Genomic DNA, 67,814 nt, shown 5'->3' on the forward strand with positions numbered 1-67,814 from the left:
CTAGCAGTTTATCGTGCACTGAAGCACTTCCTCCCAGACCTGAGAGGTCACCATGTGTTGGTGCGCACCGACAACACATCAGTGGTCTCTTACATCAACCACCAGGGAGGTCTGCGTTCGCGCCCTTTGTACAAGCTGGCGCACCAGATCCTGGTGTGGTCCCAGAGCAAACTCCTCTCATTAAGAGCAGTATATATTCCTGGGAAGTTAAATATGGGAGCAGACATACTGTCGAGGCAGGGGCCGAGGCCCGGGGAATGGAGACTTCACCCACGGGTGGTAGATCAGATATGGAGAGTGTTTGGCAGGGTTCAAGTAGACCTTTTTGTGACTCAGGAGACGTCACAATGTCCCCTCTGGTTCTCTCTAGTTCATCCAGCTCCTCTGGGACTGGACGCTATGGTACAGACCTGGCCGAGGCTTCGTCTGTACGCCTTTCCCCCTATCGCTCTGCTCCCGGGTGTTCTGGTGAGAGTACGCCGGGACGGGGTCCGTCTGTTATTAGTAGCCCCGTTCTGGCCGGGCCGAGTATGGTTCTCAGATCTAGTCTCGCTCCTCGACGGCTCTCCGTGGGAGATACCGATCAGGACAGACCTACTCTCACAGGCGCAGGGCACGATAATTCACCTTCGCCCGGAGTTGTGGAAGCTGTGGGTGTGGCCCCTGAGGGGGCACAACTGGTAGCAGCTGGTCTCTCAACTGAGGTTGTTGAGACCCTACTCCAATCCAGAGCTCCCTCTACGAGGAAACTGTACGCTCTGAAGTGGAAGCTCTTCACTTCATGGTGCAGAGATCACCAGCTAGACCCAGCAAACTGCCCAGTTGGTACAGTTCTGGAGTTTCTACAGGCTAGGCTCTCTGCAGGGTTGACCCACTCTACTCTGAAGGTTTACATGGTGGCCATTGCGGCCTACCACGCCCTTCTCTGGATAGTCGAGGCTATCAACGTTACCTATGAGTCCTCTGGTCGTCCCCCGCTGTCGGGAGCCAAGGCTCACTCTACTCGGGGTATGGCGGCCTCTAAGGCCTTCTTAGCAGGTGTATCCATGCTGGACATCTGCAACGCTGCGGGGTGGTCCACGCCCTCTACATTTGTTAGGTTCTATGGCCTAGATATGCCAGTCACTCCAGGCGCTTCTGTCCTTCTGTCCTGAGCTGTGCTCTTCGGATACACACCAGGCAGGGGTTTGGTAGTCTGGCGGCGTTAGGACTCGTTCCCCAAAGCGCTTTCGACGCAGCTCGAGTTCCTGAAGAGGAACGTCTCTAGGTTACGTATGTAACCCTAGTTCCTCGAGGGAACGAGACGCTGCGTCTCGGAGCCATACCCCCGGCACCCCTGCCGGCGCTTGCTGGTACTCGAAGCTGACGCCAGCTGCGTGGCACGTGCTTTTATAGCTTCCTGGTCGCTTACGTCACCACGTCGGTGACGTCACGCCCTTCCATTGGACTGATTACACACGATATTCAGAGTCGCGTACGCTGAACGCGTTCCCCAAAGCGCTTTCGACGCAGCGTCTCGTTCCCTCGAGGAACTAGGGTTACATACGTAACCTAGAGACGTTTTTCATCTTACATTTAAATGTACTATATTTTAAAAGGTACTAAACTGCAACAATACAAATGTGTAACTAAAACTATATTTAAATAGATGGCATACAAGTTTCAAAATAAATTACATTAAAGTATTTTTTAGTTTGACATAAATGCTTATCAGTACATTCAGAGGTACTGATGAACCATATTTAAATTAAAAAAAAGATAAAATATTGCATGATAAATATGATAAAAAAAGTAATTATGAAATTAAAAATAAAAATGTACTTATGTCCTATTTAAGTGGGCGAAAAAGTGTCTTAAGGTTTAGCTAACAGCGTTTAATATACATTATACTATAATACTTTTTCATTTAATTGCAGTTTGCAAACAGGTAAGTGTCTGGAAATATTATATTCAGTTAAACTTAAGCATTAACTTTTTTTAAAGAATGGTAAATCGCACTTCTTTAAAACAAGATTTTGCCTTTTTTTTTTCAAGCCAACAGTTTAAGTTTGTCTTGAGACAATACCAAAAGAATGATACAATGAAACTGATAATATCTTCTCACTAATAGACAAACATTTAGGCACATTAAAGATAGTGAGATGAAAGAAAAGTGATTATCTTTAATTTACAAAGCTCTAAACATTAATATCAGTAAACACAGTTTTATTACAATACACGTAAAGCAAAAAGATAATGTAATATTATTTAATAATAAAGCAGACAAAGATTCCAGTTCATAGAGAAAAACGAAAAAAAAAGGAATTTCGATGCGCCCACACACTACAGCTTTCACGGTCACAATGAAAGGCTTTCTCAGCCGCTCCTCAGTTCAGACGTAGGAGTGAAAGCAAGTGAGAAAAGTAACACAACATTATATGAAGCATCCCATTGTTCTGCGGGGGAAAACAATGCAGTAATTTGTCATATTAACCTCTTTTTTAATGTTTATTGCAGTCTAATTATATCTCTGATGAAATATGGTTTTTGGTTGTTGTTTTTTTTTGACTGCTGACATCTGATGCCATTCTGCTTCTCTGTTGTTTGGTAAAGGATTCGAGTGGTTAGAGATCACCCTGGGCTAGAAGATGAAGCTAAGAAAGGGTAATTACCTCACACAGGCCTGGACAATGCTGAGGTCTCCAAATGAACTCTCGTTGTGAACCAAAGGAACAGCACAAAAGCCTCAGGTTCCCTGGATATGTAATTCCTGATGAAATATGATTACATAGTTGCCACTCGATTACATGAAACCTTTGTACTGCATTCAACCATCACACAAAATTAGACTTTTAACTGTAAATATGTTGCTTTTAGTTCCCGACCTCACACTAAGTTCCCGAAACAACTAACAACATAACCAAAATGACTACAACAGGGAAGAAACATTAAAACATTGAATGTTTCTCAATTAATGAGGTCCTAAAATATATTTTATAATACATTTTAAATATATAATATTTTGACATGATTCAACCCATATAAAGTAGTTTTGGTGGTATAAATTAATGTTTTTAGTTAATACCGTAACCGTAATATTATTGTTTTTGACTTTATTTTTGAATAGAAGTTGGTTTATGTTACTTTTAGGTCACCATTTTTTTTTGTGTGTATGTAGACAAGAATACCATAAAAAATAATTGTACAATTTTAGAAATTTGGATTTTTAGGATATTCTCAAATAATTCTACATTGCTTTGAAGTGTTATATTTTTATTAATTCAATTTTAATGTCAAAATGTAAAAAATAAAATATAAATAAATAAATATAAATATAACTAATTACTACTACTACTAGTGATAATAATAATAATAATATAAAATTCTACACACAGCTCCATGATGGGAACACAAGTGAGATGTTCCCTGCACAAACACATCTGGTTGTTTTTTGGAAACACACTATAAGATAAGATGTGCAATAATGAGGAAACGTTGGAAAATTGTATGTTTACTTGGGAACCTCTGATGTGATTTTTACAATGTCTTGTTGCTCTTGGATTGTGCAGACATCTATCTCTCCAGATTTAAAGGTTTGCTTTTTGTATTGTTATATAACTCTTTGTAAAGCATTATAGTGGAACATTTCATGCTGATTCTGAGCTTCATGGGTGTTTCCCATATCATTTCGCAAAGCTCTTTTTTTTCACAGTTTTGAGAGAGTTTGTAAATGAGAACTGAAAAGAAAAAGAAAAAAGAATGTGTGGAATGTTTTAACAGTGATCTTATTCCATCATATCACCCCATCTATTTGAAGATTAAATATGCAGAGGAGTAAGATTTCCCTAATGGAAACTAAAGTGTGAACAGTTATAGTCCCTTTTAAAGCCAGAAATACCGAAAATGCTTAAAAAAGTTAAGTTATCATTTCATAATTTACAATATTGCATTTCACTCCAAATTCTGTATACAAGTGGTCAGCTGTCTGAATTTCTCTTGTGTTTTGATATAATATGAACTTTAACGGTAGGTGAAGAATATAGACTCACAATGAATAACATATGTTCTTTATCTCTGGTAACTTTAATACCTTTGTTTGCCATAGAGATGGACGTCACTAACAATAATTCACTGATTCATAAACTGGATACTTTAAAGACTGAAGGGGAGTAAATGATGACAGAATTAGCATTTTTGAGTGAACCTTTAATATTGTAAAATAGAGGTTGACCAGTGAATACAGGGTTCCAGCCATGATAGAAATACACAGTATACTGTAGTAACCGCTACAATGCAAAACATTTTCATCATCTCTGCATATTTATTTATTTATTTTTCTAACGTTCTTTAAAGACACTAAATGGATTTACTTAAGAATTGTAATTTTTTTTCATATGTAGTAAGTGGCTTTTGATATATTCACAATTCAGCATGTACCTTTTTGCTGAAATGCAGAAGTGCATCTGGGTAAATGACAAAATTCATGATAAGAACGTTTCTTTTTCCATCAAGAAAAATTAACTTAGTGAAGTGCAGTTTTTAAAATACTTTGTCTTCCTTTTAGTACTTTTCATACATTTTAAGCTTTTATATTATTAACAATTCATTGAAATACTTATATGGTTATTATATTTTTATGATGGCTTTAATCAAATTTGCAGGACCAAAATGCTATGGTTTCTCAATTAATATGAAGTCATAAAATAGCTAAATAATAAGACAAGAAATAGTTAAAAATACATTTAGAGATTTAATGATTTAATTTCTCAAAGAATACTACTTTGTTTTAAAGTGTCATAATTCATTAAATTGTAATTTACCTCACAATGCTAGCTGACTGACTCTAGGCAGGATTGTAGTTCATTTAATTTCATATCTCATATCTCTCTCTCTGATTTACACACATCTCACATCGCCTCATGGGAACAATAGAGCAGCTTATTACTGCATAAGACCATCGTTCTCCCGAGATTCTCAGGGAGCAAAACAAGCAGAGACGTTAATAAATGACTTGAGAGCTGTATATCTTGGCATATTTATTAAATATTACAGTCCAAGCAGATTTGGAGTAAGCAGAACCATATGGGCCTTCAGTTAATACTTTTGCTGATATAGAAAGGGCATATCTGGTTCAGATGATTTGGATTCTGTTTGACACACTTCCATTTTTCTAGTCTTAAATCATAGTTTTTCATGGTTCAGTTTCAGGTGTTCCCCGCAGTGCTGATGAAAACCAGAGCTACGTTTCATGACAACATTCATACTGCCTGCAGTCGCCAAGCCCAAGAGCACCTTGTGTTTAATATTCTGTCACGTGATAATCATAATTTCCTTGATGAGATCAGACAGAGCAGTGTATTTTCAGTTTACAGCTGCAGGGAAGCCGGACGGACCCCTTGTCACACCCCAAACACCATTTTCACAAACATTTTCCTTAATCTCATTTCCTCAGACTGAGGACAGTGCAACAACAACATCAAATGAAAAGCGTGCAATGGTTGAAAGTAGATTTTTCCTACAGTACATCGAGTGACGTGTCCTTCAGCACATAGCCAGAGAGGATGTGTTTTTCTTCTTTGGAGATTTGTTTACCAGATTTTGGGTTTTCCTTTTTATTATTTTGTGGTTAGGCATCTATTTATGTGTTTATCAACTGCTCAGATCAGTCCAATTTATGTGTAAGTGCTTGAAATTAAAGAGACGAGAATGTTGCCTAAACCAAGAACAACCAAATTAGTGGTAATACACTTCCAGAAAATCTGACACTGTGTGTGATTGGGAATATAGTTGTTTTGATGTTTTTCTCCAAACCCCCCCCATCCCCCCCCCCTACCCCCCACCCCCAAAAAAAAAAAAAAAACATGGGAGCTATCAGTATTTCTGGACGTGATTACATTTGGTTTTTCCTCCGTTTCAGAGGTGTTGACTTTACTCCAGGCCAGTGTTTACATGAGTATTACAGGAATTGGGACAGACTTGGATGGGGTGGGGGCTTCACACACTCTGTCAGATATCTGGGACCTTAGTTATTAAATTATTCTTTGTGTTATCTTAAGTAACACTGGGCACTTTTAATAAATGTGACTGCATGCCTTTCTGATGGTGGAAACAGGGTGAAAACATATAAGTTTTTCCAAACCTTTGACGTGAAATTCTAGATTCCAGGGTGCATTGCTAGAAAAACCGAAAAACAGATTCTCCCCAAACTGAGAAATCTCTCTTAAAAACTGAGAAAATGCTGAAAATATATTTGTTAAAGTAATCAGACTTTTTAAATAAATCAGATTTAGTCACTGAATCCTGCTCCATCAATTCAAATTTAGTTTAAATTAATGAATTTAAATTGAATTTCAAATCATTCTTAATTCAGTTTAGGACAGCACACTGTTTGTTTGGTCAACTTTTAGAAGAGAACGGGGAAAGCAACAAAACCCTAATTTTGATTTCACGGGGGTCTTTATCTGATGGAAAAATGTTATTACTTTTAATTCTGTTTGTCAGGATTTATTAAGGTTTCATCAAGTAACAAGCCGAGTCTTGTTGGCAACAGCGTATGTGAATATGGTAGGAACAGCTGTTTTTTCCAGTCTCCCATTCATTGAACAAAGACAGGAGAAATGAAAATATCTCTCCGTCTGAAAATCTCCCTGCTGTCTAAGCACATTTAAAATGATGACATTACTGGCTACACCTGTGGGATGTTTATTCTCAGGTTTTCCTCAAGCATCAACACGTGTCTTAGCCTATACATCGTCATTTGATCTCTAGTGAATGACCCCATATTTGTCTTGAGCAAGAGGACAATAAAGCCGGCCTTTATGCAGGATGAATTATGAAAACAGGAAGCCTTAAAGTATTTGCTGCAAAGACTCAGACAAGTTCCCTCATGCAAACTCTTTCAAGATGAAGAACAATGTGGGCAGAGGACAATGGAGGTGCCATTCTCTAGAAAAATGAAGACAGGGAACAAAGTGGGCTTACAGTGGGCCAGCATCTCCACATCTTCAAGCAGTAGTAAAGATTTAGGGAGAAACTCTGCATTACGTCACTTGCTCACCAGTGGATCCTTTGCAGTGAATGGGTGCCGTCAGAATGAGAGTCCAAACAGCTAATAAAAACATCACAATAAGCCACAAGTAATCCATTTTAACTTTAAACAGCCACTTCTGGCCAAAACACAAGAACTGTTTTTGCTTGTAACAGTGCTTGATCATTGCCTATTTCTCTCCTGATTCAGACAAGATGAATTTTTCACTGAAGAAAAAACTATTATGGTTAGAGGACTCATATTTTAGCCAGAAACAACCATTTGAAGGTGAAAGGGGTCTTAATGGTGGATCTGTTTCTTGCAAACATTCAACTTTTCACTTCACAAAAAGTTAATTGATGGACTTGAGTCGTGCAAATTATTTGTGGTGTTTTTATCAACTGTTTGGACTTTCATTCTGACGGCACCCATTCACTGCAGAGGATCCACTGGTGAGCACTCGTAATGCTAAATTTCTCCAAATCCATTCAGATGAAGAAACAAACTGATCTAAATCTTGAACGGTTGATTAAATTTTCAGCATATTTTCATTATGAGTGAACTATTCTTTTCAGAATAGTCAATGGTACATTATGGGTCATTATTACATATGTAAATAAGGTTGGAAGCTATACATCAGCGAGAGAAGAATAAAGAGGCACTCTTTAAAGTCTAAAACAACAGTCAGAGAGCTGCAACGGAGGAAATGGGTTAATAGGTCATTTCCATATGTTTACAGGCAGCCACCTGTCCTCGATAGCCTTCCTGATAGCACGGATGTATCTCCAACTTAACACGCCCTGCACATGACCACCATATTATTCTGAAAGAACTGATAGTCAGAAGTCTCCTGTTACACTCCATTGTTTGGTTATCGCCCCTCCTGCATATTTCAGTTAATCATTTGTTAGGTGAACATAGACATATTTTATCACTATGCTGACCTTACTGTCAAGATCTTTGTGTTACACCAAAATATATAAATCATGTGGTGTTTGGTCAGTACAAATAGCAATGAATATTGAATTTTCAGTTATTGAAATATCAAGTTATTGAATATTAAGTTTTTTATTTTTTGAACATCTTGTCTTTGTTTGGTTAGGTCAGTATCATCATCATCAAAAAATAAATAAATTAAACATCAAAAAATTGGTTCACAGGCCAAAAACCTTCTTGATTTGTATTTTTAATGTTGATGATTTTTCAGGTCAAGTCATCTTTTTTGAGTGACAAATCCCCATTGCTGAATGTACAGTCGTGGCCAAAAGTTTTGAGAATTACATAAATATTGGAAATTGAAAAAGTTGCTGCTTAAGTTTTTATAATAGCAATTTACATATACTCCAGAATGTTATGAAGAGTGATCAGATGAATTGCATAGTCCTTCTTTGCCATGAAAATTAACTTAATCCCAAAAAACCTTTCCACTGCATTTCATTGCTGTCATTAAAGGACCTGCTGAGATCATTTCAGAAATCGTCTTGTTAACTCAGGTGAGAATGTTGACGAGCACAAGGCTGGAGATCATTATGTCAGGCTGATTGGGTTAGAATGGCAGACTTGACATCTTAAAAGGAGGGTGATGCTTGAAATCATTGTTCTTCCTTTTTTAACCATGGTGACCATGCAAAGAAACGCGTGCAGCCATTATTGCATTGCATAAAAATGGCTTCACAGGCAAGGATATTGTGGCTACTAAGATTGCACCTAAATCAACAATTTATAGGATCATCAAGAACTTCAAGAAAAGAGGTTCAATTCTTGTAAAGAAGGCTTCAGGGCGTCCAAGAAAGTCCAGCAAGCGCCAGGATCGTCTCCTAAAGAGGATTCAGCTGCGGGATCGGAGTGCCACCAGTGCAGAGCTTGCTCAAGAATGGCAGCAGGCAGGTGTGAGCGCATCTGCACGCACAGTGAGGCCAAGACTTTTGGAAGATGGCCTGGTGTCAAGAAGGGCAGCAAAGAAGCCACTTCTCTCCAAAAAAAACATCAGGGACAGATTGATCTTCTGCAGAAAGTATAGTGAATGGACTGCTGAGGACTGGGGCAAAGTCATATTCTCTGATGAAGCCCCTTTCCGATTGTTTGGGGCATCTGGAAAAAGGCTTGTCCGGAGAAGAAAAGGTGAGTGCTACCATCAGTCCTGTGTCATGCCAACAGTAAAGCATCCTGACACCATTCATGTGTGGGGTTGCTTCTCATCCAAGGGAGTGGGCTCACTCACAATTCTGCCCAAAAACACAGCCATGAATAAAGAATGGTACCAAAACACCCTCCAACAGCAACTTCTTCCAACAATCCAACAACAGTTTGGTGAAGAACATGCATTTTCCAGCATGATGGAGCAACGTGCCATAAGGCAAAAGTGATAACTAAGTGGCTCGGGGACCAGAATGTTGAAATTTTGGGTCCATGGCCTGAAAACTCCCCAGATCTTAATCCCATTGAGAACTTGTGGTCAATCCTCAAGAGGCGGGTGGACAAACAAAAACCCACTAATTCTGACAAACTCCAAGAAGTGATTATGAAAGAATGGGTTGCTATCAGTCAGGATTTGGCCCAGAAGTTGATTGAGAGCATGCCCAGTCGAATTGCAGAAGTCCTGAAAAAGAAGGGCCAACACTGCAAATACTGACTCTTTGCATAAATGTCATGTAATTGTCGATAAAAGCCTTTGAAACATATGAAGTGCTTGTAATTATATTTCAGTACATCACAGAAACAACTGAAACAAAGATCTAAAAGCAGTTTAGCAGCAAACATTTTGAAAACTAATATTTATGTAATTCTCAAAACTTTTGGCCATGACTGCATACAGTAATAATCATTTTAGATGGATTGCAAATTCAGCATATTAAACTTTTTATATAATGGTTCAAATGGTCATAAAAAAAATTTCAGTAAAACATTACTTAACATGAACAAATAATGAAAAATACAGCATTTATTAATCTCAGTAAGAAATGTTTAAAATGAAAAGTTGTGTTTGCTAACATTAGTTAATGCAAATTTAATTTTATCAACACACAAAAAAGATTAATAAGTAACAACAGACTGCTAATGGTTAGTTTATGTCAGCTATGTTTTATTTATTCATTTATTTAAAGGGATAGTGCATCCTGCATCCTGCTACCTCAAATCAAATTGTTTAAATTTAATAATTGAATTTAAATGCATTCTCAATTCGATTCAGAACAGCACACTGCAATAGCATTAACTAACGTCACTGAAAACCTTCCCATACACATTCTTTTCCGTCACTGGATGTGGGACTATTAGATTTCAAGCATAATTTGGGCAGATCTGGCCTCAGGCCCCTGTGGCATCTGCAGCGGGGCATTCTTCAAGATGGAAGAAAGGAAGGAAGGCCGAAGAATCATTGAGCAGGTGCGTGACGCAGAACACACACTCTCCCAAAGGGAAGATAAGACTGCTCTGGGACAGTGCGCAGGAGGGAGTCCTGTCCTTTGACGAAAAGCTGTTTTGTAAATGGATCTGCTCTTTTCAAGCGTGAAGAATCTCAGAGCCACCTTTGTTTCACTACTTCTGGCTAATGCTCAGTGTCCACTGAGTGTGCACTCAAAATCAAATTAAACTTTTCTGAATAAAACTGCTGCAAAATGTAGAAAAGCATTAATGGGCAATAAAAGAATTAAGTGTGTAGTTAATACAGATAGTGTAGACACTTAATTATTGATTGTATAACAACTCAAGAATAGAAAGATTATTAAGTTTATAAAGATTTTTCTTGTAAATACATCCACAGTACACATAATATGGGTTCAATATCCAATAGTAGGTCCAGACTCACCTAATTTGAACTCAACAAGTAATATGAGTAACTCTCTGCTGACACCTTGTGGTTAATTCCACATGGGGGTAAATCCAAGCACGTTGTCAGAGTTTTAAGGCACTCTTCGTTATATGGATTGAAATTAAATTTTTAAATGTTTTTTTGAATGCCTCGAAACACAATAAGGTTCCAGTGGTTATGTTACTTAATGTATTAACTAACATGAACAAACAAGTTGCTATAAATTTATTACAGTAAATATTAATCTTTGTTAATGTTAGTTAATGAGAATACAGTCGTGCACTGTTGTTTATGTTAATTCAAAGTGCATTAACAATTGTTAACCAGCACAACTTTTGATTTTAATAATGCATTAGTTAATGTTGAAATTAACATTCACTAAGATTAATAAATGCTGTAGAAGTATGTGAATTAAAGTAGTTAATGTTAAGAAATGAATCTTATTGTAAAGTGTTACTGGAGACACTTTAACAAATCTACATCTGTGCACATAAAACTTGACTACAATCAACATATTATTGCACAGAAATTCAACCTCTTTGTTTTGCATAAAGACATCAAATTTTAAAAAGAGATGAAAAAAGAGATGTTCAGTGACTGACATGAGCCTTTAGGAACGTACCATGGATTTTTGAGAATAGCGGATTTCAGTTTATGAGTAAAATGCGGATATTTTCTGCGAATCCGAACCACTCTGGTTATAAAAGTTATAAAATGCAAGTTTTATATAAAGTTCCTTGAGGGAAACCGTCGATTGAAAATGCTAGGGCATTCAGACTAAACAGCTCTGCATAAATACTCTTTATGTGTGTGTGTGTGTGTGTGTGTGTGCGTGTAGATGCCGGGTAGATCAAACAATCCTCTGATTCTTAACACACAAACCACACTTTGCACTGAATGAACTGTACTTTCGCGGGAAATATCAACTCGGCTGTTTGCATACGCACCGTAGTATAAGGGGTGGATATTAATAGGTTTCAAACCTTTCGACTCGTTTACAATATTGTCTGTGAGATGAGTCTTCAGTTTCATCAGAGTGTATTATTTTAAGGGTTAGGATCAATACAATGATTTATTATTGCAATAAAGCGAATCATTAAACAAGCAAAGTTAGACGTGCCCCCCTCCAAATGTGAGCTGTAATGGTTTGGTCCACAGTGGCGCGAAACTCCTCGCGCGTTACAGTGAACACGTTCACTTTGCAGCAGATGCGAGGTTTGTGTGTCTGCCAGCTGTGTGACTGGACCTCAGCTTTCACGAGAAGTGGTTTGTAAATTTACATTTTGCGAAGAAAAGGCCTCAACTCGGGTGCAGTTCCGAATTTTAATTTTCGTTCCGTTGTGCAGTTGCAAAACGCTTGCGGCTTTGTTGTGTGTTAGATAACTGGATTATTAGTTATAGACATAATTGCTCTGCATAACTAACGTTACACTGCAGACGTTTTTCAGACCTAGTTTAATTCTACAGTCGGTTTACCCAGAAAGCAGCAGAAATGAGTGGGTAAGTGTGTATACAATGTACATTAAGTAAGTTATGAGTTGTTAGCAGAGCCGTGTTCAATTATTGTCTCCATATTCACGTTGCAGCATTGTCAAAGAAGAAACACGCAGTGTGTCTCCTCACTGCCCCAAACCCAACGAATCTGAAGAGCCAGAAGGTACAGCGGTGGAGGAGAGCACTAATGGTAGGTCCAAACTATTCTCTGTGCATGATGGGACACGTGTCTGTGCAAGCCCATGCAGTCTTCAGTTTAACTTCAGTAATCTCCTGCATTTTACAGAAAAAAGTCTGCATGGAGAGATTGTCATTACAAAGGAGATGGAGGAGGAGGAGAAACATTTAGTGGAGGAGGGAGAGAAGAAAGAAAGAGAAATGATGGAAGAGGTAACTTAAAACCATAAGACTATGTATGCAATACCTATAAAGTGATATTGTGTTCTTAGTCAGTATTAACATAACGGAGAAGTAATTAGAAATGTTTAGTTTTGTTACAGTGTGAGATGATTGAGTCTCCATGTTGTCCTATTTTGCAAAAATCTCTGTTATAAATTAAATATAATTTACATTGGAATCTGAGGTTCGGTTTATCAGTAAATGTCTGTATTAATACTGCATGTTGTTTTAACAGGCCAGACAGTCTTGGGAGAAAGATTCTCAAGAGATGCACTTCAAAAGACTTCAGCACCTTTTGGAGAAAAGCAACATTTACTCCAAGTTTCTGCTCACAAAGATGGAACAGCAGCAGCAAGATGTGAGTGTTTTGATTGAAGACAGGAAAGCGCTGGTGAAGTGGCACGGAAGCAGATGTTTGCATGCAGAGGCCTGTGAAGAAACGAATCCAGTGCTCTGCGCCACCTGCCCCTAATGTGAAGTTTGATCGTGTACAGTTTCTTTTAATTTAAGGCTGTAAAGATCAGGGTAGATTTAAAACCAGCCTCTTTTCTTTACACTCTTTCTGGAAGCATCTGTGAAATCCACTTCACTATCCACCTTGTTTTTTACTTTAGAGTAAATACGGCCATTTGTGACTTGGATGTGCAAAGCTTTTGGTGTCATTCACGCCGTTATTTTACCGGTACAAAAACAGTCCATTTTATATTGCTGACTGGTATTTATACTTTTGTTTTAATTTGTAGCCTCAAGCATAAATGCACTAGTTTGTAATGCAAATAGTTTAGCTCTTACTACACTACTAATCTAAACTATTTTTTTTTAATCTATCATCTATAGTGGCTAATGAATCAAGGCTTATTTCTGCAGTGAAAATTTACGGTGACTGAAAATGTAATGATTCTGTCGAGTTCTTATTTTTTTTAGTTGTTCGTGATAGAGAGTTGCAGCATGTTCTCAATATCAGCTGTAATATTGACATTGCAATTTTGCTTGTGAAGTAATTCAATTTTGATTTATTAAAAAAAAAAATTACAGGAAAGAATTAAAAAAGAGAGACTTGACAAGAAAGCTACTAATCAGAAGCAAAAGGTAAGTTGGTGTTCATGCTTTATCACATTCTTCTCCATGTTGACAAAGATGGATAAATGAGTTGTATTTCTCAAATGTCATTGTTTAATCCCCCCCCCCCCCCCCCCCCACAGGGAAATGATAAAAAGACTGTAAAAGGTAGGATTCAAATATTACATTTCAATACAGGGAATTAACTGTGATCCTGTAATATTGAAATAAAAAGTACAGGGCTCCAGACATTTTACTAATTTTGTGAGCAGTCGCACTGGCGCGACCACCACGTTTCCCAACTCATAAGCTCTGCCATTTGTTGCATTTGAGAAACATCAAACGGCAAATGAAACTAAAGTGAAACTAAACCGTGCTACGTTTCAGCTGTGCAGCGCGGACTGTTTATCAGCTCGGACCGTGACCCAAACAAATTTGTAAGGGCTCAGAACAGCTTTACTCACTGTAACACTGTTACTGCACAGATGCAACAGTACTGCGAGATCCAGTGAGACGCGTTTAAATTCTGCACAGAAATCTGTTATAAACAGTGCTGACATACATCAGGAAACCAGAAGCAGTAAGGCTAACTGTAATCATGGTGTCCTGGTAGAAATAATCGAATGCATTATATCATTCATTTCAGGGTTTGTACAACCATTTGAGAGAGAAATTCAAGCACTTTTCAATGACTTTCAAGCGTTTCACACAACTATTTCCAGCACTTTAAAGCTTTAAGATGATCCATTTTTAATGGGATGAACACAATATACTTTGTGGTAAGCAAACACTTATGTAAAATACATCAAATCACAATTATAACCAGTAGACTGCAGCAGAGGAGCAACTTATTGGCTTATTAGTCATTCATGTCTACTTTTATAAAATTTTATAAAATCACTTTTCAAATCAGATTTTGTCAATTTTATACTATTTTTTTTTTGTGTGTGTGTAAGAAGTAATAAGTCTCAAACTTTTCTTCAATTTGCTACTAACATAATCACTGAACTTGGTCAGTTCCATATGCTAGAAAATAATGGTACATTTAATAAGTGGAATATATACATTTTCTTTATATAAAGTAGATTTTGCACCTGTTACTGTTTTTAAAAGTAAATTTTGTATGCATCTTAATAGTGCTTTACTGTCAAATCTGTATAAACAAAAGAAAAATAAACAAGAAATGAACATGAAATATTATTAGTAACTGCACTTATTGATGCAAAACGCTAGTAATTTTATGACTAAAGTATCTTTATTTTGAATACCTTCACATGCCACCCCCAGCGCAACCAAATCTGCTCCTTGCTCACCATCTGCAGAACTTAGTGGCGCTGGTGCCATGCTCTCAAATGTTAGTCTGGAGCCCTGACGAAAGATGTCTGATGTGCAGTCAATTAATTCTGATCTGTTTGTTACATTTGAAGTTGAAAGAAAGAAGCGTAAAAGGGAAGATTACAAAATCGCAGATGTTATGACTAAAGAGGTGAGTTTTCATTGTAGTTTGTTTTTCAATGACACCAATATTTTCTGTTATGTTACTGATGTGGAATTTTTTTCTTTCTTTGTTTCTCTCCTAGGAAATTCTCTCAAAAGCCAAAAAAACAAAATTTGAAGAGGTAAAGTATATGCTTTGTTCATTGTGCCTTCAGACATTGTAAAATTCGTATAATCTGTATTGAAACTGTTGTAAAATGCTGATAAAACACACCTGTGAGCTCACATTCCTATTAATGCCTTTATTAAGTTGCTACATTTCTTGGCATCCATATACCACCTACAGTTGCACTGGTTAAAAACATTTTAATAAAATGTTGTAATATTTAGGAATAATACGGTTTTCTTTTGTTTTGATTTCTTTTCTGAAGGAAGCTCATTCGTCAGTGAACCTGGAGGCTGAGGATATAGAGAAGATAAGCGACACCAACTCTGATATTAAAGGCCGGCTGTCTGAAACTTTGCGAGAAAATAGCAAGCAGATGCTGGATCACGAAAGAACCGTGAATGGCCAGCCTGTGCCTGCACAGCAGCCCAAACTCTTCACTGGGGGTGTGATGAGGTGGTACCAGGTGGAAGGCATAGAGTGGCTAAGGGTACGTGAGCAGACCTGAATGTGTAGATGACCAGCAGAGGGCAGTATATTTAATCTCAAGTGTCTGGATTTTGAGCTGGATTCAATTTTCATCTAAATATTGTGTGTATCTTCTGAACTGCCTATAAAGGGATAGCCAAACACACTTTTCTTATACTTGTGAGTTGCCAAACAAGGGTGTTGTGTGAATGTGTTTTGCTTGTATAATAGCTAATAAACGGGTCTGTCTGCTTTGCAGATGCTGTGGGAGAATGGTATCAATGGTATCCTGGCTGATGAGATGGGTCTTGGGAAAACCATACAGTGCATCGCCCATATTGCGATGATGGTTGAGAAGAAGGTCCTCGGGCCCTTTCTAGTTGTGGCTCCTTTGTCCACTCTTCCAAACTGGATCTCAGAATTCAAGCGCTTCACCCCAGAGGTGTGAAACCATAACGTTTGTTCATCTTTATTGAAATGAATGCTTTGATAAATACCAGCAGTTTGAGACATTTCTGCAGATTGAGTGATTCTTTCGTTCTTGTTTTCAATGTTTCAGGTGACTGTCCTGCTGTATCACGGTCCACAAAAAGAGAGGATGGACCTGGTGAAGAAGATCCGTCAGCCACAGGGTCCTCTCAGAATGTGTCCTGTTGTTGTGACATCCTTTGAAATAGCCATGAGAGACAGGAAGCTTCTTCAGGTAAACCGATCTGGCATTGCATACAAAATGTGTCTGGTCCCTGGTCTTGTGCAGAGTTCATCTGGAAAATGGTCAATTTATAACATTGAATTGAATCCTGATAAGCACAAAGAACTTTTGAAGTGCATGAATGGATTGTTGTCATGTTTTTCTCCTCAGCGTTTCCACTGGAACTATATGATTGTGGATGAGGGCCACAGGATTAAAAACTTAAACTGTCGGCTGGTGCAAGAACTGAAGATGCTGATGACTGACAACAAACTGCTGCTGACAGGAACCCCCCTTCAGAATAACCTGTCCGAGCTGTGGTCTCTCCTCAACTTCCTCCTTCCAGATGTGTTTGATGACCTGAAGAGGTAAGAAGGCACATGCAAAGGGAGTTCATGATACTGATCTCCTCCGTATATAGGATTGAGGAATCTCTTGACTTAAAATCAAAAGTTGTTGTTTTTTTTCCTCTTTTCTCCCCTCAGTTTTGAGTCATGGTTTGACATTAGCACCATCACTTCAGATGCAGAAAACATTGTAGCTAATGAGCGCGAGCAGAATATCCTCCACATGCTTCATCAGGTACCTTCACCACAATGTTTTGTAGACATTTTCCAGAATGTAAACTTTAAATGGTCTTATGTCAGGTATAGGCTGAGTATCATAAGAATTTACAGTTGTTCTGTTCTTTGTTGTTGGTTTGAATGTCATTTTAATGTTTTCAGATCCTCACACCCTTCCTTCTGAGAAGACTGAAGTCAGACGTCACACTGGAGGTTCCACCTAAGAAAGAGATTGTAGTGTATGCCCCCCTCACCAACAAACAGGAGGCCTTTTACATGGCCATTGTTAACAAGACTATAGCGAAGCTGCTAGGTCAGGAGAAGGTGAGTGTTATGTAGCGGACTGTTTGCACCAACACAAATGATGGAGAAACAGCAGTTATTCTGGGACACAAAGCTGTGCAACTTTTCTTTTCTGACACCAGCTTGTCATGGAGAAGAAAGTTCTACACTATTCATTATTTACAATCATTCGAGTTATGTATCTGCTCTGGTGTTTATCAAACAGCACCAAATACAAGATGTATTAGCACCAAAGATCTGATTCATTGTTCATTCAACTCAAAATGTTTATCTCACTGAATATTTGTCTTAGTGTGAACAAGATATTAAATTAAACTTAGCAGGAGGAGTGTGGTTGGAGTATTTATTCATTATTAATAACAAGATTATGACCCTTTAAGGATGATTCAGCACCTGTGCCGCTAACATCCAGTGGCCGACCAAAGCGCAGGACCAGGAAGGTGGTGGACTATTATGAGTCAAACACTGACTCTGTGAAAGATCTTGAGAAATATCTAGAGAAGGTCCAGAAGGAGATGGACAGTCAGGCAAGGTTTGTCTCTCTTGTTGTGTTTACCAGTTTTACCTCTTCTTTAAACTCTTTGAGCTTTCTGACATATGTTTACGGTCTTCTTAGCTCCTGCCCAGTGGTGGATGTGTCTATGCCTGTTGATGCTCAAGTCAACTTAAAACTGCAAAACATACTGATGCTGCTGAAGAGGTGCTGCAACCATGCTTACTTGATAGAGTATCCTCTGGACCCCGCCACTGGGGAATTTAAGGTACTTCTTACACATAATTTAGCATGAGTTGTAATGATCTCATCTGGTATGAAGGTATTGGCAACAGAATGAGTGCAATAATCATCTCAATGTTAACAGATTGATGAGCAGTTAGTGGAAACATCAGGGAAGTTTCTTATCCTGGACCGAATGCTTCCTGAACTGAAGAAAAGAGGGCACAAGGTAAAGTTCACAACCTCTCATGCATACGATTTAATGATTAACTGCTCTGTCTGAGTGTCAAACTCCACTGTGGTTATAATACAATTTTGCACGCATTTAACTTTGTAGAAAAAAATCTATCTGTGATTGCATTAAGGGCTGAAAGATTTTTAATGGTTTAGTCTCTTATGCTCACCAAAGCTGTTTTTTTTTTTTTGTTTTTTTTTTGTTTTTTTAAATCAAAGACACACAAAGTATTGTGAATTACTAAATTTAGTGCCCTTATTTTGGATTTTTTTTTTAAATATACCTTTCACGTATTGTGTAACACTGCTCTACGTGAATGAAAACTTTTAAATCTAAAAGTGCAATGTGTATAAAGTTGTTGTCTTTCCAAAAAAAGAGTCGACTCCAAGTCATGAAAACAAGTCGTTTTTAAAACTAATCTCAGTTGATGTCAAACTGAAACATTAGCATATTTATGCCTGGCCACATGTTGTGCGCGCAGACCCAGAAAAACTTGTACCTCTCCTCCCTCAAACACTGTGGCGGATTCCTTGCATTGAAGACGCTGTGCTCTGCACTGTGAGGGGAAATCCGTTAGGGTATGTTGGGAAAACTCCCAAATCATTTTCTCCTCCAACTTCAAAATCATCCGGAATTGCTGCAAAGGCACCGATCCAGTGTTTACAAAGTAAACGTCCAAAGATGAATAAATAAAAAAAGTTAAACAATGATGTAGGATGATTTTAAAGTTGGAGGAGGAAAGTGTTGGGAGTTTTTCGACATAACCAGTCTTGAACCGGTGTACACGGAGTATGCATGCGCCTTGCAGAGATGGACAAGATGAGCATAAAGTGTATATTTCTTTTTAAGAAAATGACTGATCATTTCATTATATAAGTTGCAACTGATAAATTCTTTGCGACTGAAGAAAGGGAGACATTAACATCTTGGATGACATGGCAAGGTGAGTAAATTATCAGAATGTTTATTCTGAAAGTGGAGTAATTCTTTTAAAAACTGTTACCGTCATGTCCTCTGAAGCCTACTGTAGCATGCACAATATGTATTTAGTTGTGTGTATTGTGCTCCACGCAGCTTGTAGGTCTCTGTCTAACAGCAATATCTGTTCACTTGTAAATTGTCTAATAATATATGGATGAATAGTGAATATTTGACGTTGTTATTATTTGTAGTTCTGATAAAGAATAGAGCTATACATGGCTGTTTGGGTGTTTACCACCGAGCTGTGGGCTCAGTAATGGTGATGGGCATTCTGTTATTGACTTGCGCTGCACGCAGTAGACCGATCACGACTGACTGGCCGACTGACAATCACCGCAGATTAGCGTCACACAATGGAGGGGTTTGGAAAAATTAATTGTTAAATGAATAGCTTTTGGAGTCATTGAGCAAAAAAGAAAAAAAAAATAATAGCATATTTTAAGACAATGAAAGGGTTTTTTGACCTTGCATGCATGTAAATCTGTTGTTGGGGACCCTCTAAAACCAAAATATGAACCTTTCATTACCCGTAATAGGGGCACTTTAATACTGTAAAATGTAGTTTGTTCCCGTTTTGGCAAAGCTTAATTATCAGCATCATTACTCCAGTCTTCAGTGGCGATTTGCTGCTCAAGAAACATTTATCACAGTTAAAAACAGCTTTTTAGTAAACTGCAACAATTATATTATGTCAGGATTCCTTCACTTTAATGCATCTTTCTGTATAAAAAGATATATGAATGTATGTTTTGATGGTAGCCATATCAAACACTCTTTAATTACATCCATTTTTTTTAAACAGGTGCTGATTTTCAGCCAGATGACCTCCATATTAGATATTCTGATGGATTATTGTTATCTCCGCGGTTATGACTACAGCCGTCTGGATGGGTCAATGAGCTACACGGACCGAGATGAGAATGTGAGCAGCAGTTTGTTGGTTAAAATAAATTGCTATCACTACGTTTTGTTGATGTTCACATTTGACAATTTAATTTATTTATTTTTTCTCTCTCATGCAGATGAAGAAGTTTTCTACTGATCCGGAGGTGTTCCTCTTCCTCCTGAGCACTCGGGCTGGTGGTCTTGGGATCAACCTCACAGCTGCCGACACAGTCATCATATTTGACAGTGACTGGGTATGATTTTAAATGTGAAACCTGTTCATATGTGACCCTGGACCACAAAACCAGTCATTAGGGTCAATTTTTATTTTTCTAAATGTATATCATCTGAAAGCTGAATAAATAAGCTTTCCAATAAGCTTTGTTAGGATAGGGACAATATTTGGCTAAGATGCAACTATTTGAAAATATAGAATCTGAGGGTGCAAAAAAAAAAATCTAAATATTTAGAAAACACCTTTTTAAAATTGTTAAAAAAGTTCTTAGCAATGCATATTACCAATCAAAAATCAAGTTTTGATAGATATATATATATATATATATATATATATATATATATATATATATATATATATATATATATATATATATATATATATACAAACGGTAGGATATTTATTTGGTATATTGCTACAAATATACCCGTGACTTAAGACAGGTTTTGTGCTACAGGGTCACATATATGTGACTTGTATGGAGCCCCACACATGACATGCAGATGAAAAATATTCATTGTGGCCATGAAATTAAGAATTTGGTCCATCATTTTAGTTAAACCAATTCTTAATTTGTCCGCTTTAAAAGCAAAATAAATAGTTTGGATAAAGCGTCTGTTCTTTTGTTAATTTTTTTTTTTTTTTACGGTTTTTAATGAAAAGCCTCTATCAGCATACATTTTTATGAATTTCATCTTCAGAATCCCCAGGCAGATTTACAGGCACAGGATCGGTGTCACCGTATTGGACAAACGAAGCCTGTGATGGTTTATCGCCTCATTACAGCCAACACCATTGATGAGAAGATCCTGGAAAGAGCCTCTGCCAAGAGAAAGCTAGAGAAGATGGTCATTCACAAAAGTACATAGCTGTTGCAGAAAATGCCACATTACCAACCTTTTGGATTTAATGAATTTCTTCTTATTTTTTGCTGTGACTCTCTATTGACCCAAATATCTGTCTTGTTAGATAAGTTTAAAGGTTCTAAAGCAGAACTCAAACAGACCAAGAGCTGTGTGGATTTAAATGAGCTCGTGGAACTGCTGAAGTCCAGAGATTATGACCGGTACAGACATTCATGCTGTATATCAAGCGTTTTAATCCATCACAAAGTATTGACAAATTCTGTGTTGTAAGTTGCATCACAAGGACTGCTCTGATGTGATTCGTGCTGTTGCAGGGCAGTGAAAGGCACTAAAGGAAAGGTCATCAGTGACAAAGATCTGGAGATCCTGCTGGACCGTAGTGATTTAATGAGTAAGTGTTCTTCACATCTCAGATCTGAATGTCTTTGTAATTTGTGTAGATTCCACTGCATGGAAATTTTCATAGTGATGCTTTGGCATTTCAATGCCCCTTTCATATGAATCAAATCTCCTCTTTTCAGATCAAGCCAAGAAGCGTGTTAAACTGGAGAAGGATGGGGTGTTTAAAGTAATGGAGACCAAAGATGAAAATGGTGAAATCAGTCTCTCCTGAGAACACTGACACTTGAAGTTGTCCCACTGCCTAAACTGATCAAGCAACATAAACTGGTCTAAAAGCTGCCAGCTGGTTCTACTGAAAGATCGAGATCTTCTCTATTTTAGACTTTTAAGTTGACCACTGCTGCTTTTAATAAGTCCATTCTTGGTTTGGAGTTTTTACAAACTTACCTTTTTTTTTTTTTTCATGCCATGTGAACTTTTGTTTTGGGATTAGCACAAAAAAAAAAGAATCCCACATTTTGCCAACTTTGTAAATACTGTTGTACATTTCATATGTAGCCATCTGAAACTGAATAGTAATCGTACATGTAAACTGCTTCAAACCACTTTGACCTTCTAGAATACTGTAGAGCAAACATTCTTGTCATGTTTTCCGAATATAATAAATGTTTCGTATGTAGCATGTGATGTTTATTTAAACCGGCTATAATTTGCATTTTAAATAACTTTTTTTTTTTTACGCACAATAGCTGTAGTGGTAAAAAGACCACTATATCAGTTCACTTTAGCTGGTCCTCTTCTAGTTTTCTGTCTTCAGAATTGATGCAGGGAAGAAACCATGAGATTATATTTTCATTAGTTACAATGAATGCCTTTCTTGTGGCTTTACATGTATGTGCTTGGTAAGAATTTTTCTCTCTCATGCGATGCAATACTGCATTTACTTCATAAAAATACTATTAAAACAATAATATAGAAATACTACAGTTTGTCCAAATAAATCCAATTCACAATTTATTTTAAAGCTGAATTTCCAGCAGCCATTGCTCTTGTGCTTAAATATGGAAACGGATACATTTTTGAAGAGAAAGTTCATAAAACCATTTACTTAATATAAATATTTTGTAAAATATATATATTTTAATCTATTTAATGCATTATTGCTTCATGGCGTAAAAACAAAGAAAACAAACATGAGTTTGTGAAACTAGCATCCACTGACACTGAGAAAGTGTCAGATTTCCGCTCAGTTCATGCAGCTCGAGTGCTGCTGTAACTAGGGACAAAACTAATACATATGTTCAAATACTAATATTCATTCTTCATCTCAACTTTACTTCTTGACAATATAATTAGCATTATAAATTAGGATTTAAAATAGGAAAATCTAAATATTTCACTAGTAGTGATGTATTTTAGGAATCATTCCATCATTGGTGGTTTAGAGCACCTGTGCGTTACGTTGATGGTTTGTAGTGATGGTCATGGGAGGATCAGCTGCATCCATGTGGCTCATTTTCTGTGTGATTCTGTCACTGAGGCCGAGGTAATCCTCACAGAAGTCCTCCATCTCCATCAAAGTCTCAATCTTCTCAAACAATCGGATTGCTGCAGACAGGCTTGCTGCTGCTGCTGAAGTATCTCCACTCTCTGCTTGTTGTGAATCAGTTTGAATTCATACTTCACAGTCTCCACCTGTTGAACTGCATTTTCTCTTTCTGTTCTTAATTTTTTCAACTCCGCGTTCAGTTTTTCAACTGTCTCCTGAACTTCCTTAAGATTCTTCTTATTGTCAGATTCTTTGGAGCGAGTCGCTTGAATGAACTCCTTGTTCGTCTTCTGAGCTTTACGTAAATGTTCTCTGAGGTTTGCAGATTCACTTCTCATGGCTGATATCTCCTCCTCAAGTCTCTGATGAATGCTGATGTTCTTCTTGTGTTTGGTGTCCATCATCTGCAGCGTCTCTTAACACAAAGCACGATCTCGATCTGCTGCATCTCTTTGCTCCTCCAGAAGTTTCTGCTTGGTTAGCAGCTCCTGAGACATCTGCTGAAGCTTCTTGAATGTTTTTTGACAGCTCTTTTTCTCACTGAGCTCCACGTTGAGTTGGTCCTTCATGGTGTTAGCACGTGTTTTGAGGCGCTCGTATTTCTCCATCAGTGCTTTAAGCCATTTCATAGCAGTTTTGTGGTTAATTTTGGCATCCTTTTCCTTCTTCAAATCTTTAGAGTTTTGCTCAAACCTGGTGGTGATTTCAGTGTTTTTCTGTTCTTCGCACTTCAGCTTTTCTGTAACAATTTGGGTTTCCTTCTCCTTTTGCTTTGACGTCTCTTTAATATCCTTCAGTTCTTGTTGCTTAACCAACAACAAATGGACAAGATGTTGATTCTCCAAGTCCTTCTGTTGCAGTTGTTCCTTCACAACTTCAAAGAAGTCGAGATGTTTGCTCTTCAGAGATGAACTTTTGAGGGCTCTGCTTCTTTCTCAACCCTCTGATATTTCCTTCAAAATGACTTAAGATCTGTTGAATGTTCCTCAAACCCATCCTGTTGAATTAGACCTAATAACGTAATAAAAGGGCAGATGTAAGGCTTTAGGAAATAATGTTTTGACCCAAGGATACTCATCGGTTTTTTTTTTTTTTTACTAATGTGCTCCAGCTAGGATTCTTTGTAAGGATTAAATTGCAAAATACAAGTGGAAATGTCAATCAAGATTTGAATGAGCAGGCAGTGAACTCTTGCACTTTCAAGAACCTGTTTTCAAGCTTATCCGCTGCAGCATGCTGTGATTTAGCAGGGAGTTCTTGTCCTTTCTTCCACCGACTAAAAAGCGCCTCTTTGTCGTTTGATTGCATTTCACGTCTTCTGGCTGACAGGTGCCCAGCTTGTCAGGAATTGGTTTGTCACTGTCCTGCTGTGAGTCGTGAATGCCATTAAGTTTACACTTGTGCATAGATCCTCTAGTCTGTTTAATGTCCAGGTCCATGTGAGGTGAGTGTCTTTGTACTGTAAGAAATTCAGATAAAGTTATTTGGACAACAATGCAGGCAATGGTGTACGAAGTTCATTTCTGATAAGCACTTTATGAAACTGTTGAAATGAGCCCTTACCTTGCATTACTCCCAGCATCCAAACCGACTGCAACAGAAGCCAACTGTGCAACTCAATACCCATTGTTCAAAACGTTTTACTGTCTGTCGCCATAGTAACAGGACCAATGGTGGCAATGCTAAGCACTTGGAAAAAGACGTTATAAAATGGTTTTGAACTAAACCAGTTCTGCTTGAATGACTGTAACGTTAGCATCTCCAGAACAAAAGCAGCTACTATCACACTGGTGGGGATCAACTCAAACTTAATTTAATATTGTAAAATGTAATTTGTTCCTGTCCAGCAGTTTTGACATCTGGTAAGACTGGGAACCGTAATAATTGTAAACAAACAAAAAGTATCTGATTTTAAAACAAAAAGCAAAACATATTAGACATTGGTAAGAATTTTGGTTAACACTTTACAATAAGGGTGAATTAAATTTTATTATGAACTAACAATAGACAATATTATTATTATAATTTGCCATTGCTAGGCCATATTTCGTAATACTTTCTGTAGGTCACTTTTTAAAAACTCTTCAGCTTGGCCAACAGTAAATTTCTCTAAAATGCACTAAAACTACCAAAATATGACTTAAATCAACCATTATATGCATCATGGTCCATGGTGTCATTACAGTACACTTTTTTTCTATGTTCCCTTCAGTGTAGATGGTAATTAATCTGTTTTGATAGCGTTTCATTTTTGATTTGTAACACATTTCAGTATTGTTTTACTCGAGAAATGTAGCATATTACTGTAGAAATATTGCATAGCAAATTAGCCTGCAGGTACATTGGATTTTGGTGGTGTTTGTTTCTGAGTGAGAAAAACTCTTGTAATATGAAAGCTATAGCCACTGAATGCCAGTTTAGCTCACATAAACTGCTGTTGTTCTCACTTTGTGAAGGTTTGAAAAATTAATGGGTCCTAACAGCTTTAAAAACTGTAATCTTGGTGAAGAGTTAAACATGCTATGGTTTATTTCAAGTTATCCATAATACATTAATTTATTTTAACTTGAATACAAACATTAACATAAAGCTTGCTAGTTTTTTTTTCTTTTTCTGTCTTTATATACAAAAAAAAGAAAACTGATAACCTCCCAAATAATCCTGAAGGAGCTAGAAATTTTTTTTTCAATATTTTAATCATTTAAAAAATAAATTACATGCATAACCTTAAAAGACTTGCAAATCAAGTCTTCTCATGAACACTCCCATGTGTCAGAAGACTGCACAATGAAAGGTGCAAAAATACAGCATCACATTCATACTCATCTCAAAATATTGTAAATTAAATCCTCGTGATCTACAGCTGATATTTGTACACTCATTTACATGCAGGAAACTATGATACAGTCTAAAACAACACTGTACAGAAAGCGGCCCGATAGAGGGGTGTCATGGATGGATTTACAACTTCAGCATTCCTTAAAGGCTAAAAATGCCTCAAGAAATCCAGCAAAAAAGCTATCACGTTTTCACAAAAGTAAAGCTGTGTGCTAGAAGGCAAAATGGCAAATGCTACGGATCATCCACTGAGAGCAGTAATTCAACCGTTAAGCACATAAGGGATTAAAGAACTCAAAACCTTCAGATTGTAAAACATTTGTAGTGCTTCCCTGAAGAATCCCTCAAAGCTGCATGTATACCTGATGATTAAACCTGAAGCATCTGTACTGCTGTCCGTTGCTGTTACAGTGTCAGTCAGCATGTTGGGGTATACATTCACTCTTACAAAATAAAGTTGCTTCAAAAGGTTCTTCAGAGCGATGCCATAGAACAGGGCTATTCAATTAGTTTCATTCGAGGGCCGCATTATCAAATCGAAAAGTTGAGGTGGGCCGGTGGGTTGGTTTGGGGGTTTATCTTATTTATTGAAACATAACAGTTTCAATAAATAAGCTAAAGTAACCCTAAAGAAGTGTGGTATTTACTTGGAAATGTGGTACCCAACAGTATGCAAATATATAAAACCATAATAAATAAAAACTTGATAATTTACAGCTGTGTACAACTATTTTCCTTGGAACAAATAAATTATTTATACAAACTTATAGCTGTTGGTGAGAAATAATAATTATTTTATTTATAATTGTTATGCTTAAATGAAAATATTCTGACAGTGAGACTTGTTAACCACAGGCTCCCACTGTATAAAAAATGCCTAAACACAAGTTAAAAACTATACGCACCTTTACAAAGAAACTGACATAATTTCATAACAAGCATTAAATATATATTCCTCTACCCACCTAATAAAACTAATGCAATATAAATCACTATATTTACTATTAAACTATATAATATTATAGTATATATTTACTATATTTATTTATTACTACATAGTATTCAATATAAATATTGCACATTTCTGCCCAACCATGGTAAATTACTACAGTAAATGTGGTAAATGTTTGTAAGGGTGATTAGGGGATTTAAAGTCTTCTAATTTCGGTCATGCCACAATGTTTCTCCTGCTTTCCTCATCAGTCTTGTTGGGAATGTTGAGGCTGTTTCATCCGATTTAATACTAATTAAATCATCGAGTGATTTGTGGTTTGTAACAGAAATGTTTCTGTCGAACTGAAACGCTTCCACTGGTTGTCGCAACGCTGTTTAATATTAGTGTGTCCGGGACCGGGAGTAAACGCAACTCCGCGCTGGGCCGTGTTTAAACAACTAGTGAAACAACTGAAAACATCGCTATTTGTTGTAACTGTACTGAACGAGAAACCGCTTCAGATGATTCAGTTACGGAGCGGTCCGAATGAATCCGAATAGTTTTAGACCGTTATGCAAGCGCGTTTAGAAAGAATCGAACCAAAAGAATGATTCATTCACGAAGGATTGGTAGCCTATCGCTGGTTCAGTCGACATAAATTCGGGACACATATAATAACTGCTGAAATATTCACACGTAAAACGTTTCTCAGGTCAATCGGAGCGAAAAGAGGAGGAGGGAGGTTGGTGCCGTCGGGCCGCATGTGGCCCGCGGGCCGCCAATTGAATAGCCCTGCCATAGAAGAACCATTTTTGGTTCCACAAAGAACCATTTAGTCAAAGGTTCTTTAAAGAACCATCTCTTTCTTACCTTTTTATAATCTGAAGAACCTTCTTTCGCCACAAAGAACCTTTTGTGGAACAGAAAGGTTCTTTATGGATCCATTTAGACAAAAAGCTTCCTCTATGGCATCGTGAATCACCTTTATTTTAAAGAGTCTTGGTCAGTGAAAATAATGCTGTAAACTTTGGTTAGAATCTACATGACCGTACATCACAAAAACTACACAACATAAAAGCAGTGATTGTTGAAACACGGGGCAGATAAGGCACAGCAAACTGTCAGTTGTTCTTCAACTTTGTGGCTTGTGTCACCTGATCTGTGAGCGTGGCTCTTATAGAGTTCACAACAGTCTGTCTGACATTTTCTTCCATGTACTGCTCAGTAAGTGGCTTCAGCACCTAGAATCAACGAGGAAAGGGAAAACAACAATGAAAACATGAATAGCGCTTGTCTGGAGAGTTTTTAGTCTGTTGCTAGGGTGTTCTGGGTGGTTGTTTACAGGTCAGAGGGGTCAAATCCCTAGATATACACCTCTTTTAACATCCATCCTGGTTGGTTGTTTGAAGTAACCTCTCAAACACACTGCTCCTCAAATGTTTTACCTCCAGTCATTTGCAATTATTGTACAACGATTTGTAATAATTTTATAAACATTGCACTCACAAAGAGCATAGTGTAGCTGAAAAAATAGCAGTTGATCATTTAAAAACAAAGTATATTTAATACATAAAAAGTGTCCATGAGATTTTATAAACTTCTATATCTTTTTTTATATCTGGGACAATTAAATCCCTTGATAGTTTCAGATTTTCCATGAGGATGAGAACGCTGGTCTTAACGTCAGACATGTTTCTCAAATTCTTTAAAAGGATAGTTCACAGATTACTTTTACAAAGTCTTTATGATCTTTTTAAAGCATAAAAATCTTGGCAAAATGCACTTCCAATGGCAGGAAAAGAAATCTCCCAGGTTTCTACTATATATATATATATATATATATATATATATATATATATATATATATATATATATATATACACACACAGGTGCTGGTCATATAATTAGAATATCATCAAAAAGTTGATTTCACTAATTCCATTTAAAAAGTGAAACTTTTATTTGATATTCATTCCTTACACACAGACTGATATATTTCAAAGGTTTATTTCTTTTAATTTTGATGATTAAAACTGACAACTAAGGAAAATCCCAAATTCAGTATCTCAAAGAAAATTAGAATATAACTTAAGACCAATTCAAAGAAAGTATTTTTAGAAATCTTGGCTAACTAAAAAGTATAAAAATGAAAAGTATGAGCATGTACAGCACTCAATACTTAGTTGGGGCTTCTTTTGCCTGAATTACTGCAGCAATGCGGCGTGGCATGGAGTCGATCAGTCTGTGGCACTGTTCAGGTGTTATGAGAACCCAGGTTGCTCTGATAGTGGTCTTCAGCTCTTCTGCATTGTTGGGTCTGGCATATCGCATCTTCCTCTTCACAATACCCCATAGATTTTCTATGGGGTTAAGGTGAGGCGAGTTTGCTGGCCAATTAAGAACAGGGATACCATGGTCCTTAACCAGGTACTGGTAGCCTTGGCACTGTGTGCAGGGGCCAAGTCCTGTTGGAAAATGAAATCTGCATCTCCATAAAGTTGGTCAGCAGCAGGAAGCATGAAGTGATCTAAAACTTCCTGGTATATGGCTGTGTTGACCTTGGACCTCAGAAAACACAGTGGACCAACACCAGCAGATGACATGGCACCCCAAACCATCACGGACTGTGGAAACTTTACACTGGACCTCAGGCAACGTGGATTGTGTGCCAATCCTCTCTTCCTCCAGACTCTGGGACCCTGATATCCAAAGGAAATGCTAAATTTACTTTCATCAGAGAACATAACTTTGGACCACTCAGCAGCAGTCCAGTCCTTTTTGAAGCGAGACGCTTCTGACGCTGTCTGTTGTTCAAGAGTGGCTTGACAGAAAGAATGCGACAGCTGAAACCCATGTCTTTCATACGTCTGTGCATAGTGGTTCTTGAAGCACTGACTCCAGCTGCAGTCCACTCTTTGTGAATCTCCCCCACATTTTTGAATGGGTTTTGTTTCACAATCCTCTCCAGGGTGCGGTTATCCCTATTGCTTGTACACTTTTTTCTACCACATCTTTTCCTCCCTTCGCCTCTCTATTAATGTGCTTGGACACAGAGCTCTGTGAGCAGCCAGCCTCTTTTGCAATGACCTTTTGTGTCTTGCCCTCCTTGTGCAAGATGTCAATGGTCCTCTTTTGGACAACTGTCAAGTCAGCAAAACTAGACTGAGACACCATTTAAAGGCCTTTGCAGGTGTTTTGAGTTAATTAGCTGATTAGAGTGTGGCACCAGGTGTCTTCAATATTGAACCTTTTCACAATATTTTAATTTTCTTAGATACTGAATTTGGGATTATCCTTAGCTGTCAGTTATAAACATCAAAATTAAAAGAAATAAACATTTGAAATATATCAGTCTGTGTGTAAGGAATGAATATAATATACATGTTTCACTTTTTGAATGGAATTATTGAAATAAATCAACTTCTTGATGATATTCTAATTATATGACCAGCACCTGTATATATGAGCTTGATAAGCCCCCATCAACTCAATGCTGTCAATGAGGAGTCAAATTACTTTCTCATCTTTAGAAATTGGGGTTGTGACAAGATTAGAAGTGAAGGATTTATATAATGAGATGTACACAAAAGATGACAGCAAGCAACTGAAACAATGTGATGCGTGGGATATTGTAGCATGGACCCAACCAACATGTGGAAGAACATCCAGGAAGCATAACTCACCTGTTCCCACAGGGCCTCTGTGATAAGGTCTATTGCCACAGCCACTTCTCGATACTCTCCTGAGTATCTGACATACGCCCAGGCACACAACGACAGCAGCGACACCCCCATCACCAGATTTGCCAGAGCCGCGATTACCGATAGCCCAAGGAAACCCGTTACTGTGGACACCATATAGGTAACAAACATGATGGCAAACAGGATGGCTGGAGTTCTCGCTGCATAGAAAATGTTCTTGCTTTCATTGTGTTTCACAAAATTTGTGTACACTTCATCCAGCTCCATTTCCAACTGCTGCAGGTAGCGCTGACTGAACTCTACACCGCCCATTTTCTTCACCGCGCTAAACTGTTTAATGGAGGTTTTCTTAAACTCTTCGTGATAGCACTGAAGGTCCAATGGGGCGATGTATGGTTTGTCACCTCCACATACCTGTGACATACAACAAAAATATGAGCTCAAAATCTTTTCCTAATCACCAGATGCATGCATTGCAGAAATGATTAAACCATTACAGGCATCTCTGTATTTTGAGTTATCTAGGCCAAACCTACTATTTTAGAGCAATGGCCTTGTTATTTTCAGTTATATAGGCTAGCTCATCTCACGTCACGCTCCTGCTATATTTAAAGAGAACTGAAGTCCCTTTCCATGCATGATCCATTTAGGAAAATAAAGAACCTTCATATGCAGAATGTATTTTTCTCACACTACTTCCAATTGGTCTATATTCATGATGAAAAAACTAGAGCTCAAAGTAACTCTACCTGCTCCATGGCTCTGTTATAAGTGTCTTTCGCTCCAGCGACAGCTGTCAGGTTGTTTGCTTCAGCAGTTGCCTGAGTAAAAAAGGGAACAGTGGGCATTTAACACTTTCATATTCATATTTCAGAAGGATGGTGTGACACTGAAGACTGGAGTAATGATGCTGAAAATTTTTTATGTTTCACCATATTACTGCATTTCTGATTTATTTAAACTTTTGAACAACACTGTAGGTGACATTAAAGATTGAGAGCAACACACCTGCAACATGGATTTAGGATGTGGAAGCTCCTCCCCTTGAAAGATTTGAATATACGCCTACAAACAAGGAAAATAAACATTTGTCTTATACTGGATGTTCATAAAGCAGAAAATGTTCTGGAAATACAATCTGATTGGATGAACCCTGTTCAATGACACTATAAAAAGCCCAGCAGTGATCTTAAATCAGCTTAACTCTACATTAATGTTGCCTGACAACTGTAAAAAGACAACTGTCATGAATGTTCAGTGCTATGACGCTCATATTTTCTGTATGTGTTTTTATGCACCTCAAGGTATTTTCATAACAATAAAGGATGTTCATGACAAATGATAAGCCAGTGTAGTACTCAATCCATTATAAAACATACAAAGAGTGCATGTCTGCCAATTGTAGAATCAAAATCAACTTTAGATCACAATCAGAAGTTATTACAAGTACTCGATGATGGTGTAAAGTCTTACAAAGCTATTATTATCAGAGCATGAAAGCGTATCTTGAGGGTACCGTCACTTCACTCGCTGCACAAACCTTGGGGAACACTTGAATAGAGCCTCTTCAGTTTCAATCCTGACACAATTAACACCTGATCAGATTTGTGTTTGCAGCTGTTATTGCAGCTCAACTAATCAAATCTGACCTTGAAGTACTCCAGCAGGTCTCTGCACGTGACTTTAGCTCCACCGATCTCTTTCTCTACCAGGTTCTCTGGTGCCAGGAGTAAAGGCACTAGACTCTGCAGCTCCTTCTTGAATTCACCATCAATGTCTGCACAAAACAATTTTATGATGAGCCAAGAGTTGAGATCTGCATGTGCATGTCTGTCTGAGAGAAAATCTATACTGACCTCTCAGTCTGCCATCAAAGTGAGGGTTGGTGGCCACTTTCAGACCTGGATGTGGCAGCAGAAAGCAGCCTATGCTGGAGAAACAGCTGTGAATGTGTTTCCTAACGTTCTGCAGCTCTTCATGTTGATTCTGCTTCACCTACAGAGAACGCATAAACATTACTCGCACTCCGTTCAACAGGTTGAAGCCGTGTTTATCTGTGCTTCTTCTCACCTGTAGTCTCCGTTTCAAGAAACAATTCCCTCCTTTAAGCCCATACCCATGCTCGTAGGGGTAACACCAGTCTCTGATCAGAAACAATAGTTTCTGGAAAACAGTAAACAAGAAATGTGAAGCTTAAGATTAAAAATCTCTGGAAAATCCTTGGAGACAAACTTATGGCTAAGAACCCAACTACAGTTGCCAAACTATGGAAGAGATTGGAAGAGTGGACCAAGATCACACCAAAGCATTGCGGGAGACTAGTGATGTACTGTGGCCACAGATATGCATTCAATGCCATAAAGGGCCTCTACACTTCACAGCGTTTTACACAAAATAAAGTGGCTTGGTTATTTTGTAAACGCTGTTCTACTAGCAAGCCACAACTAAAATTACTTCAATTTGAACAGTAAAGATTACATTATTTCTGAATAAATCAAGTGTTCATAAATTGTTCTCTAATTTTGTTAAAAGTTATTATTTGGCCCCCCCAAAATAGTTTTTTTTAATACATATTGAGGGGATATTTCTTTTTTAGCAATAGAACCCATCAAAACAAATGCTCTGATTCTTCAATAACGGCTGTAAATTGGAAATGATCAGCTTTTCTACCTGAAATGGTTTCTCACAGATTTCCTCCATTGCAAGGCGACCATATTCTGTGAAAAGCTATAAAAGATGCATGATGTTACTGTCCCACAAACACTTTTAACATTAACTAACGATGTACATCCAACAAAGCAGGTTGCTACCTGGAGATGCTGCAAATCATCTTCTTGGATATTCTGAGAGAGATTGTAAACCTAAAACAAGCAAGATTTTTTGGTCACTTATTATGCTAATGATTATTTAACCCGCACTAAATGTGCCTCAACACACCTGCACAGAGCTGGTCATGGTGCTCAGAGCAAAAACTGTGGCAGAGTCTTTGATGGTGGACTGACTGTCAAAGGCTCCCTGAGTGTCCACCAGCAGAACAGCCACCTTCAGACACACACAGATTAGTTTTATCACAGTCAACATTTCTTGACAGTGACATAATACACATCTTCAAGTAAACGCCCATCCACCTTGGTTCCATCTTGCTTTTCCACAACAAACACCTCACTCCAGGCCTGGATTCCTGTAGTCTCTCTCTCACAGCCTCCCCTCCAGGAGAAACCAGTCAGTGGCTCATCGTTTCCTCCCGTCCATGACTCAGATGACTACAAAGACACACAGACAAAGGACAGTGCCATGTGAATGTCCTGAAATGTACCTAATAAAGCATGCATGCTCACATCTATGTGACCCAGCTGGTTTTATGGTTTCATGCAGGATGCAGCCCACAAGTTAAGGCATGTCAGTGATAGGAGTCATCAGGAACTTGTTCTCAGTTACGATAATTCAGATAATTCAGACTTATTTTTAACAGATGTGTGAGAGGTCTCATGCTTCACATATTTGAATGCATATGGGTAACTGACATGTCATTTTACGGTCCTCAGAAAAAAGGGACAATACTTTTTTCATTTTAGAGGTGTTATTTTTTATATTGTTATAGTGTTTATAGCTGTTGTAAAAACAGGGAAAATACAAAAATGAAGTTAAAGAATCTTAATTAAAAGAATTTAAACCTTTGACGGCATAAATATATGGTAACAAATTCGCAACCATATATTAATATTAATGTTCTTGATTTACTGTAAAAAATATTGCCTGTACTAGTCATTGTATGTGTTTTTCCTGTACACTGGGGGAAAACGATTTATAACCATTTGCTTAGTAAAAGACAGACTTTGAACCTAAACTATAAAATGTGTAATTTTTCTCAACATGTAAAATACAGAAAAATTAAAGTGGAAATAGAAATATCTAATTAGTATCTACATTAATGACTGAATAATGAATTTACTCAATTAAGAGCAACAATTTTCTCTTCCAATTCTTGAAGCAATGTTTTGAGGACCCCTGAAAAACATTTAGAAACCCATTAGGAAGTAAATAAGAAACATAAGCTTTTAAAATATGACTCATTTAAAAGAAAACTGAGAAAATCTTTTTTAAATAAAATGTGTCTAGTTACATCATACTAAAAAACAAGTCAACTCAATACAATTTCTCATTTAAAAATATACAAATTTTAATCTAAAATCTTATATTATGTCCATCTTACAGCTACTAGTGCACTGACATCAGTAGAATGGGGTTTGTTCTAACCTGATTATGCATGTAACGCAGCATGAAGTCCAGCAGGAAGGACTTTCCCTTGCGGAAGGCACCAGCCACAGACACCACAACCACGTTGAGATCCTTGACATGTTCCTGCATCAGGATTTTTTCCAACGCGGCAGCATCCAACTCAAACTTATGATCGTCCTCGTTGGTGATTACAATTTGGATGGGTCGAGCCCCCTCAGGAACAGAGTCGTCCTCCGGCTCAAGCTCTTCCTCTACAGCACACGGTGTGACTCCATTAGTGTCCAGTGAGCTCATCTCCTCGACGGGGCGGCACACTGGAACATCTTCCACACCGCTCATATCTGAAGAAGAGGAACAAACAGGGTCATTGAAACGGTTATTATCATTAACTACATCTATCAGAAACATTCTGTCAACTGCAATAAAGCTACAACAAAATAAAATATGAATATTAGATGGAAAAACTTACAATTTCACATTTTTATTTCTATTTATTTAGTTTAAGTTGAAAGACTAAAATGATTGACTGAAAAAAAAAATAATAATCCAAAATATGGAAATAAATTAAACTTAAATAGTAAGCACATAAGTAGCACATAAATTACAAAACAAAAAACATAACATTTATATAATATATTTAAAATATAAAAATAAAAGCTATTTCAAAATAATAATAAAACTATAACATTATACAGTATAAACTATATATCTCACTGGTAATTTTTAAATAATTAAAAAAACAATATATATTGTTGCAGCTTCAGCATCTGTCACAATGTCCTCTTTTGTTGTGAAATACTGGCCAAAACAGTCAGAAAAGGCACAGATGAGAAACATCCACACACTGAGATCCAGTCCTTGATGACCAGAGATGGGTTTTCTGACATTTGCAGCTTTTCTTTTTAGCACTTCACTAGCAGCTCATTACTGCGGTCACTTTCTATTCCAGGAGTGTGGGTCTCTGTTTAAACCCCAGGCACTTCATCCATGAGCTGCGATAAGCCTAGATCCCTTCGGCCACAGGGCTAAATTTGGTAATTTTTGTCCTCGGGTTAAGACACATGTAACAGAAAACAAACACCCTCTCTCCCCTTCGCTGTGGTCTCCTCAGGCTCACGGCCAGCCGAGCAGAGCCACTGGAACAGAGTCAAGCAGTGTCAGTGTGAGCAAACACACACCAAGGACACACTGGAGACGGGACAGTCCATCCAAAACAGCTGCAAGTACAGCTCAGCTCAGATTTGTGACGCTCTCATGTCGGCCAGACTGAATAATTGGCTAATACCACGAATGAACAGGCAAATATGCTGTTAAATTCTTGAAATCTCAAGGGGACTAAGTATTTCATGTCGGCTCACGAAAAAAAAACAGTAGGAATCCCTGCATTATAAGAGCATACATTAATAAACATGAAGACCTGACATTGCAATGCCAAAGTCGTCCAGGTTTGTAATATTTTTGTCCAGACTTCCAAAATCAATAATTAGTGAAGGTCACAGAATATGATCAAAACATAGTATTTCACAGCTACACATCCAGTGTTTGGTAACCTGCAAATGTATTAGTCTCATGTATATACTGTAAGTGGTTCATTTAGAAAGGAACATTTAAGAAGGAAAAAAAGAACTAGTGTGAACGAATTAATTATGAATAATTTACTGCCATTGTGTGAACGATATGTAACAATGCAATCCATAAAAATTTAACTGTAATCTGATTATGACCCTTTTATAATATAATTACTTAAAAGATGGAATCTTACTTAATCCAGATTACCTGCATTCAGTTATTTCCTAGCACGGTTTATCAACTTATATAATAACTTAATTTGATATATTAAAACATTAATATAGCATGACTATTTAATGTAGTGCAACAGAGTTTGTGTGATGTTACTAAACTCATAAAGGGGGAAATATGGAAAGAGTGACTAGAAATACTTTAATATTAAATTATAATATACCTTATAGTAAACTATCATTTTAAATTAACCTGTTCCTTACGTCAGGACATAACATGATAGAGGATATCAAGACAATTAAGTTGCATTTCTTGGGTGATGCATTGGCTAATATGAACAATATATTTATTCATACTTCTTTTATAATTTGATTTAAATTAATAAAGACACAGATGTCCATTGCTGTTATTCACAATACTAACAAATACTAAATGTAACTAATTTTGATAGCTGAAACCTTAAAGTGCTACTAACTAACATACAGTACATGTTTCTGTCATATTTTTCTTATCTCTGAATAATTCCAAAGTACAATTGTTGATATCTTCAAAAATAATATCAGGTAAGCTATACATTGTTATAAGCCATTTGTAAGCCTGATATTATTGATGTGGACCACAAACTCAGATGGACAACTTCAGACAGACAAAACATACAAATCAGACACAACCACCTCTGCTTATGTCTTATCAGTTCATAAACTGACTGACATATTTGCACAGACAAAAGAGAACTTAATATAAGTGTCCTTCCCACGTACAGTTACTGTACACAACAGCCAAGCCCTAAGTAAAAGTACATTTACATGACCGATTACCCTGGTAAATTCTGAGACTATTCACACAGGCATACAGGACAGCACCCATCACCCTAAAGCTAAAGAGAGCACGCGAGAAGCACAACTCGTTTGAATGTAGATAGTTTCATTAGGTCCCAATGGCGCGCGCGAGATATCTTCGAAGAGCTGATCGCGCGCTCGCTCACGTGCACGAGCTCGTCAATCACAAACCAGCTGGTGAATTCAGTGAAACACTGAAATTATCTAACAGTAACTAACTCACAAATACACGTCCACTAAAGAATCTCCATAATAGAGGAGTTTAATGTATAACGCATACTAAACGACCACGACAAAGCGAGAAATTAAGGAAGACTGGCTCCAAAGTTTGCAAGGTTGCAAATGAAGCCATCTAATAATAGCAAGCATAAAAGTTACATAAGAACTCGCCGAGAACACCACCGTTTCCTGATAAACATGCACCGAGAGAGGGGCATATCACGGATAAAACCGTTATGGTTTCACTGGCAGGTACCTCAACTCTCACGCGGCGTTTAACGCCAGCGACGCGCGTCAACAAGCGCCGGAGGTCTGGAAAACTCTTTCGGAGCTGCTTTCTGGCGCGCGCTGAATCACACCTGCTCAAATTCGACCGTGGACAGATAAAACACGAGTTCTGGTCCCGTTTACTGTACTTTTAGCCGGTCATTAAACCGCAAATTAACGCAAACTAACAAACACGCATCAGGAAAACAAAATGAGTTTGTGAAGAACGGATTTCCGATGCTACACGAGATGAAATGAGGTTGTCACCTTCAGCAAAGTTGTGGCATTTCTGCTTCGTCGCTGAGAAACGCCGATTCCTCAGTCCGCCGTCTTCCGCCATCTTGGATCTGCTCAAACTTCTCAGTGTGACGTCGCGCGGCCCCAGTTTCCCCCGGACTGCACTGTGCGTCAACTTACTGGACTCGTTCAGAGATGTTTGGGAAACAAAGATGGGTTTGTCAGTGTGGATGTCAACATAAGAAAGAGAACAGCTCTTACAAGAAAATATGTTAAAAGGAATAGTCGTGATTCTGCATTTTTATGTCACTCGTCAATAAAAGTCTTCAAATGTGTGTGGCACTGACCGTGCGACTTTATTCAGAGGGTCAGATACTTTCACCGAGAAAAAAAAAAAAAAACATGGTCTTTGGAATTCTTTGGAGAACACCGTCTTCATGTTTTTACACAAATTTGTGGAGAAAAAAATTAATAAAATAAAAATAAACAATAAGAAAGAAAGAAAACATTATAGTGATCTCAGACTTATGCTATTTTCCCTGAAATTTAATGAAATTAAATGACAGGAAACAAGAGGTTTGAAGATTTAAAGGAGGAACTCTCGGAGGCACAGCCTATCTAGGACTGGTCTATTTTTAGACGGACACATTTAAAATCCATTTGCATATGTTGCCCATTTTATAACAGGTCAGAATGTCACAAAATAATGCATTCATGAAAATAAAGAAATATTGACGAATGGATAGAAACTCAACAGGAAATGAACGAACAAAGCTTTTAGCAAATTACACGACTAAATTAAACAAAAAATAGCAACTTTATACAATACTTAGTGATTAATCGAATGTTAGTGTAGTTATTGTGAATTTCATTATAACTAGTATTCTAGATCAATATGATCAGATCTTCAGCTTGCTGCACTTATTGGTCCTCTTCAAATCCCACAAAAATTTCTAGATACGAATTACAAGACAGGAGATAAGTTATGATGGAATTCATTCTTTAAAAATAAAACGATGTTGTTTTGCAATGTCTGTTTTCAATATTGTTTTTATTCATGTGCAACGTGCATTTTTTAAATTAAAACTTTTATCCATTTTATAAGTTTATTGCATTTTAAAATCAACGTTTAAAGTTTAAACTAAAATGGTTCATGCATATTACAAAATCAGAGCAGCAGCACCAATGGGCCACATGTATTTCTGCGCAGTGCTGCTCCAATCCAGATGGTGGCAGTACAACAGCAGTAAACTCCAATGGGCGGTAACTTGTAGTTCATTAACTCAAGCTGTAGTCATTTGTACTTCCGTGTTGTAACTTTCATTACAGTGGTGGCGCTGTAAATCCTGTCGAGCATACGACTTGTTTCATGCATTAAATTTTGTGCAACATCCAGCGGATAAAACAATTCATTATTCAAGTTAGTCATAATGTTTATTTAACATTTCTAAGGATTTAATTTTAAAATTGAACGAACTGAATAAAACATCTTATAATTTATATTCTTTCATTTATAGTCTAGAACATATGAAGCATTTTGTTTGCACGTTTTAGTCAAAGACTTTGCTTCAAAAAGAAAGTCTGAGCCACTCCACTATATGTAATGTAGTATAGAAATGATCAGAGTCTGATTTTAAATATTATACTCGTATATTAAACAGCACTGAATGACGCAGCAGCTGTGCCAGCTACGGTAGAAAAGCCACTGAAAAAAAGTTAACTAATTGTCATCGAATCATCAAACCATAAATCAAAGCAAGCTTTAAAATAAGCTAAACAACAAAAATTCATAATATTTCTTCTTTTAATTCAACCTCTCAACAACCAAAATTCCTACAGTCTTGGAAAACCTCAGTTCGCTGATTAAAATGTATATATATATATATTTTTTTTATTATATATTTTGTTTAGGTGGATACTGTAATAGTGTTACCCAAAAAATGCAATCATGTAATGAGAAGCCGGTGACATTTTCAAAATTGCACAAATGATAGAAACACAACAGAATCACACAATTGTTATTTTTTTTATCACAAGTGCCTAAATATAATTGGGGGGAAAAATATTTTTTTTAAATAAGAAAATCCATGATTTTGAATCCAGTTAATTCATTTATTTTTTTACATACACTTCATTACGCATCTTTTGGCATTGGCATTTCATAGTAGTCCCACATTATAATAGAAGTTGATAATTCAAAACAAAATAATAGTGAATTTTATATTTGACACAATTCATACTCACAAAAATCTCATGCCATTTGTAATACTGCAGTAAAGCAGTCCAATATAGGCTCTGGGATTCAGGATATGTTTGTGTGAAATCACACATTGTCAAAATACATTTTATGCATTTGTATGAAAGATTTTTCAAGTGCCTCCACAAGGTTCAACAAAAATCTTCTACTGACAAGCTATAAGGCTGTTTTCAGGTGAACACCTTGTTGTGATGAATGTGTGTCACTGTGTGGAGATGATTGACACTATGGTGTGTATGATGCGAGATCCTCGAGGACAGCTGATCAGATCCATGCTGGGATTTCGGATCTTCTCCTCTAAGAGCTGATCCATCTCCCACCGCAGCTCTTTCACCAGCTCAGCCACCTACATAAACACAATCTGAAATCAAATACTGCCATAGCATGCTATAATATTCTAGTGCACGTCTGCTTTACCTCATGAGACGCAGCAGCAAATTTGATCCAGCCGTCGTCCAGAGAGATGATGAACTCTCCACGCTGCAGCTCCACGCTCACCTGCCCGCCACCGAACAGCACCATGGGATACACGCACACCATGCTGCAGTCACGGAGAAACACTCGACTCGTCTTCACCTTCTCATGGTACACCAGGTATGGGCTGTCATAGTGCCGCACCTACAGAGTGGAAGTTACACTCGATTTAAGACAATTCAAATGTATATATAATAACAGATATATGATAACATCCAATTTACAATAACAAAATCACAAATTTTATAGATAGATCGATATAATTTAAGAACTAAGTAAATGTAATTTTATGTGTTTTATTTTTATATAGAATTTTATTATATATGCTTGTATTGAATAAAACATTTTTATTATATTTAATTTATTAGATATTTTATATAATGATGTGTGTGTGTCTATATGTATATACTGTTAATTGTATATAATAAAAATACATGTAACTGAATAAATTAAAATAATGAAATAAAAAATTATAATCTGCACATTATATACAGTACACATGAATTTGTATACATACACATACACATACATATATATATATATATATATATATATATATATATATATGTGTGTGTGTGTGTGTATATATATATATATATATATATATACAGTACAGACCAAAAGTTTGGAAACATTACTATTTTTAATGTTTTTGAAAGAAGTTTCTTCTGCTCATCAAGCCTGCATTTATTTGATCAAAAATACAGAAAAAAATGTAATATTGTGATAAATTATTACATTTAATTTTAATTATTACAAATAATTGTTTTTAAATGTATTATACTTTAAATTATCATTTATTTCTGTGATGCAAAGCTGAATTTTTAGGATCATTATCACATGATCCTTTAGAAATCATTCTAATATGATGATTCATTATCAAAGTTGGAAACAGTTCTGCTGCTTAATATTTTTTCAGAACATGTGATACTTTTTTAGGATACTTTGATGAATAAAAAGTAAAAAAAAAAAAAAAAAAAAAAGCTATGTTTTTAAAATATAAATATTTTGTAATAACAATATACACTACTGGTCAGTAATTTGGGGTCAGTAATTTTTTTCTTTCTTTTTGTTTTTAAATAAAATCAATACTTTAATTCAGCAAGGATGTGTTAAATTGATAAAAAGTGATAGTAAAGAAAATATAGTATTAGAATATATATTATTAGAATTTTTTTTATTTTGAATAAATGCAGTTCTTTTTAACCTTTTATTCATCAAATATATTAGACAGCAGAACTGTTTCCAACACTCATAATAAATCAGAATATTAGAATGATTTCTAAATGATCATGTGATAGACCGGATGTTACATGTGACACTGAAGGCTGGAGTAATGATGCTGAAAATTCAGCTTTGCATCACAGGAATAAATTATTTTTTTAAAGTATATTCAAATAGAAAACTATTATTTTAAGTTGTAATAATATTTCACAATATTACTGTTTTTTTCTGCATTTTTGATCAAATAAATGCAGGCTTGATGAGCAGAAGAAACTTCTTTCAAAAACATCAAAAATAGTAATGTTTCCAAACTTTTGGTCTGTACTGTATAAATATATATATATATACACACACATACATACATATGTAAATATATCTATCTATCTATGTCTGTCTGTCTATCTATCTGCACCCAATTTTATTACAGAAAATACTACATTTTTAAATATATTTAATATTATATTAAATTTCTCTGCCTCTAAAACAAACTTACAAATAATGTAATACAGACAGGTCTTATATAAATTATGATATAATATATAAATAATATTACTGATAATAGTGCAGTCTAAAAACGCCCGCTTTTCCCAATCTAATTGACTAAATCCAGCCCTGAAAACAGTGTTTCAGCAGAAAATGCTTGATTTTTCAGATGCTATGTTCAGAGCAGATGTAGTTTAGATGAGATAGTTACAGAGTAGTTGACAGATGAGGGGTGTATGTGGACGGCTCCATCACTCTTGGTCATGAAGCGCAGTTCCTCTGCTTTAGGCTGCATCTTCATAGCTCCTTTACTAGTGAGCTTGTACTTCCCCTGAGGAGATCTCACCTAAACAAAACACTGCCTGCTTTACACACAGTCACATTAAACATCTTACACATCAGAGACATGTGTGCACTGACCTGGACTACATTAGGGTAGAGAGCTGCACACAGCATGGCTGACATCAGCTTGGTGTTATCAGAGTTCAGGTTGGCCTGTGAGGTGCAGAAAAACACTGCTGGTTGTGAGTTCACACTAATGGTTTTTATCATTATTTTTACCTACAATATTTAAATATCTTGTATAGATTTTACCCAACAGTCTAAATATGACATATAGTGTCAAAAAGCATTCACTGTCTGGAAGAGATGCAATAAAACATCTTCCAAATAGTTCTGAAAACAGCACAATTACCAAACTGATATTAATCAAGAGATGATCACTAGAATGTTAAAACAAATGCACCATTTTAGTGAAATAATGTAAAATATTTGTATATTTTAATTTCAATTTTGAAACCGGTTTTCAAAGCGGTCTCTGCCACCAGTCAGAAATTTATGAAAACACTTAAATCAATCAAAATCTATTAGAAATGCATGGACATCTTTCAGTTCTGTAGTTCTTGTCTCTGTACTCAAGAATCGGTTACCTCATAACCTGTGGCCTCCAGCACCCCGTCACTTCCTTTCGAGCTCATTTTTTCAATGACCCTGGCCTTCAGTCCATCCTTCACAAAGCCAATGTCGGACAGGAGCTCTGCAAACTGCCTTTTAAGACATGCTATCTCCTGAAAGAACACACACACACACGACACAGAGTAGTTACCCAAGCATGCCAAAATGATTGACGTTAACACTGAGCCAATCAGAGTCCAGTCTCACCTGTAAGCCCCGACTCGAGAGGAAGTTCTCTCTGCAGTACTGGTAACCTGCCTTACCTTCGCTCTGTGCTGCATTACACCAGCCCTGAGCAAACAAATCTGTTTATATCATGATTATATATTAACCAGCGTATTACACACACATGAATATGCACCCAATAATCAACAAGGCTCAGATCTTAATGGGTTATTATAAGAAATGTGTAAAGAATATGATCAGATGGAGATCAGTTTATTGACAATACTGATTATTTTCATGACTGGTCATGAAATTAGAACTGGCTGATAAAAGTGTCTTATGGTCTAATCAACGAAAGATGTTACAAAAAACTACTGATAGCATTGTCAACAGAAAATAAAATTCACTGGAATGTTGTCAGTATGTTCACATAATCTGTAAATATTGTGTAAAATAATGTTTCTTGAGCAGCAAATCAGCATATTAGAATTTATGTATTGTTAATGTATTGTTTTACAACTGGAAACAATACGTATGATGTTATCAGCGTAATAAAGCCAATGGGGGAAAAAAAATAAAAAAAATCCAAATAATGATTTTGATATGCAGGTGTAAACAGAATGAGATGCTGAAGTCTGTGAATGGAATAAAAAATGCCATTCAAATGGAGTACAATACAACTTTATTGTAAGCTAAAAGCACAAATGTATATATATATATGAAAAAAACATCACATTATCAATTGTATGATCATAGTCACATTCTCAATTGCATACCCTTTAGTCATTAGTTTGATCAGAGCCTGGACTGACCTTGTACGCCTGCAGCAAAGCTAGATGGTCACTGTTCGCCAGAGAGAAGCCCAGCTTCTTCTCATTGGCTTCCTCTCGTTTATCCCAGGGAGACACCTGTGAGCATGACAAGACATCAGGTAACACAGTACAGCGCTGGAGTGGGATCTTCTACATGTGGCTGCTGACTTACGAATGGACTCTTGAAGGCCAGGCTGGCGGCGATGGTGAGGGCAGGGTCCAGGCAGCGGAAGATGGCTCCCAGCAGCATGAGTTTACCGATGCGCACGTCCACAGGCAGACAGGCCAAATGCCAACCGAGGGGCGTCAGAGACTCCTTGTCTGTCAGGGCACCCAGGGCACACAGGCGCTGTTTAGCGGCCTCCAGACTGCCCACCTCAGGCGGCTCAATAAGCTGAGAGAAAACTGACTCCAGAGGACGCTCTGCAAACACCTCCAACACCTTAACCCTGGAAGACATGAACAGAAATGGGTTCAAGTTTAAACTATTAAGATCTAAACCAGTCATACTTGGGTTTCACATGAAGTTTACTTGTATTAAAGGAATAGTTCACTTGAAATTTAAAATTGCTAAAAGGCCATCAAAGATGTAGATGAGTTTGTTTGTTCATGGGAACAGATTTGAAGAAAAATAGCGCATTACATCACTTCCTCACCACTGGAGTGAATGGGTGCCGTCAGAATGAGAGTCAAAACAGCTGATAAAAACATCTCAATAATCCACACCACTCCTGTCCATCAAATAAATGTCTTGTGAAGTCAAAAGCTGCATGTTTGTAAGAAACAAATCCACCATTAAGTTATATTTAACATTCATTTTACATACATTTATCCATACTATTGCTTTCTTCAGTAAAAACGCTGTCCCGTCTGAATCAGGAGAGGAATGTGCACAGATCAAGCGCCGTTTACAAGCAAAAAACCGTCCAACAAACAAATACATTGGTGAATTATTATATAAGAGAACAACAGTGGATGGATTTTGTCACTGGAGGAAACGTTATTATGAATTATGGACTCATATTTTGAACAGAGGCGATGGTTTTAAGTCTTAGTGATGGATTTGTTTATTATAACACAGTTTTTTTCTTCACAAGACATTATTTGATGGACTGGAGTGGTGTGGATTACTTGTGGATTATTGTGATGTTTTTATCAGCTGTCTGGACTCTTATTCTGACGGCACCCATTCACTGAGTGATGTAATGCTAAATTTCTCCAAATCGGTTCCCGTGAACAAACTAATTCGTCTGCATCCTGGATGTCCTGAGGCTAAGTACATTTTCAGCAAATGTTAATTTTTGGGTGACCTTGGGTGAACCTTTAATTAAAGTGTTTTATTGTAAAAGCATGTGTTTTTTGTGATTCGTTTCCTTTTGAGGTGGTTACCTTAGACAGAGCTGCTCCAGAGGAACTCTCTGGATCTCAGGCAGCTGCTGTTGGCTCAGGTGGTGTGTGAAGCGATGGCTCGTAAACAGATGGAAGCTGACACCTGACGCCACACGACCGGCACGGCCTTTTCTCTGAAGAGCGTTGGCACGAGACACCCACACGTCCTCTAGACTCTCCATACTGCGACTGGCATCGTACCTAACACATGCACAAACATATGATACTGCATCCAAAACCAGAAAGAACAGTCAATGTTATCCAAGAAAAATAAACATCTAGATCTGTCTCAAACCTCTTCTCTTTCATCCGGCCAGAGTCTATGACATACACCACATCGTCAATGGTGACAGAGGTTTCAGCGATGTTGGTGGAGATGATGATTTTGGTCACACCCTCAGGGGGCCGGTTAAAGACCGCCTGCTGCTCCTCATTGGACAGGGTTGAGTGTAGAGGATACACTACACACCTAAAAAAAAAAAAAAATGTACACACACTCATCATCCACTTTTTACAGGTTAACCAGAACATGTCACAACACATTTCATTATTAATGTTACTTCTATATATTAACATACATTACCTTTCAATAGTTAAAAGGAAATTGTTTTTTATAGCATTATTAAATCTCCACACTATTATTTTTGATCAATCTAAAGCATTCTTGTTAAACAAAAGTACAGCAATAACCCATTAGAACAATCTACCTGTTTGCTCTTCTATTATTGAACATCCTGTTCGACTGGAGCTGCTCATATAATTGCTTTATTTCAGCAAGTCCTGGTAGGAAGACCAAAACAGCACCTGTGCATTCACACACACACACACGGTCCATCACTGTGACTTATTTTAACCTTACGAAGAAGATTATTTGAACAGGGATCTAGTGCAGGGGTTTATGGTGCTCTTTACCTGCTGGGTAGCTGTGGTCTCCATCAACAATCCACTCCAACAGACCCTCCACAAGGTCCATGTTGATTTTATCAAGATCCATAGCAGCTAATGTTTTCACTACAGACTTTGAGCAATCTTGACAAGAGATGCACAAAGATATACACATTTCAGGCTGTTTTGTCAAATTACACAAAGATCTAATATAAAGAAATGATTTAAGTAGTAGGCTGTAATTTGTACAATCACTAAAAACAGAGAACACACAAAAAAAAAATAAGCACAGGAAATGAAGAGAAAATCGATTTGTGTTCTTACTGGAATATCGGACGGTGAGCTCCTGTTGACTGAGCTGTTGATCAGGGATGCTGTCTTTGACCGAATCCTTTTTCATGAAGGACGTACAGGACCAGCCACGATCCTCATCAAAGTCTTTAACAGGAGCCCGTCCCTTCCCAGTCATGCCACCCTGAGCGGAGGGACGAGTTTGCTTTGTGGAGCGCCGGTATGGACTACCATCTTCAATTACATACCTTAACAACCAAACGGGTTGCATGGTGAAGACTTTCTTTTTATTATTGTGTGAAGAATACAACATAATCATAGATGAGTCAAAATACCTGGTCTTAGCAATAGCATCTTCAAGGAAGAACTGCTCCACTGGAAATGTGCGTCCTTCAGATAAAGAAAGTCCATTTCGAAAAGTAAGTATGAAATGTGTTATGGATTAAATATTAAGGTTGCATCTTCTTCATGATCAATAACCGTGAATGTTTCATGATCTAATCTAAGCTCAGAAATGGGATGGAGGACCTGGTATATGGATGCTGGGGCAGTCGTTGAAGTACTGGGAGAAGAGCTCGGCATTCAGGGTTGCACTCATCATAATTATTTTCAGATCCGTTCTTTTCGCGATCAGATCCTTCAGAACCAGCAGCAGGAAGTCACTGTGAGACAGGAGTCGTGTTACCGTCAGACCCAGGATGTGTTGTTAGGTGTACGATTGCGTTCCACAAACCTCTCTTCTGTCCGTTCGTGGACCTCATCCACGATAACATGTGTGATGTCGCTGAGCTCGGAGTCGCCCTCTAACCTGCGCAAAAGGACGCCGGTGGTGCAGAACATCAGCCTGGTGCTGGAGGACTGGACACAAGACAACATATACACACATTCATCCGTTTTTCAGCAAGAATGCATTCAATTGTTTAAAAGTGACAGTTGGAAGAAATGTTTCTTAGCAGCAAATCAGCATATTTTAATGATTTCTAAAGGATCATGTGACACTGAAGGCTGGAGTAAAGATGAAACATTTCATGCAAGAACTAAAATAATGACGTTTTAGTTAAATTAAATCAAATTAATTGTATGCATTTAGCAGACGCTTTTATCCAAAGCGACTTATAGTGCATTCAGACTAACATGTGTTCCCTGGGAATTGAACCCACAACCTTGCGCTTCTAACACAATGCTCTACCACTGAGCCACAGAAACACAGGAAATTTTGTTAAATCACATTTATAGTTATATCATATCTAATAGTAGCTGTAATTCAACAAAAGATAATCAAATAATGATTAAAATTAAACTGAGAATATATCATAGATATTTGACGTATCACTCAGCCTAGAGTAAATGTGGTTGGTTTGTAGAAACGGTGTTACCCTGACGGTCTCCAGACGGATCTGGTAGCCTGTGGAGTGACCCAGGGCTTCGGCTCGTTCCTGGGCCACTCGGGTCGCCACAGCGATGGCAGAGATTCGCCGTGGCTGAGTGCAAATAATATTGGGCACTTTATCCTGCCGTCCAGTCCGAAGGAAACGATCCAGGATAAACTGAGGGATCTGAGTGGTTTTCCCGCATCTGAAGTCACATGAATTCAGACATGAAGAGATGTCAAGAAACTGGTTAGCAGAAGCTAAATGCTGCAGCTCCCAGTCTTACCCAGTCATCCCACTGATGACGAGAACCTGGTTCTTATTCAAGCAATCCAATATGGCCTCCCTCTTCAGGAATGCAGGTAGCTTCTGCCTCTGCTCCTGCATCGATATGTAGCGCCTCGACGACTGAGAGAGAACACAATAAATTTTAACAATATCCTGACTGCTCTCTTCTGTATAATGAAAGTAAATGGAAACAGGGTGCTGTCAAGTTTCAAACCAAATCACTCCAAAAGTGCTCTATGATGAGATTTTGTCACGAGAAATGAGGGAACCAATGAAGTTTGTAATCATTAACATCAACCCTGACGCAATTTGTTAATAGGCAATATATTGGATTTAAAACTACAGTAGAGGACAAGACTTTCAGTGAATAACACGATCATTTCAGTTCTAAAACCTGGAAACAAGGTAGATTTAAGCACTTCGTTGTCCTGAAGTCAGAAGGTTTTATGAACGGGTTACTGCTTAAATGCAATATATAAGATAAGCAGGGTGATGTTCACTTCCAGTCTGGCCTACAACAATAGATCACTGCAGCACTCTGTACAGGTTTGAAATGATATGAGGATAAGAAAAGACAGGAAAATCTTCATACTATATTACACCAAAAACAGTCCCACACTCATCCAAGCCCGGGAGTGTTACCTGCTTCTTCTTGAACTCTCCGCAGAGCTTCTTGTTCTCTTGCAGTATCTGCTCAGTTTTGATCTCGCTCTTCTTCACCATCCTCTTCCTCAAGTTCACATAGCTCTCATTTTCCACTGGGATACATTCCTCCTCATCTTCATCATCACTATCTTCTTGTTCATCATCAATATCCTGTCTTCGGTATGACGCATCTGATTGAACACACAAATGTAAATGATGACACAAGTTTCATTTTTTGGCTGAAGTTTTCAGTTTTGAGACGCCCAATCCCTTACCTTCCTTTTGTCCCACTCTGTGGTTTGTGCTCTCGGTGGTGTTGTTTGAGCGATCTCTAGTTGCTTTATCAGTCGTAATGCTGTTGGCTAGTGTGTTCCTACTGCTCTGACTCCTGGCTGGAGTGATGGTGGGTGGAGTCAGAACAGGGGGCGGAGCACTGTACTTGTGATGAGCAGCAGACAGCAGCTCTCTGGCAGGTCCGTCCTCCTCCAGACAGGAAATGAGGGTGTAGACCACCGGCTCTCCTTCCCGCGCAGCACTTAGTGACTGATCGAACAGGTTCTCTGTGACACTGAGGCGTCCCGCGCCAGAGAGCGATTCATTGGTGCTACTGAAGGCCACGAGCGGAGCTTGAAAAGGATATAAACTACCTGGTTGGAAACGAATCTCCAGCTGGTAAACGGGAGCTTCTGTGCTGCTAAACCCTGGTTGACTTCCCTTGCAAAAATCTCTAGGAGAGCTCGGTTCATGAGTTTGGTGCTTGAACTTGCAGCGGTTTCCAAACTTACAACCTGCCCCCTTCAGGTAAAACTTACAAACCTGATTGGATCCTAACTGCTTTTTACAATTGGAAGAGTCTGAAATTTTGTTGCGACTTTCATCCAACCACAGCAGGTCGAGCTGAATAGTCCAAACACGACTGCTGATGCGCTCACGGAAGCGATCCCCATAGATTGCGGTCAAAGCGAGGGCCTCTTCCTGTCGCAGAGCTACACATTCCTCTGGAGAAGGGAGCTCGGATGTTTGGGGTCTGAGGGCGCCGGAGCCAAAACGTTCTGTGAACATCTGGGATAGGAGGAGCTCTAATGTCGCTCCAACCTCACCTCGTCCACTTTCTTCTCCAGCCTCCAAAGCTTGTCGACAGCGCTCACGATCAAACCCGTATCTGCAACGTGGGAACCACGGAGTTACTAAAACAGTGCACGGAGTTAACAAACGGATTCAGTACTTTATAAAGTATGCTTAAAAGTACACCTCATCTACCACCCAGGCATTAACAATCTGCATGTTATGCTATAATACACTGGAATTATATTTTTAACAGGAAAAAGTAAAAGCTCATTTGCATTAGAAAACAATTTTATGGTGAAAAAACATTCTCAAAAATGAAACGTATTTAAATATTAAATATAGTCATGTTTCTTGTCATTTTTGTTATCAGTAATGTACATTAGGGAGTTTTGTGTTATTTTTCTGTTAATTTATTTATTACTTACAAACACTTTTATTGCTTATTAATCATACAGTGATTTTTTTTAATGTAAAACACTGTGAAATGTATGGTTATTGCAAGCAAAAACTAGGAATTACTGTATAATTCACAGTGAAAAAAAGGCATTCCCAGAAGTCCCTGCATGTACACGACACATCATATGATTATATTTTTAATAAATAATTTGATCATCTCGTAAATTGAAACTAGGATATTTTGCTTCTACAGTTTTTGTTATTTTTACAGCTATATTACAGAAGCAATCATTACAGTTATTAACTTTAAGATGAAAATCTATAAATGGCCTAATATTGCATTATATGTGATTTTACTATACAATACTCTCAAATTTATGGTTACTGCAAGTAAAAACTAATGAATTACCGTATAATTTATGGTATAATTTATGGTCCCTTAGTGACATCACATATGAATAGATTTTATTTAAACAGTTTTGCTTCTGTTTTTTGCTAACACTATTTTACATTCAGATGTTTTGAGTGACATTTCATTATTTAGTGAATGTTTATTGCATTACTTAAGAGTCGTGTGTTAATGGTGTTTTTTGTGTTTTGGGTATGACCCTGTGCATTGGCCAATGTTTTAGACAGGCCACTTACAATAAACCTGGATTCATCACATGCAGAACCTGCATTAAAATGGTGAGTACAAGTACATTTTAGGGTAAAAATCTAATTTTAGTAGTTCAAGTACAGTGATTTATCAACATTACATAAGTAAATAGAGTTTCATCACATTTTTGGTGGATTTCTGAAAACCACAGCTGTTGTATTTTTATAGTAAATTTAACCGATATGTTTTCCCACTACAGTGATCTTGAAACGGAGGTAGTGATGCCTGTTTTAGTCAAAGTGTACCTGCAAAGAGTGCCCAGAGCAAACAGGGAGATCACCGGCTCCGGCTTCGAGTGCTTCTCCTCGACCGGCTCCTCCATCCAGTCGTCACTCTCTGCACATTCTATTCCGTCATCATGGGTTTGCCAGAACTGACCTTCCTCACGACGGTCCAGCTCATCAAACTCCTCTTCCTCGTCCTCTTCCTCCTCACCACCCTCATAGTCAGAACCGCTGCATGACAATATTCAATTATTACACACCGAACGAACACTAAACCAAACAAAACTACTGCTTAAAGTGCAACACAAGGGGTTAAGAGGTTAAAACCACTGTGGAGAAAACGAACAGAGGGAACATTTAGTGTGAGGCCAAGTGTCAAGTTCACCTGTTTGGTGTCTGATGGTCGTGGCTCTGAAGCTCCCGCAGCAGCTCTTTGACCTGTAGTCTGTTCGCGGACGTCATGTGTATCTTCTGCAGGGGCAGCTGCACCTGCTCGGGTTTAAATCTGGATCTCTTGTCCTCCTCGTCATGTTTTCTGGGCAGTGCCTGAGATCTTCCTCTGCCGGATCCTCCACGAGCCCCTCGGACACCTCTTTGACCTCTAGATAAGGGAGGCTTGAAGGACTGACTGGGACCCAAGTCCAGGCTGAAATCATCTTCATCATCCCAACCTCCACTAGCAGCTTTCCTGTTTCCTCCACCTCCTCCTCCACCTCTTCCTCTGGGTTTATTGAACCGTCCTCCACCCCGATTGGGTTTGCTTCTCCTCCTTCCACTCATCAGTTCAGCTCCCTTTTAGTGCGTTTCCTTTCAATTGAGACATACTTGAGCAAATACACTTATCCTGAAAACCATTAATTGCATCTACAAACAAGCTAATATAATCATTTCATATATATTTGTTAATTTATATTTAAGAATGGCATTTTATTTGTAAGGATTATAAGCATAAATCAACCATTTAAATATGGAAACACGGTAACCAGACATGAATCAGTGTACTAGCTACGTTATGTTTAGACGAGGTGGTTAAGAAAAACAATAGTGTTATTTGGCTATGACAGCAACTCACAAATCATACCAATCATCGAGCCGACTTTCAAATTAATTTGAAGTTTAGAGAATCTCTCGTTGTACAGTTACAGCTTTTACATCCGAATGGAGATTCAGATTGTAACCGGCCGCAAGCAAGAGTTTCAACAGGAAACGTGATACAGTTTTCAAAATAAAAGTCACGCGTGGAACAAAATAAAAGCTTACGCTCTTCGGGCGAACAGTTTTATACTCTAATTTCATCTGGTTTGCGTTTAAAAAAAAATTATGTATATATATATATATATATATTATTGAAACTAGCTTTAAGCTGTATCATGTTAAGTCCTGCTTTAAAAAGGACATAATAATGAATCAGCACAAAACAATAAAACATCAATAAATAGGTTCAGGGGTCTATAAAAAAATAATTATACCACATAACAAATGAGCACAGGGAGTTCAGTGTTTTGCTTAAATGCTAATTTCCAGTGTCCTAATAATACTGGCAAACACTGCTAGCATCGCTCCATCTGACTTCACTATTTGTAATGGTCCAATTACACAAGATAGACAGTTCAGAACAAGCTCTTACAGAAAAGAGGTTGCCGAGTTCCCATAAAATAAAGCCTTCTCGGTCTAACAAGCCATTAGTCATTTCTGAGTGTTCTGGGTGTTTTTTCTCTGAACTCTTTCTGAGTATCATACAATAAAAGTGAAAAAGTCTCAGATACATTTTTGTACTTCTCGTGAAAACAACAACCAAGCATGATAACTTAACTAGACTTATTAAAGATTATTTTCTTCCCATAGTGTTGTTCTATTCTTTAGAGATATTCCAAATCAAACTGAAAAATGTGAACCCTACAGGAAGCAGAGCTATAGTATTAAGACTGTAACACCTCAGTGGTACAAATATACTTAACAAACTACATAACAAAATAATTCTGACAGCTTCAAAACTGATGTTGCATGTACGAAAAATCATTGTTTGTGGTAATTACTGGACAGACGTTGTCACTGACAGCTTTGAAATTCGACACGACAAGTTCTGTTTCGAAAACAAACTAAAGTTATAGTAACCTACATGAATGCTGCTTAGAATTTATACTTTAAAAACAAGGAATATCATGCTAAAAATCAAGGTGCATTAATCTAAGCAACCCAGGTTTGCATAGAGTACAGAACAAATACTGAGGAACTGACAGGGTCTTTTATTCATACAAGATTAGTGTCCTAGAAGAGGTGAAACCTGAATAAATGAATCTCCAGTCTGACTGCACTGAAGATTATGTTCTCGAATGATTTGTGAGAGGAAAGGATGCAAACAATTTTAGAGATGAAGAAGGTCTAAATTGATCTTTCATGTGGACAGATGGGGGAGCTAGCTGACCAGAGGAGGGGGATTGTAACAGCCGGGCTGAGTTCACGGGCTGGCTTTAGATTTTTCTAGATTTAAGATATTGGTGGGACAGGACAATAGCAAAACTCTCATTTTGGTCGAGTAGGTAGCACTTCTGTGCTATCTGGGACACATGGATGGATGTTAGCAGGTGTAAATGGAAGGAAGGCTGTTAGTTTCTGATTTCAGTTGATTATAAGTTAAAATCAGGAGTAGCCTAACTAAAATGAAAACTACAGCTAAAACTGTAAAAAAACAAAAACAAAAACTGCTATTATTAAAAACTGAAATAAAATATTAAAAACTTTAAACTAATTGTATTTCTCATTTAAAATAACTAAAACGTTACAAAAACTTTATAAGCATATTGAAAAGAGAAAAAAAGAAAATTATATACAACCCGAATTCCGGAAAAGTTGGGACGTTTTTTAAATTTTAATAAAATGAAAACTAAAGGAATTTCAAATCACATGAGCCAATATTTTATTCACAATAGAACATAGATAACGTAGCAAATGTTTAAACTGAGAAATTGTACACTTTTATCCACTTAATTAGCTCATTTAAAATTTAATGCCTGCTACAGGTCTCAAAAAAGTTGGCACGGGGGCAACAAATGGCTAAAAAAGCAAGCAGTTTTGAAAAGATTCAGCTGGGAGAACATCTAGTGATTAATTAAGTTAATTGATATCAGGTCTGTAACATGATTAGCTATAAAAGCTTTGTCTTAGAGAAGCAGAGTCTCTCAGAAGTAAAGATGGGCAGAGGCTCTCCAATCTGTGAAAGACTGCGTAAAAAAATTGTGGAAAACTTTAAAAACAATGTTCCTCAACGTCAAATTGCAAAGGCTTTGCAAATCTCATCATCTACAGTGCATAACATCATCAAAAGATTCAGAGAAACTGGAGAAATCTCTGTGCGTAAGGGACAAGGCCGGAGACCTTTATTGGATGCCCGTGGTCTTCGGGCTCTCAGACGACACTGCATCACTCATCGGCATGATTGTGTCAATGACATTACTAAATGGGCCCAGGAATACTTTCAGAAACCACTGTCGGTAAACACAATCCGCCGTGCCATCAGCAGATGCCAACTAAAGCTCTATCATGCAAAAAGGAAGCCATATGTGAACATGGTCCAGAAGCGCCGTCGTGTCCTGTGGGCCAAGGCTCATTTAAAATGGACTATTTCAAAGTGGAATAGTGTTTTATGGTCAGACGAGTCCAAATTTGACATTCTTGTTGGAAATCACGGACGCCGTGTCCTCCGGGCTAAAGAGGAAGGAGACCTTCCAGCATGTTATCAGCGTTCAGTTCAAAAGTCAGCATCTCTGATGGTATGGGGGTGCATAAGTGCATACGGTATGGGCAGCTTGCATGTTTTGGAAGGCTCTGTGAATGCTGAAAGGTATATAAAGGTTTTAGAGCAACATATGCTTCCCTCCAAACAACGTCTATTTCAGGGAAGGCCTTGTTTATTTCAGCAGGACAATGCAAAACCACATACTGCAGCTATAACAACAGCATGGCTTCGTCGTAGAAGAGTCCGGGTGCTAACCTGGCCTGCCTGCAGTCCAGATCTTTCACCTATAGAGAACATTTGGCGCATCATTAAACGAAAAATACGTCAAAGATGACCACGAACTCTTCAGCAGCTGGAAATCTATATAAGGCAAGAATGGGACCAAATTCCAACAGCAAAACTCCAGCAACTCATAGCCTCAATGCCCAGACGTCTTCAAACAGTTTTGAAAAGAAAAGGAGATGCTACACCATGGTAAACATGCCCCGTCCCAACTATTTTGAGACCTGTAGCAGAAATCAAAATTGAAATGAGCTCATTTTGTGCATAAAATTGTAAACTTTCTCAGTTTAAACATTTGCTATGTTATCTATGTTCTATTGTGAATAAAATATTGGCTCATGTGATTTGAAAGTCTTTTAGTTTTCATTTTATTCAAATTTAAAAAACGTCCCAACTTTTCCGGAATTCGGGTTGTATATAAACACAAAACAAAATAACCAAAACTTTAACTACACTTAAAATGAAACCTGATAGCACACGTACATAACAGAGATGTCTATGTTTGCATTTACATCTGCAAGATGTCTTTATTAGAGTATTTGCTCATCTGCAATGCGTCAATAGGACATTTCCTATCAAAGGTCTAATAGACGTTTATGTCTTTAAGATGTTTATGATTTAGAATGTAAAACTGAAATCATAAAGACACCCTTAAAATGCAGATGAAGTGATTTTACACAGACATCTTGCTGATGTACCTGCATGGGAAAACAGAGAGTATCAAAGTAAAAAATTGTTAAAATAAGTGTCTTTAAAAGAAGTGCATATGAAGCTGGTATCACAGGATGTTTGGCAATTTATTTTTTTAGCCTAGTTAGTCTTAAACAAGATTAGGAATAAATAGATAGAAAACATGTGTCAGCATTGTGAGGGAATGCATTGTAAAAGATGTCCAGCAGTGATGATAGCGGAAGTGATGAGTCGAGAGACGAGGTCAAAGGTACTGATTGGGGAAGAGCTGATTGTGGAACAGAAGTCTTGGCTGAATTTAGATATGTCAAAGTCAGGGGCGAAAATCTCATCTAAATGTTGGGGGGGGGGCAATAAACATAACATTTCTCACGATCAAGTTTTGAAGGGGACACCAATAAAACAGGCAGGATTGTACTTAAGGATATGTGTACAGAGAGGAAAGCCTTACTATTGCATGGAGGCCGTTCCATTATCCTTCTTCTCAAAGTTTCTTTCTGGTTCAATGAAAAAGCTGACTAAATTGACCAAAACATTCTGCAAAACATTTTATTTTTTTGCAATGTTTTTGAAGTTGTTTACAAAATCAAGCCACCAAAATACAATGGAATTTGAACTTAACTTCAACTTTTATTTATTTGTATAGCACATTTAATAGCAATGTTGTTGCTTCACAGTTATAATTAAAACATGCATATATAAAAACATTTGCCATGCCTAGCAAAATGAAGGCATACACACTCTTAGACATAGGCTACATCCTCACACAACTGTATAGTGAGATCGAGAAGTAAAAGAGAGGGGAGAAAACAAAAAATAATTATTTATTACGTCAATGACTGATTTGTTCAAAAAGTGGATTCATTCAGTTAGGAAACACCTCCTCATTGTGTTTCTCAAAATCAGTGCTGTTACTGCTGTAGATTAGTTTTCAACTTTTTTCGTTGGTGAAATAGAGCTAAAACAGGCAATATGGTGCCTAAAATGCACTTAATATTAACTTATTGTTTATTCAATTTTTATACAAATCGTACTCGGTTACTAAACGTAACCTCGGTTCTCTCTAGAAGAGCGAACGAGTACTGCGTCTTAGCTAAGACGCTACGGGAAAAGTCTCTTTTCACGAAATACTGAAGCAAAAAATTATCCTTAATTTTGTATTTTTGTAAAGCGCATTTGCAGCAGTACACAGCCATAGGCGAGACGGCTCGCTCGCTCAATGGCTTGTTCTGCGGCAACTGCACAGCCTATCGAGCGCAGGCTGATGCAACATCAGACCAATCATCAGACCCCTTCTTGCCACTTCCCGCCGAAACGGGTGTGGCCCAACCTATAAAAGGAGCTCAAAAAGGCTGACTCACCTGATTTATTTCATCGCCGAAGCGAACCAGAGTGAATCGTACGCACGGCAGAGAACGCAGTACTCGTTCGCTCTTCTAGAGAGAACCGAGGTTACGTTTAGTAACCGAGTACGTTCTCTTACGAGAGCTCTCTCGTACTGCGTCTCAGCTAAGACGCTACGGGAACCCGATGTAAAACGCCGTGCGTGCAGGGATCACACACCGATAAACCTGAAGCAACGCCCAGGATTTACAGTGCACAGTCACCTGAGGGACTCACAGAGAGTCCGGGACAGAAAAGGGGGAAAGCCCTCCGTCCCATATCTAGCAGCATCCGTAGATGCGGCAATATGACATCACACAGCCGAGGCAAGGCCTGACCAATGTGGCAATGCGGGTCTTACGCAATACTGCCCATATAACAGTCGGCAGCGCATAGCGCTCATGAATTCAGAATTCCCCTCAGGGCCCTGATTCTTCTATACCGACAGCAGCCTTGCTTGCAAGGCGGGAACCTCCAGGTTATAGAACCTGATAAATGTAGACGGCGAGGCCCAACCCGCCGCCATACATATATCCTGCAAGGAGATCCCAGTAGACCACGCCCACGACGAGGCGACGCCTCTTGTGGAGTGTGCTCTGACGCCCAACGGGCACTGAAGGCCCCTGGAAGCGTAAGCTAACGCTATGGCGTCAACTATCCATCTGGATAGAGTCTGTCTCGAAACAGCCATTCCTTTGGAACGTCCACCGAACGAGACAAATAGCTGCTCCGTCTGCCGAAAGGCAGCAGAGTCTCCATCCTCCCCTGACACCGGCAGGGCAGACAGGGCAATAACCTGAGCCCGAAACGGTGTGTTGAGGGATTTCGGCACATAACCGTGCCTAGGTTTGAGTATGACCCTTGAGTCATTGGGCCCAAACTCCAAGCACGACTGGCTCACCGAGAGCGCGTGCAAATCACCCACACGCTTCACAGAAGCGAGAGCCAACAAGAATACTGTCTTGAATGACAGATGCTGAAGGCTAACCGATTGGATAGGCTCAAAAGGGGGACCCTTCAAGGCCTCCAAAACCGCCGCGAGGTCCCACATAGGGACTGACGGAGGTCTGGGAGGATTCAGCCTCCTAGCTCCTCTGAGGAACCGGATGACTAAATCGTTCCTTCCTATTGACTGACCGGACGCTGTTTCAGAAAACGCCGCGATGGCCGCCACATAAACTTTGAGCGTGGATGGGGCTCTGCCCTTATCCAACAGCTCCTGTAGGAAGGAGAGGACCTCCGTCACCTCACAACTAAGGGGTGAATAACCTCGAGCTGTGCACCAGCTGGAGAACACCGACCACTTCGAGGCATACAGACGTCGTGTCGACGGAGCTCTAGCCTGAGTGATGGTATTTAGCACTCCCTACGACGTGGTGATCCTTGATATGGGGACAAAAGCAGGTCAGCGCGTTCTCCACTGCCAGCATTTCCAGGCAGTTGATATGATGGAGCTTTACCCGCTCTGACCATAGGCCAAAGGACGGTCTGCCTTCGAGCAGCGCTCCCCATCCCGAAGTGGAGGCGTCTGTCGACACCATTTTCACACTCGGGGAAGGCCCCAGGCTTACACCTGATCGGTACCAGCCGTTCGCTGTCCAAGGTGCTAGAGCCGCAACACAGCTCTGATCGACCTTGAAATGCAGCCGGCCAGACGCCCACGCTCTGCGCGGCACCCGAGCCTTCAGCCAGAACTGCAGGGGGCGCATGCGGAGCAGGCCCAGCCGCAGAACCGGAGATGCTGAGGCCATGAGACCCAGCATCTTTTGACAATGTTTGAGCGACACAGTCGCGCCGCAGCGGAAAGAACTCGCTGCGCGCTGAATGCCCATCGTGCGCTGTGGTGACAGTCGCGCCGTCATGGAACACGAGTTCAGAACTATACCCAGAAACAGGATTGTCTGACTGGGGTTCAGCGAACTCTTCGCCCAATTGACTCTGAGGCCGAGCTTCTCGAGGTGATCGAGTAAAACGGCCCTGTGGTCCACGAGCTCCGCTCGTGATTGGGCCAGAACCAGCCAGTCGTCCAAATAATTCAGCACTCGTATGCCTCTGAGTCTGAGAGGAGCGAGCGCTGCATCCATGCACCTCGTAAACGTACGAGAAGCTACGGACAAGCCGAATGGCAGGACTGCAAACTGGTATGCCTGGCCCTCGAAGGCGAATCTCAAAAACCGCCTGTGGTTTGACGCTATCTGTATTTGAAAATACGCGTCCTTCAGATCTATTGACATGAACCAGTCCCCTCCGCGAATCTGCGCGAGGAGCTTCCTGGTCGTGAGCATTTTGAAACTGCGTTTCATCAATGCCTTGTTCAGCTGTCTTAGATCCAGTATGGGCCTGAGACCCCCGTCTCTCTTGGGCACCAGAAAGTATCTGCTGTACAGCCCCCCCTCGCTTTGAGCTTGAGACACAGGCTCTACAGCCCCTTTGCTCAACAGTTTTGATATTTCGGCCCGAAGTATGTGTGCTACTTCTGTTTTGACCGTAGTTTCGACGCGCGCTGAGAAGCGCGGTGGGCGTCGAGAAAACTGTAGCGAGTAGCCTCTCTTTATAATGCATAGCACCCAATCCGAAACCCCTGTAAGCGCTGACCATGCATCTGCATGAATGGCTAAGGGCTGGATGTGACACGCGCTCTGTTGACTGGGCAACGGCGGCGCTCGAGTGTGCTGCGCATCTGAGGCGGGGAGCGCGCTGATCACAGCGGGCAGATCGCTCATCCTCGACCCCGTTCCGGCGCTTAACCGACTGGAGGGAGGCTGAGCGGGTCCCGTGGGACTCAATATATCTGCGAGTAACCGTGGGCTGCATGTGTGCACTTTTACCACTTCCAACTCGCCGTCTGCCTGTGCAGAATGTACGTGCACGGGCCTCGTTTTTACAGAAGCCCCACGCCGTAAGTGACATAGTGTATGTGGGCACTGGGAAGTGGGCACGTTTACTATGCGGCGCGCTCGACCGATCTGTGTCGATCTTATGTGCGCCAGCCCTGTGTGCAGGGCTGTGCTTACATGCGGGGATGGGCACTGGGTAGTGGGCATCGTCACTGCATTTAAAGCACCATCGGCCGTGGCCGGACGAGCGTGCACGGGTTTCGTTTTTACAGAAACCACATGACGCGTGTGACATAGTAATTGTGGGCACTGAGGGGTGGGCACGTTTACTATGTAGTGTGCGCGACCGACTTGAGTCGACATTATGAGCGCAGGCCCTGTGTGTAGGGCTGTGCTTACATGTGGAGATGGGCACTGAGGAGTGGGCATCGTCACAACATTTATAGCACCATCGGCCGTGGCCGGAACACCAGAAAAAACACTGTTTTTGTGAAACATCTGGGTAGCCGTGATAACGGCTTTTGTGTGCAGGCAAGCGGGCACTCGTGCAGGCTTGCGCATTGCAGAAGACACTGAGGCAGTCGCAACTCTTGGAACTGCAACAGCGGCGCGCTTGGGTGAGAGCTCGGCCGCAGCGGAACTCGAACACCGGCGCTTTCCCAGCAGTGCTAGGATGCTTTCGGGGCTTCTGGCTTCACCGCAATCCTCTGCCGCGGCTCCCGCGGCGCGGGGCGACGGCTCGAAGAGCGAGAACGGGGTCCCGAGCTGCGTTGCTGACGCTGTCGTGATGGCGCAGCAGGAGGCGGTGGGCGTGACTGAGAGCTCTGTGGGGCCGGTCTAGAGCGGCTAGCTGCAGAACTGGAGCGCTTCGGCAAGAAGTGCTTGAACGCCTGTGAAGCTTTCTGGTCCTCGGCGAATCTCTCCACAAACTCGTTGACGGAAGATCCAAAGAGGCCGGCAGGAGTTAGCGGAGCGTCAAGAAACGTAGCGCGCTCAGACTCCTTGATGTCAGAAAGCGTCAGCCACAAATGCCTCTCAGCCACCGTAGCGGAAGCCATAACCCGTCCCATGGCCTGTGCAGCGGACTTAGTAGCGCGGAGGGAGAGATCCGAAGCACTCCTCAGATCCGCGAGACAGATCGTTTCAGGTCCCATCTCATCCAGCTTGCGGAGAAGATCGCCCTGGAAAATCTGTAGCGTCGCCATGGTGTGTAACGCAGACGCAGCCCAGCAGCAGAGAATATCCGTGCGAGCAGCGATGACGTCATGCGGCAGGCTTTGGATGGCAACGCCGCCTTAGTCCGCCGTCCAGCAGAGGGCGGGCAAAGGTGCGGTGCTATAGCCTGTTCCACCGGCGGAAGTGACAGGTAGCCTCTGTTCTTAGCACCGTCCAGTGTGGAGAATGCTGACGAAACAGATGAGCGGATTCTCGCCGAGAATGGAGCGTCCCAAGCCTTCGCCACTTCTTCGTGAAGCTCAGGAAGAAAAGGGGCGTGTTTTGAGCTTGAGGAAGAGCGCTCATCCGGAAGATAGCTACCATCCAGCCGGGAACGTGAAGGGGGCGCTGGTGCAGACCACTCGAGGCCGAGGCTCGCAGCGGCCAACGAGAGTACACGCATCAGCTCCTTATCGATATCCCCCCGTCTGCTGGGCCTCTGAGCAGCGGGCGCGAGATCCACGGAGCTCGCCCAACCCTCACTGCACGAAGCAAGCAGAGAGCACGTGTCTTCTTCCTCCGACGCGGGCCTGAGATCCACTTCCTCCGATGATGCGTCGGCAAGCAGCGGACGCTGAGCATCGGGAAGCGATGCAGGGGAGACCGGCGAAGCGGAGGGAACCGGCGAGCTCGACCGAGCTGGAGGCGGTTCTGGTAGGCGCTGCGAGCGGCGATTCTTACGGCGCTGCGGCGCAGCGGATGATGCAGGCTTCGAGAAAGGATGCCAGGCGAGTCCTCAGAGTCACCATAGGCATCAACTCGCAATGAGGACATCCGCCATCAGCGAGCGCGAGCGCTGCATGGTCTTCACCCAGACAGGAGACGCAGATGACATGACGATCTCCTTCGCTGAGCGGGGTTCTGCACGAGCCGCACGAAGGCATCTTTAAAAAGACGCAGCTCTTTTGTGAATGTGCGTCGCAGGGCGAACACACACACAGAATATCACAGAACAAGGATTATAAAGGATATGGGCGCCGGATAGCGCAGCAGGAACGGCAGTGGAAGGCGGCGGTGCCAGCGGCTTCAGGATGGCTCGTCCTGCTGATATGCTCTTCCAGACGGCGCTTGCTTCCTCGTGATCCAGCGATGCGTGAGCTTCGCTGAAGAGATGAAAAATCAGGTGAGTCAGCCTTTTCGAGCTCCTTTTATAGGTTGGGCCACACCCGTTTCGGCGGGAAGTGGCAAGAAGGGCGCGAAACGCCCTTATTGGTCTGATGTTGCATCAGCCTGCGCTCGATAGGCTGTGCAGTTGCCGCAGAACAAGCCAATGAGCGAGCGAGCCGTCTCGCCTATGGCTGTGTACTGCTGCAAATGCGCTTTACAAAAATACAAAATTAAGGATAATTTTTTGCTTCAGTATTTCGTGAAAAGAGACTTTTCCCGTAGCGTCTTAGCTAAGACGCAGTACGAGAGAGCTCTCGTAAGAGAACTAAATCACATTTGTTATGCTAATATCTGGAGAACAACTGCACTCTTATTGTGATGTTATATTAGATTGACTATATTAAATGAAGTAAACCGACTAAATCATAGTGAACGCGGGAAAATCTAAATGCGCACCCGCTCTAATCTAATCTAACGTACAAGACTGTGTGTATGTCGCTGGTGAGGTGAGATGAAAATGGGAGCAGGCAGTGGACCAAAGCAATGTGAGGCAAAGCAGGGAGAACTCGAGATGTTTAAAACTTTTTTTGTTGTTGTTGCTCCGTTTGCATTTGTATTGTTTTACTACTTACACAATTAGTTTAACTATATATCATTATATTATTTACAATACACATATTTCAATTATATTTTATGGGGGGACAACCTTCAACCCACAACCCCCCCGACCCCCCCGCGATTTCCGCCTATGGTCAAAGTAACAGAAAAGTGTGAGGAATATATAATGGCCTTCAGTGGACTTTTTTCTCCCATTTCCTTCATACTAGACACAGTTTCTTTCTGTTCTGTGTAGGACATCATGGAGGATGTGGTAATATCTGCAGACATGCTGGAGGAGTCTGTGGAGTCCAGAACTTTCCGCTGAATATGACAGAGGATAGTTTAGGGAAGAGGAGGTGGTGGGTCGGAGGCAAGTAGGGTAACAGAGAGGGGATGCTGTCAGTCCGTGTCTGTTCTTTAAACAGGACAGCTCCTTATGTAACAACCACTAGACAAGATGGGAAGGGAGCCATTTTCTCATACATTTAGACAAATTGTGTAGTTTATGTTATCTTTGTAGGTCTTTCTATCTGCAGCTCCTTATTTCCAGCTATCTGTTTCATTTTCATCCCTTGCGGATATCCTCCCTCTCTGCGTTCTTCTGTTTTTATACTGATAGAGCGTAACCTTTTGGCTTTCTTCACTTATATTTGGCTTCTTCCTGAAACACAGCTCTGAGGATTGGAGAAAGAAGGCACAGGGTGTATGGCCTCATGTCATTTCTTTGTGCTGCTCAGTGAAAACAATTAGTGGATACACATAAGTGCAGAACAACACAAATAAATGAGATGTGTTATTGTAATTTTGAACTTAACTATTTTATCAAAGAATCCTGAACAGAGTATCATCATTTCCACAAAAGAAAAGCACTGATAGTCATAAGAAATGTTTTCTGAGACAATTGTTTTAATTTTCAATAACCTTTCACAATATTACCTGTTTAAACTTTATTTTTGACCAAATAATGCAGCCTTGGCGAGAAGAGACTTCTTTCAAAACATGGTCGGATAGATAGATAGATAGATAGATAGATAGATAGATAGATAGATAGATAGATAGATAGATAGATAGATTTGTCATGAATTGTGACATCACTGTAGGCAGATATTAATTAAAAGCCCTATGCTCCATCTGTGTTTCGCCCCTCCACAACATCATTATAAGTACCAATTAAATTACTGACGCCCTGCTTGTTTCAAACTAGAAAACTCTCAGTGGATACACTGGCTCTCATTGAGGATGAGGACAGAGTCGCCCACAGACTGCTGGGTTTTCTGGGACACGAAGCACTGTGGGTCTGGGACAGGATGGCCTCGGCGGAGACAAGGTGTTGCTGGGAGACATAAGGCAATACCATAAGCCCTATAAAACACAGCAAGAGATGTAGCACTATAGATTACACCATTTGCACCATGAAGAGTTAAACACCCCAGTGACAGCACGCAGAAGAGGATCAAGGCCCTCCATCCTGATTGGCTGTGTCACGCAGCCGAGAGATGTTGACACTCTTGTCCATGTCAAAGTTCTGCTAATTGAAACACATTTGTTAACTAAAAAGAGGTCAGGTTTGCTTACAATGGAGAGAAATTGCCCTGGAGCATAAACTTAGTAAATGTGAATGTTGAGTATTTAGTTGTTTTTGCATGTGATTTCAGGTTGGAATACGCTTCATGACTTTTGCCCAGGCTTTTGCCCCAGTTCAGAGCCAGTCTGCAGATTTTGGCCAGTTGGAGTTGACAGTGCATGTAGAAAATTGCTAGTGTACTTAACAGAGGTCTCAGAATTTTATTTTTTTTTACTATTTTAGGTGATTTTTTTTTTTTTAGCTTCAGACTATGTTTGATATTTTGAGCCGATTTTAGAACACTTAATTTTTTCATGTGCATTCTAGCAACCAGTTACATGCTTCTGCATGAATATGTTGTGTTCATGAAGTCTGGAGGTTCATTTAGTGTGTGATGCCCAGTGTTTCTCTGTAACCATTTACAAAGTTGGCAAGTGTCTGATTCCTAGCATTTTAAAATCTGTTCAAATTTTAAAAGTTGCCTTAGTAGTTGTGGCCTGCCTTAAGGTAATTCCATTCACAGGACCAAGAGAAACATGTAGTTGCACTGTAGCAAAGCTTCGATGTTTACTTATTTGAGGAAAGTGCATTGCTGTTTTCAGGATCTCTGTAAATCAAAAGCATTGACCTAATTCATTGCTATAAGCTGATGAGGTAACTTTGCAATAAATCTATGCAACTGGTAATTCGGCATCAAGGCCATACCTGAAAAAAAGCTATCCATTAGCATCCCATTTATCTCAATGGCAGCTGCCTGGCTGGACCACAGAAGCACACGATTTAAAATCCGCCAATCAGCTAAAACACATGTGACTCTCATTGAGCCACAAGTAAATAACATAATGCTGGTGATGATGATTGGCTAATTGCTCCACAAGAACACACACACTCCCAGACCCTTCACTGGTGACTGGGCTGTGACATCCACAGCAGTGGATGTAGTATAAGTGCTTTTCATGCTTTCAAGAGCCTCCAAAATAACTAATGGTAAAAACATCAACTATAATAAAATGCATTGTTTATAATGCCGGTTGAATCCTGCATTTAATTTTGTTCTTTATTTATAAGTGGGTGAACTATCACTTAGGAGTGGACAAAGTTACTTAACAGTATATTTTTACAGTGTGTTCTTTAATTCATCAAAGCTATGATGTTATGAAGCATTCTTTGTGTAATTGTGACGTCCACTAAGGTGAATTGACTGGGAATGTGTGGATAGTTGGGTGTGTGCGTGTGGAAATGACCATTATTATTTTTAAAAGGCTCATTTTCTCAGCCAATTATGAGACACTATTGGTCGCCACTGTTTTGGACTGTTAAAGAAAGAGGAAGTCCCATGGCCTGAATTGGCAGACAAGCCTATTTTCCTGCACTTTGTTTTCTCTTGCACTGTAAGGATCTGGAATCTCTGAATCAACTGATCCAAAAATGAAATCTTTGTAGTTGGGGAAAGAGTGGAAGTCTGGCTTTCGTAAGGAGTCTGGTCCTGTATCCATGGGAAGGAAGAGACACACAAAGCCTCCAGAAGGCGATTGTTATGGTTGAGATGCATGCGTTTGCCCCTGAGGAGGGTGAAGTTTTCTGCACTCTGAACAGTGGCACTGGCTAAACAAATCACTGGAAAAAATGACCCAGAGGAAGAGAAGTCTCTTGTCTTGTCTTGTCTTTTCTGTAATTTCTCCCAGTGTTTTTGTTTTTGATTGTGATTGCTTCCAGAATAAATGTTCACTCTCATCATTACTATGTTTTTTCTTCAGCTGAAGCCAGTGTCCAGATAAGAGCCTTCACAAAGCCTGCACTGTTTACTCCAAAAACACCTAAAAAGAAACCAGCTTCACACTTACCAAAGGTATTTACCATGTTTTTTGGAGATATACCATGGTATTAATGGTTACTTGGACATAATACAGTAGTGGCTACTCTCTGCAGTAACTTGGAGTAAACAATAGTTATAATCAAAGAGTGAAATGAGAGCACACAGGTCTTACAATATGAAGCCTTCACTTTATGACTTTTGTAACATAGCACTTTTTTACACTCTACACTAAAACATGTGGAATAACTATTTTTAATGCTAACCAATGTTGCATTTATTTGATACAGTAAAAACAGTAATATTGTGCAAAAATAATCAAATTTAAAATAACTGTTTTCTGAATATATATTAAGATGTAATTTATTCTTGTGATGCAAAGCTGAATTCTTCTTCAGTGTCACTTGATCTTTCAGAAATCATTCAAAAATGCTGATTTGCTCAGGAAACAATGTCAGATTTGAAAAAAAATATATTCACATGAAAAAAATATATATTTTGAAATATATTAACATAAAAATAGTTATTTTAAATTGAAATAACATTTCATAATATTAAAATTTTAAGTACAATTATTTCACTCTATTTTTAATAAATAACTGCAATCCCGGTGAGCCCAAGAAACTTTAAAAAAACATACAAAATAAAATAATAAAACAACTTTTGATCTGAGGAATGTATTTTATTCATATTTACTCTTATGGGATACTAATTAGGTTGTAAAATATTTAAATAACTTAACAAGTCTCCATTAAAACCTTATTTTGGATTATAATTGTAAGAAA

At 39.1% G+C, this 67,814-nt stretch overlaps 3 protein-coding genes across 3 annotated transcripts; 1 reads left to right on the forward strand and 2 right to left on the reverse strand.

Moving 5' to 3' along the window:
• The first annotated feature begins 12,011 nt into the window (after window positions 1–12,011).
• LOC132110912 (lymphocyte-specific helicase-like) lies at window positions 12,012–22,335 on the forward strand. The gene is made up of 23 exons (XM_059518016.1): window positions 12,012–12,317; window positions 12,404–12,501; window positions 12,598–12,701; window positions 12,946–13,068; window positions 13,746–13,799; window positions 13,913–13,937; window positions 15,197–15,255; window positions 15,350–15,388; window positions 15,638–15,862; window positions 16,100–16,282; window positions 16,400–16,543; window positions 16,703–16,899; window positions 17,017–17,113; window positions 17,257–17,418; window positions 17,778–17,929; window positions 18,014–18,158; window positions 18,258–18,341; window positions 20,131–20,250; window positions 20,351–20,467; window positions 21,150–21,309; window positions 21,418–21,514; window positions 21,629–21,705; window positions 21,836–22,335. Exons 1-23 carry the CDS (start codon window positions 12,310–12,312, stop codon window positions 21,925–21,927), a joined length of 2,562 nt encoding a protein of 853 aa, XP_059373999.1. The 5' UTR covers window positions 12,012–12,309; the 3' UTR covers window positions 21,928–22,335.
• A 5,436-nt stretch (window positions 22,336–27,771) lies between these two features.
• On the reverse strand, window positions 27,772–38,426 carry LOC132110913 (atlastin-2-like). The gene is made up of 13 exons (XM_059518017.1): window positions 38,250–38,426; window positions 34,936–35,258; window positions 33,807–33,941; window positions 33,616–33,720; window positions 33,489–33,539; window positions 33,349–33,405; window positions 32,749–32,841; window positions 32,535–32,673; window positions 32,328–32,455; window positions 31,687–31,743; window positions 31,428–31,499; window positions 30,661–31,092; window positions 27,772–28,218 (listed from the first exon to the last, which is right to left on the reverse strand). Exons 1-13 carry the CDS (start codon window positions 38,320–38,322, stop codon window positions 28,099–28,101), a joined length of 1,785 nt encoding a protein of 594 aa, XP_059374000.1. The 5' UTR covers window positions 38,323–38,426; the 3' UTR covers window positions 27,772–28,098.
• A 1,987-nt stretch (window positions 38,427–40,413) lies between these two features.
• dhx57 (DEAH (Asp-Glu-Ala-Asp/His) box polypeptide 57) lies at window positions 40,414–52,630 on the reverse strand. The gene is made up of 22 exons (XM_059518019.1): window positions 52,188–52,630; window positions 51,824–52,033; window positions 49,732–50,618; window positions 49,454–49,647; window positions 48,810–48,931; window positions 48,530–48,728; window positions 47,887–48,011; window positions 47,682–47,815; window positions 47,489–47,543; window positions 47,187–47,401; window positions 46,890–47,006; window positions 46,685–46,781; window positions 46,273–46,446; window positions 45,978–46,178; window positions 44,761–45,037; window positions 44,589–44,684; window positions 43,819–43,902; window positions 43,587–43,724; window positions 43,078–43,152; window positions 42,869–43,003; window positions 40,894–41,094; window positions 40,414–40,822 (listed from the first exon to the last, which is right to left on the reverse strand). Exons 1-22 carry the CDS (start codon window positions 52,580–52,582, stop codon window positions 40,679–40,681), a joined length of 4,275 nt encoding a protein of 1,424 aa, XP_059374002.1. The 5' UTR covers window positions 52,583–52,630; the 3' UTR covers window positions 40,414–40,678.
• Between the last annotated feature and the right edge of the window lie 15,184 nt (window positions 52,631–67,814).

The sequence above is a fragment of the Carassius carassius genome, chromosome 30 (genome assembly GCF_963082965.1).
Source record: "Carassius carassius chromosome 30, fCarCar2.1, whole genome shotgun sequence".
Classification (NCBI taxonomy): Eukaryota; Metazoa; Chordata; class Actinopteri; order Cypriniformes; family Cyprinidae; genus Carassius; species Carassius carassius.

Excerpts from the sequence above, each read along its gene's own strand:
- LOC132110912 (XM_059518016.1), top strand. Across the intron at positions 12,502-12,597 it reads GGTGGAGGAGAGCACTAATG|AAAAAAGTCTGCATGGAGAG; the intron begins GTAGGTCCAAAC and ends TGCATTTTACAG. Across the intron at positions 17,114-17,256 it reads TCCTCCACATGCTTCATCAG|ATCCTCACACCCTTCCTTCT; the intron begins GTACCTTCACCA and ends TAATGTTTTCAG.
- LOC132110913 (XM_059518017.1), bottom strand. The coding sequence starts at position 38,322 with ATGGCGGAAGACGGCGGACTGAGGAATCGGCGTTTCTCAGCGACGAAG. Across the intron at positions 32,456-32,534 it reads CTTTGATGGCAGACTGAGAG|ACATTGATGGTGAATTCAAG; the intron begins GTCAGTATAGAT and ends TGTTTTGTGCAG. Across the intron at positions 28,219-30,660 it reads CAGAGGCCCTGTGGGAACAG|GTGCTGAAGCCACTTACTGA; the intron begins GTGAGTTATGCT and ends CGTTGATTCTAG.
- dhx57 (XM_059518019.1), bottom strand. The coding sequence starts at position 52,582 with ATGAGTGGAAGGAGGAGAAGCAAACCCAATCGGGGTGGAGGACGGTTC. Across the intron at positions 44,685-44,760 it reads TGGCCTTCAAGAGTCCATTC|GTGTCTCCCTGGGATAAACG; the intron begins GTAAGTCAGCAG and ends TCATGCTCACAG. Across the intron at positions 43,004-43,077 it reads TCTACCCTAATGTAGTCCAG|GTGAGATCTCCTCAGGGGAA; the intron begins GTCAGTGCACAC and ends TGTTTTGTTTAG.